Here is a 72,089-nt window from a genome sequence, read left to right on the forward strand (position 1 = left end):
CTTCTTATCCACATCAGCTGGTTCTTCCCAAAGTCTTAAATGCCTTGCATCAGCCCATTATACCTGGAGGAAATTTCCTGATCAAACAACTCATTTGATTTCATTAGGAATTCAGACTGGTTCTCAAACATGACTGCGAGAAAAGAGCTTCATCAATAGGCCAGCAATCCATTCCCTTCCCTGTGGGAGATGAGAAGGACACCGGGACGGGAGTGAGGCAGATGACGAAATCTCCTTGTCAACTGGACTTTCTCAAAAGAGAAAACCAGTGAGATGTGGAGAGAGATTTATTATCTTTAAAATGTTCTTTAAAAGATGCTCTGGTTAAGGATTATCTAGAGTAAATAAAACCCTGGACCAATGATGCAAGTCTCCCTGGAGAACAGCAACTAAGTTCTACCATTCTGGGCTCTAAAGCAATAGAGTGGAAAGGCTCCATACAGTAGGAGGAATGTCACAAAATGCACCTGCAGACCTCATCTACTCTGGGCAAAAAAAAAAAAAAAAAAAAAAAAAAAAAAAAAAAAAAAAAAAAAAGTCTAACGTGGGAAAGCAGACCAGGTGAGCCTTCTTTGACTTTGTAGACCTCTGTCTTGCTCATGTGTGGATTTTGGCCACCTATAAACTTGACATCATTTGGTAAAATATGATACTGAGTCAGAACTCAGACTTGTCAACTCTGATAAACTTTCTTTTCATTCCAAATTGTCTAGTACAATAAGCCCTATCACTAATGTACACATATATTTTCTCTTATTCTAAGTAATACATAACTACATTATGTCCATATGTGTCTTTTTATAAATTTTGTAAGCTTTTTACATAAACTCTGTACGTTACATAATCTGAGCCCAACATGTATTTCTTCAAAAGTCCTCTAAAAAAACTCTTCTGTTCTGGTACAGAGCCAAAGATGAAAATGCTAGACAAGACAAATGTTAAGAAAGTACCACTTACGATATTAACAACATCAGCAAAATCAGTGAGTATTTCAACACTGTCCCCAATGCCTGCGTCTGTGAATCACAACTCTGATTATCCTGACTTCCCACCTAGAAATACTTACTGACTAACCACTGCTTAGAGTGTCAACTCTAAACTTCTGATGACAGCCATAAGATCTTTAATACCATAATCTCAGTTATCTGGAAAAGAGGATGCTATAAGCATTTCCATACAGCTTACCTCTACTGCACCAAACAATTCTGTGTTCCCAAAACACTATGCTTGGGTCAAGTCTGATTTCCAATTTTCATATCCATGTGGTTTCTTACTGTCATAACCAATGCCAGAGTGTTTTGTTGTAAACGTTGTGCACTGCACAAGGACACCATGGTTAAAGAAGGTGCTAAATACTTCACGAGCACTTGTTCTGACACAGGAGTTGTGTTCATATATCAACAGTTGCCAAATCCTTCAGGTCAAGGTTCTCCTATTATCTGAATCTCGGCTACATCTCTGATTACTAAATATAAGTTTCAAATGGGATCAACTCCACTTTCCAAGTCATGTTATTTGTGTTCTATAGCCCTACCCACAGCCCTTGTTGGTCAAATCACTTGCCAACTAGAATTGACTGACCACTCAGAAGAGAACCCAGGTTGGGATTTCTGAGAAGGAGATGGGGGTAGAGACCATTACCCCAAAACACCGTAGGCACTGATGCTTTGCTTATGTTTCCCTCTGTCTATGATGGTATTAATTCACTGATTAATAGTGGCAGAGGCAGCCTTGATCTCAGAGAGACAACAGTGATATGGAGCTGGAAGCAAGATCTTCATTCTCTGCTCCAGAATTGAACCTGGGCAGCCTTGGTGAGAACCAGACATCCTAGCCACTAGACTGGCTAGAGGCTAAAAGCAGAATTTCCCTGATTCTTGTCCCCTGCTGAAAAGCAAGAATCTTTCAAGGAGGCAAAGGCTGTAAAAACAGGTATTAAGTTTATTGTTAGAAACACAGTCCAACACGTGGGAGAGCACCCAGAGAGGTAGTCTGTTTATGTAAGACAGAAGCAAAGCAGTAATGCATACCCAAAGGAGGAGTGTGGGTGTGGGCATCTCCCTGAATGAGGAGCACACCAGAGAGGTGACTTAAACCATTTACATGGGGGCAGTTCTTCTGGGTCTTTGTTCCCATTTGGCCAATTATCTTGTTTTATTTATCTGCATGCACATCTTTTGGCTGAAATGGATTCCAAAGCAAGGTATGGTGGGAAGGTTAGCTAGATTCATCATGGTCTGGCATCTCCTCTCTTCTTGACCCAGAGGGGTCTCTCTGCGCATGTGTAATTGGGGTGTCTCCGACCCTGAGGATGGGGAGTAGGTGACCTCTTGGTCTTTTGCCCAAGCAGGGCTTAGCCTCTCTTCTGATCCTGTCACTACCATTGTTTAGCAAGTTCACAGAAGACAAGCACCAGTTATTTGCCTTACACCTGTTATTATTGCTATCTTGAAGGAGAGCGAGGTGGCTGGTTGTAAAAGTCTATCCTGGAGCCCATCTAGCTCCTCTCTCAGTCTCTCTGTCTGTGGATGTTCACACTCTTTGTGGTCACAGTCTCATAACACAAGAGCAAACTGCTTTCTCTTAACGTACATTGGTTTCAGCCCCTTGTAAAAGTATTAACTGGTCAGAGTGGGTCATATTTGGAAATACCAAACTTTCCTAATGAACAGCCCCTTCAGGACCACATGAAATAGAGGAAATGTTATTGCTGTAAAGAAATGGTGGTGATCAGAAAGATAAAAAGGAGTGGGTAATTCTATAATTTCATCCCTTGACTTCCTGGTGAACAATCTTCCCTGCTATTCATACAATTTCAAAAGTCCCCGGGAGAATGAAACCCAAGCATCCCTTTCACAAAAAGCTCTCACTCATCTTGCCCTCCGGTGGGTGATCACCCAGCTAGTTCACTGTTCTCCAAGTCCAGGTTTTCCAGGTGGAGTGGAGCCTTTACAGTCAAGTGTAGAAACGGCTCCATGGTCTACCAACCCGTGGCTAAATCATATAGTTGTTACCCATCACAACCCACTGAATAATATAGTTACCCATCACAACCCACTGAGTAAACACGGATGGAGATAAAGCAGAATAACCATCAGATAAATCTCCAATTCTGATAAGGAAAGAAACAGAAATAACATACGAGGCATTTATCAGACTTTTGGGACACGGATTACAAAGAATCCTCAGCAAGGCCATAAAGGCGTTTTTGGGTCAACCCGTCTCAATGACCCTGATTCTCTTTACTGGCAAATTCACCCTTCTCCCACCCTTCCTGGCCACATGGAGAAGGAAACGGGGCAGCGATCTTGCTTTAGAATCCTACTTCCTTTCAAATCTTAGGCATAAATAATCATGTGAATATTTTCTTAGTGTGGGGTTTTCTTGGTGACAACATATTGTAACAGAGCAGGACCCTATGGGGCCTTCCTGGGGGTGGCTCTTCCCCCCACCCTCTGCTTTAGCTCCTCCCTGAAGTACCTAGATCACAGTACCTGATGCACACTGCCTGAGCTGTTGCACAGATATGAAAATACCCCAACTAAGTGAAGATGTTAACCACTTAATGACCTTGAGCACATGGCCCCCAGGCCTCCTGGAGCCTGAGGACTGATGATGGTCACCTCTGTGACACTGGCCTGCTGCCTACTGTCAGCCAATCAGAGAACTGTACACACGCTGATCACATACCCTGGGACCACCCTTCCCCAACAGGGCTTATAAAAGGGCTTTACAATTTCGTTGGGAGAGTTTAGCCTTTTTTCGGTGGGGGGGACACAAACCACTCTTCTTGCATGGCCCCACAATAAACCTTTCTCTTGACCTTTTAGTTGTTTGGCCTCACTGTGTGTCAGGCACACAAACAAACTTGTGCTAATCATACCTCTTAAAACCAGAGTGGGATGCTTGAAAATCTGCATTCTCTCCCCTATCAAGTAACCAAAGCTAGAGATCTTGGGAAATCAGAGGTGATTAATCCACGAGGCTCTACTGGCAACCCTGGTCTTTACTGTAAAAGCCCTGCCTCCAAATGAATGGCTAAGATATGCACTAAGCATATCTTGCCCTTTGCCACAAGGCTGAATCCTGGTGAGTGACTCCATGCACTGTGAGTGGTGATTAAATTTGGTCAGAAAGAGAAAGAGACTAAGGGTTCTAGCTTCCTCCATTTTCCAATGGCACCCCGAATGTGGTTTCTGCTCCCCCCCCCTTGCCAAGGGCAAAGAAACCAGCAGCACAATCTCCAGTGTGTGAGTACCCCACATTCATTCATCCATCATGGATTCACCAGCCATCAAAACTGTACCATTCTCTCCCCTCTCTTAGACCAGCCAAGACCAAAGTATCAGAAAACCAACTCAAACTTGTTTTAGCAAATAGAGTGAATCTATTAATTCATATAACTTGGAAAGATAAAGTCAGGTTTCTGGCTTCAGGCGCAACCGATCGCACTAACCAGGAGACTACCTGTCCCCCCAGCTGTGACCTTGCTCTCATCTCTCCTTACACCTTAGCTCTGCTTTCCTCTGTGTCAGCTGCATTTTCAGACAGTCTCTCTTGCTCAAGAATAAAGAAAACTTGGCAGTGTATTTAGGCTTACAGATTGCCACAAGCGTGTTTTTAACGAGGCACTGCAGCAGAGAGAGATGCTTGAAACTGACTATCAAAAACACAGAGCTTTTTGAGGGGGGGCTGGAAACAATGGGGCCACGGTGAGACAGAAAGCGAGAAAAAGAAATATAACCAGCAGGGACTTTCACTTCTTAAGTGATTAACAACCAAAGCATTTTGTGAATTGTTAAGAATCCCCACATTATTCTTATTTAATAACAAGGTTTTAAACAGATGAAAACTTACTTAACATAGAATATAGGATGTTCCTATTTAAATAAATTAAAAGAAAATTCTCTAAGGCACATCTGAGTGTTTCTTCCTCTCTGGGTTTTCAGGACATTTAGACAGAAACACCATTGGTGGCAGCAGGTACCACTGACAAGAAACAAACAAGAAAAAGTGAAATCATGTAATAAAATACCCGTTATGTCAAAAATGTTCAAGAGCATAAAGAGATACAAATTGAGCCCATGAGAATGCTTGTCTTGTGGACACATTTATACATGGAGGACCCAACCTTGCAAAGAAGAGGAAAGTTTCCTTCTCTGACAGAGGAAAAAAGGCGCCAGAGCGAAAATCTTTGAGGAGCCAAGAAGCCTCCCAAGGGAAGCATGTCAATACCCGGGTACCTGAGAACATGGGCCATTTCCAGTGACTCCTGGAGCAAAGGGACATGGAAGATGACCAATGCAGGTCCTGAGCACCCGTCAAGAGCAGGAAAAACGCATTTGAGGACACTCTGCCACGAACAACAATCCTGGTCTCGGCATCCTTCAGACAAGACGATGCCATCACAGCACACAAATACAGTCAGTGAATCTGTACATTCACGGTGTCCTTTTTCCCTACAGGTTCTGCCAGGGTTACGATGAGAACTGCAAATGTCGACAGGGAGATTGACCCAGAATTGAAGGTTGGCAACATCTCACAAAGAGAAGGAAGAGCACTCAGCCATAAAAAAAAGAATGAAATCCTGCCATTTGCAGCAACATGGATGGACCCAGAGATTGTCGTACAAAGTAGAGTTAGACAGTGAGAGACAAATACCATATGACATCACGCACATGTGGAATCGAAAACACAGGATCTTAATGAACCTATTTGCAGAACAGAAACAGACTCAAAGACTTGAGAACAACTTATGGTTACCAAAGGGAACAGGTGGAGAAGGAGGGATGGATAGGGGGCTTGGGATGGGCATGTGCACACCTAGGTCTATGGAATGACTGGCCAACGGGGACCTGCCGTACAGCACAGAGAACTCAACCCAATATTCTGTGCTCATCTATGTCGGAAAAGAATCTGAAAGAGAATGAATGTGTATACCTGTAGAATTGAATCACTTCGTTGTACACCAGAAATTACCCCAACATTGTACATCAACTCTACTTCAAAAAATATTTTAAATGAAAAAAAAAATGGGAAAAAAAGAGAATTAAGAGTGCAATTATTTGTGGGAATTTATGGGACTGTGACTCCAGGTAGGAAGGCATGTTTCTGTCCCCGTCCTTGGGCTTCTTTCTGCATCAGCCAAACAGAACTAGCCTTCCTCTGCTCAACTGCTTCTTCTCAGAAAGAGAGAGGAGTAAACTAATGTGATTCTTCTCTAGCCCCTTTCTCTCTTTATTTGGGGCATGGTTATCTGCCCAGAGGGAGTGCCTGCCTGGCTTAGCCTGAGGTGATGCCCCCCCCCCAGGAAAAGAGGAGGGGGGAATGAGGGGAGCTTTTGAAGTTGGTGAGAGTAGCAGTGTCGGCTCAGGAAAGTGTTAAGATTGGGTGCACTGAAGAGTTCCCATTGTGGCTCAGCAGAAACAAACCCAACTAGCATCCATGAGGATGTGGGTTCGATCTCTGGCCCTGCTCAGTGGGTTAAGGATCTGGTGTTGCCATGAGTTACAGTGTAGGTCGTAGATGTGTTCAGATCTGGTGTGGCTGTGGCTATGGTATCGGCTGGCAGCTACAGCTCCGATTGGACCACTAGACTTGGGAATGTCCATATGCCATAGGTGTGGCCCTAAAAAGCCAAAAAAAAAAAAAAAAAAAAAGATTTAGTGCACTGAGAATGAAAATAAGAAGATGGACATTCAGGGAGGAAAATAATGAGACTAAGGCTTCTGGCAGAGCCTTCATCAAGAGGCTTCAAATGTTGGAGACATTGTATTAACTGGGGTCACAAGGTAGCCCCTGTTTCTCCATGTAGCTGTATCTTTATGGTTATGAGTTTAACAGCTGTATCTTAGGTGAGTATCTAGGCTCCATGGAAGACCACGTTTTCACAAGATATTTTATATATCCAGCCCATCCTTGAGCTTGTGAGCATGCATCCCAGAAAACACTTGCAGTCTTCTGTATAAGTTTGGGATCATGTGAGTTGAGCATGATGCTTCAGGAAAGATATAGTCCTTACATTTAGAGCTGGTTTAGTTTGACCTTGGCCTTCATGGGGTAATGTGATATTGTGATTTATATTAAGGCATATGTACTTTGTCTCTTTCTCAGTGAATAGCTCAGAGTTTTTAGAGTCCTTGGAGGAGTTCCCATCGTGGCTCAGTGGTAACGAACCCAACCAGTATCCATGAGAATGAGGGTTTGATCCTTAGCCTTGCTTAGTGGATTAAGAATCCAGTGTTGCCATCATCTGTGGTGTAGTTCACAGACATGGCTCGGATCTGGCGTTGCTGTGTCTGTGGTGTAGGCTGGCAGCTACAGCTCTGATTAGACCCCTAGACTGGGAACTTTCATATGCCACAGATGCAGTCCTCAAAAAGCAAAGAATAAAAATAAAATAAAGTGCTTGGAATTTCCTAAGATGATGAGAGTGATAACATTGTCAATTGCTAATAAAGTGACTTAATCGTACTTATGTAATAAACCCTCCATAGAAACTCAAAAGTGATATGCATTTAAGGTTCCTCCATGCCTTTTCATGGCTTGGTAGCTCATGTCTTTCCATCACTGAATAATGTCCTACTGTCAGAATGTAACATAGTTTGTTTGTTTGCCTACTCATGACCATCTTGCTTGCACCCAGGTTTTGGCAAATATGAAGTAAGCTGCTGTAAATATCCATGTGCAGGTTTTTGTGTCATATGTGATAGATAGATAGATAGATAGATAGATAGATAGATAGAGCTGGAAATGTAAATAGTCCAGAATAGACAAGGAATTTTTCAAAAGAGGAACAAAGTTAAAGTCTAATTGCTTTCACAATTTACTTGAAAGTTACAGTAATTAAGATAGTAAAGTATTGATATAAAGGTAAACAGATAGATCAATAGGGCAGAATAAAGAAGGCAGAAATAAATCCACATATATAAGTTTAGTTGATTTTCAACAAAAATACCAAGGTAATTCAATAGGGAAAGTATAGTCTTTTCAAATAATGGCTTTAAAGCAATTGGAAATCCACATGGTAGGGAAATAAAACAACCTTTACCTTTTAACACACACACACACACACACACACATGCACACACACGCACACACACATACATGCAAATAACTTGCAATGGATCACAGACCTATATTTAAGTGCAACACTGCAAAACTTCTACAAGACAACCCTTCTGACTTTAGGTTAGGAAAAGCTTTTTTTGGATCTTCGATGTAACACAAAAAGCATAATCACTAAAAGAAAAAAAAAAAGATAAACCAGACTTCATAAAAAAAATTTATGTATCTTTCTCTTCAAAAGACATCATTAAGAAAATACAAAGATAGTCCACAAAAAAGGAGGAAGTATTTGGAAAGCGTAGTTCTGATAAAAGACTTGTGTCCAAAATGTATAATAAACTCTACAACTCAACATCACCATTGAATGACAGACAATCTAATAAAAAATGGACACAAATATTTGAATAGACATTTCACCTAATAAGGTAAACAAATGATAAATATGTGGGTGGAGAGACCCTCACAACTATTATTCATCATGGAACTGTCAACTCAAATCACAGTGTGACACCTTCACATCAGCATTATAATGTTAAATAAGAAAGGACTTTCTTTTTATGCTCATGAGGATGTAGGGAAACTGGAATATTTAGACATTGCTGGTTAGGCTAGCAGATGCGCATTATCATACATAGAACGGCTAAACAGCAAAGTCCTACTGTATAGCACAGGAAGCTACATTCAATATCCTGAGATAAACCATAAGGGAAAAGAAGACAAAAAAGAATGTGTATATATATATATATATATATATATATATATATATACACATACACATAAGTGAATCACTTTGCTGTGCAGCAGAAATTAACCCATCATTGTAAATCAACTATGCTTCAATTAAAAAACAGAGGATATAAAGTGCCACAGATACTTAGGAAAAAGCATTCTTTCATTTCTTAAAAAGTTGTAATAAGACTCAAGAATTTCACTCCTTAGGGGTTAGGAAAATTCTTCTGTTCAATGATTTATACTTAAGTATTCAGAGCAGGGGTAATTTTTTAAAAAACTCAAAAATTGAAACAATCCAAATGTTTGTTAAGTTATAAATGGATAAATACAAAGTGGTATGGCTGTGTGATGGAATACTACTCAGCAATAAAAAGGAATGAATTAATGATATAGGCGACAATACAAATAAACCTCGAAAACATTATGCTAAGTGAACGAGATTACAAGAAAGGGAAATTACAAGGTTTGGAATTCAGTGGGTGGTAAAGAAATGCATCCAGCGACAATAGCAGTTACCACTGAATATCCAAGCTTTGTAGGAGCTACAGTATTTCAATCAGTGTTTCAAGGCCCCTCTCTGACAAGAGTGACAGAGAGGCCTGACACACCTAAGTATCCATCTTCTCTAGTAATCTGCTGAGTACATTTGTGACTTGCATAAAACTATTTAACCTCTCTGAGCTTCCCATTTCTATTGTGAGAACTGAGACAACGTAAGTAAGACCATGGGTAATAGAACCCAACAAATCTCTTTCCTCATTTTCCTTTTAATCTACTAAGGGGAAAATTCCCCAAAACAGGTTATTCTAGAACTTATTTAACAGCAAATTATATATTAGAATGAGATGTTTCTGCTAAGCAACAAGAGCTTTGCTTCCATTGCAGACAGAGGTGTCTACCCTTTTAAAAAGCTGACCTTATGTTTTACAAAGTTAATGTGCCATAAATGGGGAACGGTTGCTCAATGGGTACACAGTTTTAATTATGTGGGAGGAGTAAGTTCTAGAAATCTACTGTACAACACTATCTATAGTTCTTAAAATGACTGTTTTGCAGTTTAAAGTAACAGTCTACAGCGGGTGTTTAGTGTTCTTAGCACAAAAGCAAAATGACAACGAAATCCACAACAGGACACAAGGAAATTTTTGAAGGTGATGAATCAAGCTAGTATCTTGATTGTGGGGATGGTATCAGAGGTGTGTGCCTGTGTGCAAACTCCTCGAAAGGTATACATCAAAGACGTGCAATTTAAAAATTACAGATCAATTATACTCAATAAAGTTTAAAAAAAAGCAATTCTCACTAACCTTCTAATCTTTCATTAAAATCAGTTATTTAAATGTACAGCTATCTCAAAAGTAATATATTGTCACTTCATATAAACCAAGTTCCATTTGGATATTTATATAAAATAAGACAGCCTTAATGACATTTAAGTTAATTTCACTTGCTTAAAATTTTAACTAAGAAAAAAAAACCTTCCTTGTTATTTTTAATTCAGATATATTTGGTGTGAAGATGTAATTGCAATTTTAAATTAACTTGTCTTGTACCTCCAGGGACAACATAATGAAAGTAATTTTGCAGAAAACTGACCTTTTCTCTGTACTCTTCAGCTAGATGTGACCCACCAAAAGTGAATCAATATTCTAGAATCTATTTTAGAGGGGAAAAGATTATCTATTATATTTACAACAATGCCATAGCATTTCTTTTAACTTTTTTCTAATCTTAAATCCACATACATTTCATCCATTTTTAAAATTATAATAAAAACGAATAAAACGTTTTAGCATAACTTTTCCTAAGCAGAGTGTTCGATTAAGATTTTAACCAAGGCTTGAGTGGAAGCACAATCCTGTGACCCTTATTAATACTCTAAATATGTCCTGTTGCTTTACAAGTTATATACTTTTTTTTTGGCCACACCCACAGCTTGTACAAGTTCCCAGTCTAGGGATTGCACCTGCACCACAGGCATGACCTGAGCCACAGCACTGATAACACCCCATCCTTAGCGTGCTGAGCCACTACGGAACTCCACAGAAGTTATTTTTGAACTATCTCCCTTGATTCTACCATTCTGTTCTCCTTTGTTCAATATTATGGATGATGAGAACTTAGTAGGAAGACGATGCTGTGAGAAATGTTTGGTATCTGAACTAGCAGAAGAGACGTCTGGCACATGCTCTGCTCCTTCTCTTGATCAGGGTGCCTGTCTGCTCAACCCACTTGCAATTTCTGATTATCATCCTGTGGGATGTTTCAGTGCATACTCTCATCCCAAAGGGCAGGCAGTTTAATTGGGTCACTAATATTATACTCAGGTATTTATATGTCCTTTCACCTTCCAAGTCACAGGCCTGTACTATAGTCACAAATCTGTAATTACCACCTGGGAGATTTGGGGATATTATCGCTACTCTGATCACCAGGCGGTGGGCTCCCCCAACCAGCTTGGCCCTCAGTCTTGACACACACTGCATGATGCTCAAGCTCACCACTGGCAGCACTGCCCTTGGGGCTCTGTTGTGTGTCACCAGCTGGTGTCCCGGGCCCTCCTTGAGGTCATTATGGGGTCCTAGTTTTCTTCTTTTTCTACAGCTGGTAACCCGAGGCTGCAAAGGCACATGTAAACAGGTACTCACCAGAGCATTTGTCAAATTAGACCAGAAAGGAAGTCAAGGAGCTGAACCTGTCTGCATCACAAGAGTCTTCCCAAGGTATTTCTACCTACCGAAAATGGATCCTCTGGGAAACGAAGCACCTAGATGACGACGATCCCAGAGCTTTAATGTAGACATGACCCCCATCTAACACTGGGACTCCAGGGGACAGGTGCATTCCACTTTGCCGGAAATTTGATATGTTTTGATACAATTTAAGATCACATAGCATTTCAGCAAATAGAACCTTCCTCACAAAACAATATGGAGTCTGTAGGGTGAAGTAGCACCTGCAGAATAAACAGTGCTAGAGGGCTATAGAAATATGTCTGGGGGAGTTTCCGCTGTGGCACAGAGGAAACAAACCCAACTCGTATCCATGAGGATGCAGGTTCAATCCCTGGCCTCTCTCAGTGGATTAAGGATCCAGTGTTGCTGTGAGCTGTGGTGTAGGTCGCAGACGTGGCTCAGATCCCACGTTGCTGTGGCTGTGGTATAGGACAGCAGCGGTAGCTCTCATTTGACCCCTAGCCTGGAAACTTCCATGTGCAGCAGACGCAGCCCTAAAAAGCAAAAAAAAAAAAAAAAGGGAAAGAAAAAATATGTAAGGATATGTAAGGGACAAAAGGAGACTGGGTGAGTTTATTTAGAGAGGTAAAAATAAATCACTTTCACAAAATGCACTCATTGTTTATTAGGGATTTTTTTTTCAAACTTGAAAAAGAAAATATCATGAATGTTTTAACTACATTCTGTCTTGTTTGAATGAATTTTATGAATGGTTTACTGTAGGGGCGAAAAGCACGGACCCTCAAGCCATAAACCTGGAGTTCAAATCTCCCGGAAGCTGTGGGCGAGTTTATAATTTTCTGTACCTCAGTCTCAACTATGAGTTGGAGGTGACAGCAGTAATGACCTCAAAGGACTGTTGTGAAAGCTGAATAACGTATGGAAAGTGCTCAGAACATCTTCTAGGAATTATTATTAATATTATTATTAACATGTGAATTATGATTATTATTAGAAATAATAGCAGTGCCATTATTTTTAAAACAACTGTTTCTTAAAATGAGAAAGCCAAGAATAAAAATATAGAAATATTTTTTTCTGGTTAAACAAAAAGCAATGACGTTAAAACAAGAGCAAAAATTTCAGAAAGCTAGAGTAATGTCAAGGAATTTTTGATATCTCTGCCTTTAGCCATGAGTTAACATATTAAGTACAATTTACAATTCTTAAATGCTGCATTTGAATAACCTTATCCACAAAGGGGGAAAAAAAAACATTCACAAGACAGTACAATATGTTTTGCATTTGGCCATAGAAGCACCACGTCAAGACTCTAAGGAAGAAAGCAGTGGATTTGGGAAGCAAACTGGATCCTTCTATGCATCACCTCAAGTGCTGCAACATAAGAAGGTGAGAAATGCTCACTCTGATGGGATTGCATGTGCAGGTACATGCCACTAAAACTCAAAGCATGTATCATTTTCCAGATAAAATACACACTTCTAGGCAAAGCTAAAGCAAGAATAAAGGTGATTGTTTAGCAAACTTGGAAGATCTTTCTGAATTCCATGTGCATTTCTGCTCATGAGAGAAACTGCCATAAATTTCTTTAGCACAGTCCTCTACCTGATGTAACACCTACCTTATTGCTTAATGTGTACTAATTACAGATGACAGCCATTTAACACATTGAACAGCCTTGTCAATGCACTGGTCAGCTGGTGGAAAGATTTGAAACGTTTCCCTCCAAACCTCGTGTGTGTATGTGGGGGGGGGGGGAGCATCAATGTATTAGCTCATGATGCTTTAGAGTTAATTTCGTTTTTCATAGTAGAGCTTTACTGCTTCAGTAATGACATTTTACAAGAGACTTTCAGGAAATCAGACATAGTTTCTGATAAGTGTCTTTTTTATCATTTGCATAATCACCAGCAGACCAAATATTTGAACTGTAGTTGAAATCTACAGTGGTGGTATTTTAAATGTATCTCCAGAGATAGTCAATTCAGAACTAAAAGATAAGTTATATTTTTTAAAAAAAGATTATTTTCATAATTATTTAGAAAAAGCATATGCCCCAAGTCTAACATCTATTTCTGGAAAAAGGGTATCCCTATATAGACAGGTCCCCGGTTACAAGCTTTAACAGGATGACACTAGTCATAAAAAAAACTGGATGTGATCATATGCCATCTGAAATGGATCCATTTTTCCTTCAATGGAACTGACTGCAGAAAAAAGTCACACTTTTTTCCTGTTTTGTCTTTGAAATAGAAAGAAATAATTTAAATGGCTTAGGTAGATAAGCAGTCAGGAGGCAAGCAAAGGATTCCTAGCATTCAGGAAATCCTATCTGCACCTGGAGGCAGCATGAGCTGTCAGCCATCTCCTCCGAACCAGGTAGAAGTGACAGTGGCTGCTAAGTGGGACCTCGGAATGTCTCCTAAAACATCAGTCATTAAAGCATGTCTCCTCGGCTACTTCCTGTGCTGCTTTGGAGTTGGGGATGGGGGCCCTGCCACCGATGTGGTTTTTCTAAAACTGTTTCTTTCTAAGGGAAGAGGAGAGGCAATTACACAAAAAGAAAAAAAGGAAAAAGTCACGGGGCTAAAGTCACGATCTCAGCAGGGCTGGTTACCTTCGGGAGGCTCCACGGAGAACACGCCTCGCTGCCTCTTCCATCCTCTAGAGACCGCAGACATCCCTTGCTTGTGGCTCCTTCTTCCATTTCCAAAACCGGCAACACTGCGTCTCTTGGAAGCTTCTCCATCTTCCCATTCTTCCCTCGGACGGAAGCTGGGAGGGGCCTGGGGGTGGGCTGCTCTGCTTTGAAGGAGTCACGTGATCAGATTGACTCCACCTACACAACCAGGGCTACTTCCCACCTGAAGACTCTTATCCGTAATCATATCTGCAGACTCCCATTTGCCTTCTTAGGAAATGTATCCACAGGTGTGGACTTTTAAGGGGTTGGTTATTCTGACTACCATACTTTGTTTCAAAGAAGTTAGTGTGTTTTTCCCAGTGACTTTGAATTCTCTTCGGAAGAAACAAAGAAACCCTTCTCAGTTGCCGTCTACCACACACAGGCTCGCAACTGCCAATTACAATAATAACATAGGGTATTTCATATTAAGAGTTGACAATAACTAAATTATAACAAAATGGGAATTTCTAATCATGACTACTTTTATAAAGTTGACGGTGGATTTTATTTCTGGTAAAATAATAAGCCAGATTTTCCAGGGAAATTACTAAATGTGGACTCTCATTCAATGACAATTGCCATTTGTTCTGGCCACTTTAGTGGGAAATTCTTTGATGATATAAAGCACAAAGCATAAAACTAATATAGTTGACTGATGGCCAAAAAAAAATAATAATAATAATAACGAAAAGACATTCTGGTATAACTAGTCCAACTTTTCTTTCTTTCTCTTTTTTTTTTTTTTTTTTTTTTAGGAGGGACCCACCTGTGGCATATGTATTTTCCCAGGCTAGGAGTCAAATCAGAACTACAGCTGCTGGCCTCTGCCGCAACCACAGCCACATGGGCTCCAAGCTGCATCTGCGACCTAAACCACAACTCAGAGCAACACTGGATCCTTAACCCACCAAGTGAGGTCAAGGATCAGACCCACATCCTCGTGCATCCTAGTTGGGTTGGTTACCTCTGAGCTGCAGCAAGCACTCCTCGACCCACATTTTCAATCAACAAGATGCTTACATATGGTTGATACCTAGTGAAACCTCTCTGAAGTCAAGGGAGGAGGGACTTGGCAGCACTGCTGTTCTCATTCAGTGTCTTTGGGGTGGAGCACCATTTCAATGGAGCATCCCTCCCAAGCCTAGGAATAAGGATGAGTGCTTTCTCTTCTTTTCTTTTTTTAATTAGAATATAGTTGCTTTACAATGTTGTGTCAATTTTTGCTGTACAGCATAAAGACCCAGTCATACATATTTTTCTCATATGAAAATGCATTATTTTTCTCATATTATCTTCCACCATGTTCTATCCCTAGAGATTGTATATAGTTCCCTGTGCTGTACAGAAGGACCTCCTTGCTTATCCAATCTAAATGTAATAGTGTGCATCTACCAACCCCAAACTCCTGTTCTTAATTGCTACTGGATCATTGGGTGGGACTAGTTCTTATATTTGTGCTGTATTTACATAAATTCTGAGTAGGAAGCTAGGATTTTACTCATTTCATTCATGGTCAATCTGGACCCTCCGCTATCTGATTTAGGATCACACAGAAAATCTTAACCCACTCTAAAATGACCTTCAAATTAATACATCCCCAGTTGCTAGGAAATTCAGGGTTAATTTTGTAGTTAAGATACACACTGACATTATTTAAATCATAATGGTTAATAAATAACGTAAGTATATCAGATACAACTTAGAATAGATTCACAAGGAGATCCTGCTGAGAACTATGTCTAGATTCTCATATTGCAACAGAACAAAGGGTGGGGAAAAAAAATACATACATGTAAGAGTAACTTGATCCCCATGCTGCACAGCAGGAAAAAATAAATTAATTAAAAAGATAAATAAATAAATAAATAAATAACATAAGTGAAATCTTGTGCTGGAGAAAAATTCCAGCTGACTGGGTGTTGTTTTTCTGGACCAAGGGCAGCTTAGCTTTAGGAAATGGGAGAAAATGAAAAATGAACCTAGTCCTCAAAATGGTTACTGTGAAAATTAAATTAAGGCTTGACACCACAGAAACTTCCTAGAGTTCAACACTCTTCCCAAACCATCTAATCAACAGAAGCATTGTCCACAGAATAAAATGTAGTTGTCACCCTGGCCTTTTAAACCCTGGCCAGACACCCTGATCGTGAAAGGAATGCTAATTCTGGAAGCAACTGAATAAATGTAGCGGGCATTTCAAAAGCAATAGGTAGAAAGGTAGGTCTTATCTTCCATACTGCCCCCTGCAGAGACGACTAATCTTAAGGAAATGTATCTTTTGAGATGGAGTTGCCACTCTTTATATTCCTTCCTTCATATTCTACCCTAAAGTCTTCATTCTATAATTACAAAGCAAAGGATCTAAACTATGGGGAAAGATTTGGAGATTTGGGGTAAGTTTTCTTAGGACTTTTACTCATTTACTTCTTTGCTGTAGAAATCAGCATGAATGTCCTGAGGGTTATCAACTAAACCACCTCCCCAAGAGGAATACCTAAAGCCGAAACAGTTGCTATTTTATTCAAAAAGTATTGATTCCGAGAACAAATGGTGTTACATTGTTTTCCATGTTCAAATTAACCCTAAATAAGGCATAAAAAAAAATGAGTGATGGGGGGAGTTCTCATCGTGGCTCAGCAGGAATGAATCTGACTAGCAATCACGTGGATACTGGTTCCATCCCTGGCCTTGCTTGGTGGGTTGAGGATCCAGCATTGCCATCAGCTGTGGGGTAGGTCACAGACATGGCTCGGATCTGGTGTTGCTGTGGCTAAGGTGTAGGCTGGCAGCGACAGCTCTGATTTGACCCCTAGCCTAGGGACCTCCATATGCCGCATGTTTAGCCCTAAAAAGACAAAAAAGAAAAAGAAAAAAAAAATCAGTGATGGAAAAACCAAACCTAAAGTTAGAAAACAATACATGTATTATGATCATACCTATTTCAGTGTTCATTTATATCACAGAAATTATTGGGTCCTTCAAAGCCTGAATCTGCCAAAAAACAGGGCTTCCCTATAAGATTGGGTACCAAAGCGAGTTTGATAAAGTTCCTATATTCTGTATCCTTTTCAGTTTGGTTTTTAAGATGATCCTCAGTTCTACGTCTGACTTCCAAATGTATTTCATGAAACGTATATACAGATATATGGATGTATATATATACGCAGATATGATGGCTTTTGTCCAAGACTTACGTAACTTAAAATGAATTCAATTTAACAAGAATATCTTTATTTGAAAGTCTTCAACTAAAATAACTTCATTAAGGAAAAATAGGTAGGAAAATAAATGATCCAATAATAAAAAAAGACTCTTTAACAAAATCCAGGAGTTCCTGCTGTGGTGCAGGATTGGTGACCTCTCTGCTGTGCCAGGACTCAGGTTCAAGCCCTCACCTGGCACAGTGGGTTAAAGGATCCAGCCTTTCCTGAGGTCGAAACTGCATCTCAGATCTGATCTCTGGCCCAGGAATTCCATATTCTGTGGGGCAGCCAAAAAGAAAAAGAAAAACAAACAAAAACAAAATTCAGCACCGAACTGATGGTGTCATGAACGTGTGTATGCATGTATGTTTGAACGTACATGACTCAGGAGTCAATGAATTATTCTGGTCAATACTGGAATATTAAAGCAGAAATAACTTTAATAAAAGTTTTCACACTGAGTCATTAATTTTAGGTAGTTTTTAGCCACTGATGGATGTAATAAACTTTACATGGCTTTTCTTTTTTAGCTGCAGCTTCGGCATATGGGAATTCCTGGGCTAGAGCCTGAATCAGAGCTGCGGCTGCAGCAGACACCACAGCCCCAGCAACACCAGATCTGAGCCGCATCTGTGACCTACACCACAGCTCATGGTGACAGATCCTTAACCCACTGAGCCAGGCCAGGGATCAAACCTGCTCTTCTCAGAGACAATGTTTGGTCCCTAACCCATTGAGCCAAGACTCTTCATGTATTTTTACTTTGCTTTAAGTTTAAAAAAAAATAAAATGAGTCTAAGAGTCCCTTTAGCTATTTTCTTCATTTGAATTGTATGCACACTTACTTTTTCCTTGACCCTTACATATAAAATATTCAAAGTTTCATAATGCATTGCAATCATGCTGCCAATATTGGAACATGATGTCTTCAGGATTTATAACAAATTCCTCAGTCATAGTGCTATGTTCAAAGAAAAATTTTGCTCATCTTGAGGTTTTTGGTTTTGTTTTGCTTTTTTTGCTTTTTAAGGCTGCATCTGCAGCATGTGGAAGTTCCCAGGCTAGGGATATAATTGGAGCTACAGATGCCGACCCACACCACAGCCACAGCAATGCCAGATCCTTCACCAACTGAGCAAGGCCAGGGATCAAACCTGCATCCTCATGGATACTAGCTGGATCCATGTCTGATGGGCCACAAGGGAACTCTTCATCTTGATATTTTAAATGATAATTTTCATTATAGTCTTTTAGAAACAGAATTTGAAGTAATTTTCTCTTCAGAATTAAGTGTTTAATTTCTACTCCCCTAAAGTGTGATTTAAAGGAGTTTCTGTTGTGGCTCAGTGGTAAGGAATCTGACCGGGATCCATGAGGATGGAGGTTCTATTCCTGGCCTCCCTCAGAGGGTTAAGGATCCTGCATTGCCATGAGGTGTGGTGTAGGTCACAGATGTGTCTCAGATCCATCGATGCTGTGGCTGTGGTGTGAGCCAGCAGCTGCAGCACCGATTTGCCCCCTAGCCTGGGAACTTCCACATATCCCAAGTGTGGCCCTAAAAAGCAAAAAAATAAATTAAATTAAAATGTGATTTAGAAATTTGCTTTTGTTCATTTCTTGTGTCTAATGAGAGTAAAAGTAATCAATTTGCCTAAAATTAATCAATAGTCTTAGAATAATTTTTTATGCATTTTTAAGACACTTGCCCATAGACCTGATATCATTTTATTCATATTTTCCTCCTTTGAAATCTTACCTACATATGAATAAATATAAACTTTGTGGTGATAACATGTCATGTGTTAAATCGTCATTGACATGAAAGGTCTATTCTGCATACACTGGAAATCGATAACACTTATGTTCATATCCCAGCTAAATTTTGAGTTTTATCAAAAGCACTCTGTCTGCTGATCTCAAACCCCCAATCCGTATGCACACCGTGCTACATGAAATAATTGGCCAACGGGGAACTGCACATGGAGCTCTACCCTAGATTCTGTGACAGTCTATGTGGGAAAAGAATCTAAATAAATGGAGGTGTGTCTATGTATAACTGAATCATTTTGTTGCACAGCAGAAATTATCACAACATTGCAAATCAACTATACTTCAATAAAACTTTAAAAAAAATCACTATGTCTGGACTTGCCTAACAAAGCCAAGATAGCCAGCCAAGATAGTGGCCAAAGGATGGGAGCCACAGAAAAGGAGCGTGAATGATTTGAGGTTTAAATCATCTGTTATACGAAACTCATCAGCCTCATATTGGCTCTACTTCAATTGGTTCCCATAAACCAAGTCAGAATCCATAATTTCAAAGAAAAAGACTTTAAAAAATTTTAAATACTTTGGTTTGATGGGTATTAGATTGATCCATATCCCTGTTCTGGGAATCTTGGTATTAAGAAACATCCACTTTCAGATTTCTCCCATATTAATCAAGTAATATTGAGAAAAGCTTATATTAGAAAACTTGCAAATTTCAAGAGTTATGTAAAAGGTATGCTAATTAAGGCAATCCCATCCTCTTGGCCCATAAATTAAAGGAAGACTATGTTGAATTAAAAATGAAAATTAACGGATGAAAACATAATACCATACCTCTACATTTTAATGTAATCCAACTATTCTTCAGAATCAATGTTGCTGAAATATGTGAAGTAAGATTACATGGGTAAGATTTGACTATTTGTGTACATATAGTTCTCTGGGCTAACAACCAATCTAGACACTAAATGTACACTTTTATCTTCCTCTTAAGGGAAATACTTTTTCTCTGCAGCTAGCTCATGTTTTAATGATAACGTAAGGATATTTGCTGAAGTTCTCCCTGCTGCCTAAAGACCCATGAAAGTCACTGCCTTACTTCTGTCTTAACACACTACACTAGAGGCACATTTGTGTGGCAGGACATCTTAATCTCGATTTGTTCTCTGAAACACGTCCAAGTATTAACGGTCCCATTGTTTACTCTGAAAGATAGCTTTATGTATTAGCTAAACATCTAAATACGCTATATACAGAGACGGATCATTTCTTGTTTTCAAATCTGATTTTAAAAGGCATAGAAAATCTGTCATTTTTAAAGCAACTTCATACAAATTTTAAAAAGGACAATTCAATTACATTCAATGTTATTGATTTAACAATCCTGTATCACCCAACTCTCACCAACCATCTGCATGGAAAAAATCAGAAGCGAGGTGGAAATGGAGTGTTTAACCATAATGTGAGTGTATTGAAGTGCTGTGTGATAGTTGCAACAACTTGGTGACTCATGAGAATTCCCAGCCAACTTACTAGATGGCATAGTGCCTTGGAGGCAATGGTAAAGTCTAATGCAAATTCTGTAACTGCATTTGTAACAGAAATATGCAATGAATAATAGGTAAGGAGAGAATGATGACTGTTATAAATGTCTGATTGCATTTATTAAAAAAAGAAAGAAAATTTTGAAATATTTTAACCCATGCCTGAGTTGCAATGAGATGTCAAAGTGATTAACTAGAGATCTGAAATAAATAAACTGCAAATTGCAGAAAATGAATTCTTTCCCCAGGCCCTAATAAAGCATACAGTCTGGAAGACAAACAAGCACTTAATGGAACATAACAGAGGAGGAATAAAAATTACTGTGTACATTTGGTATCACTTACCTTGTGTTTGCGTCTCAAAAAAAATGCATAAAGTTTTGTTTTCTAATTTTTTTCATAAATGTACAGAATTACAAAGAGAAATAGTTTTGCTTATCACCAATATTATTTTATTATCAAACCTCTTAAATACATGTAAAGTACCAGATTTTAGTACCACAAAAAGAACAGAAATGTATAATCCATCTTAATTTTTTTTTCTTAGCCAACCAGTATCAGACTTCAACTCAAATTAATCTTTGAACACAAACTAACAAATAGAATTGAATCATGTATCAGATGTCATGACCTAGAATAGACCTTGTTAGTGAAGCTCTCAGAAACCAATCAGAAGACAATATTTCAAGATGTTTTCCTGGTAGGCCCTTGGAAGGCACTGTGCAGATGTTTGTAGAATAAAACATCATCCATCCTAAAACCCTAACCAGACTCAATTTACAAAAATTGGATCAAACTAGGGAATAACTTTTCACGAGGACTTTGGGTTTCCTTAATTAGCTTTTAAATGTTTGTTCACAAATCATTACCCACTTACTAAGAGGATGAAGAACTGTATGACTTAGCACTGAATATGTGTATTATCACTGAAGAACAGTCGGGAATGAATGTGAAACTGATATGACACAGGCATCAAAGCCGAAACTCCAAGCACAAAACTTCAGTTCACACAGGATTTTTTTTGTTATATTGATGTTGTAAGAAATAGCAAACATGAATTTTATTTCTTTAAAAACATTTCCCTCTGTCAACTCTGATATAAATTACGCATGTATTTTAAAGGACTTTAAATGCAATACTTTAAATATCATCTATTAAGCAAGCAGATGTTAAATGGATTGTAATTGCTTTTAGTGCTTCTATTTTGTATGTATTTGTTCTTGCTCTCCTCCTTCCAGTGATTTCTTCTCTTCAATGGAGTATAGAATGACTATTGGCCAAAGTCCCAAATGATTAAAGAATCCCACCAAAATGCAATTACTCAGTACTTCAGATAATAACACATTTGCAGTCCACACCTATGAATACCTTTTTCTTTCTTTGAGGAAATGTTTAATTATGTTTCTTCCAAGGATTTATGATTCAGGATATTCATAAAATAAGCAAATAATATTATTCACAAAACTTTTTGAATATTAAAAAAAATTATTTCCAACTCTGTATCTTTGGCTGCCATTTCAGAGATCAAAATTTCTCTCTTGAAAAAAAGACAGATGGAAGGAGGAAGGAAGAAGGCGGAGGGGGAGGGAGATTCAAAAGATAAAAAAGAATAGATGATTGTAATAACCAGCTTTAGTAGAGTCTGCCTGCCCTCCGGTCCACTGGCGGGGTATCCACAGACCTAACCAACTTCGGATCATGTACTATGCTTACCATACCTGATTGATTGAATCTGTGGATGCAGAACCTTAGCTACCAAGACCCACGGCCCTAGGATTTGACCATCTGTGGAGTCTGGTGTCAGGGGGCAGGTCTTGGAACCAATCCCCAACAGCCAATGTGGGACGACTCTGCTAAGAAAGGCAGCTGTAAGCAAAAGCATATGATTTAATCCTTAGCCAAAAGAAAAACCATGCCATCACATTATGTAAACTGTTTGAGCTAAATGAAGAACAATTTGATCACAATTGTTGTTTATTAGTTGTTTTTAACGTGTTCATTCATGGTACAATTATTATGTTGTAATTTTATCAAAAATTTGGATAAAATTTACCCTGCTGGCCATGTTCTTTAAAAATGCAAATGCAAACCTCAAGTTGAGAATTTTAATATATTGATCTATCAGTTGGGAAATTGCAGGTTAGCAGAATTGCAAATGCTGCAAGACAAATAATTCACAGTATGGCAGAGAGCAATATTCATGTGGATACAACCGCTCTAAACCTAAAGTATCAGCCTGTGGTTTCATTCATTCCATAAATATGTATCAAGCACACTCTGTGTGACAGGAATTGTTCTGAGAACTGGGAATACTGTGCGAAACAAAGCATCGCCTTTGTAGGCAGAACATTTATTCAGGCAAATACTTTGCTTTCTGAGTGAAGGGCAATTCTTTAATGGAATAAATAAATACACGTCAGGGCTAACCAAACTGCAGGGGGTTTTTTTCCTATTCATGACCCATGGTATTTTGTTTCTTTTTACTTAAGGTTTACAATAATTAATATCCTTGTCTAATATCTATTTCCCTACAACTACCCATGTCTAAGTTGGGATATAGAGGAAATACTTAAAATCTCCTAACATCCCACGCAGAACTTTTAAGATAGTCTATTTTATGTTTGTGTGTGTGTGTGTGTGTAGACTCATAAATATATGTGTAAGTAGTACATATAGGTAAGTACACATATACATACATGTTTACATGTGTGAGTACACAGATGTGTGTGTACATATATGCGTATATATGTGTGTATATATGTAAGCAGTAGTAGTTGTAGAGAGAAAGGGAAATTGCATTACCTAGTTCGGTCCTTCCCCGGATCATGCAGAAGCCTGAGCTCCTTATTGGACTGGCCATTCCCTGTATTGTAAAACCTACTGCCTTCTCTGTCTCAGTAAATGACAGCTTTTGCAGAAGCTCAGACCCCAAACTCTGAAGTTATCTTAGCATCCTTCCTTTGTCTCCTATGTAATCTCTGTAGAATCTACTGCCTTGACCATACTACCACTAAGAGTTGACATTTCGTGTGTGCCGGAAATTGTTCTGAATTCTATACAAACCTAGTCACTACTTGAACCCATTCACAATCCATTAGGTGTGGCACTTTATGGTCCCCACTTAACAGATAAGAAAACTAAGGCACAAAGATGTTGAGACACTGCTCTAAGGTCACCAGTTAGGAGGCAGAAGAGCCAGAGTTCAATCTAGACATTCTAATGCCAGAGACCATGTTTTTAACTTCTGACCAAGACCGCTACAACCTGCTGCTGGGGTTGACTGAACTTTAGACACAGTTCTTCAGGCTAGAGGTCCCTGGCCTCCCTTTTCCTGGAGCATTTAATTTGTTTTTATTTTTTATTTATTTTTTAAATTTTATTTTTATTTGTTTTTTTTTTTTTTTTTTTTTTTTTTTTTTTTGCCTTTTTTTGCCTTTTCCCAGACTAGGGGTCGAATCGGAGCTGTTGCTGCTGGCCTACACCACAGCCACAGCAATGCGGGATCCTAGCTACGCCTGCAACCTACACCACAGCTCACAGCAACACCGTATCCTTAACCCACTGAGCAAGGCCAGGAATCGAACCCACAACCTCATGGTTCCTAGTTGGATTTGTTAACCACTGAGCCACGATGGGAACTCCTATTTTTATTTTTAAAAATATAGTTGATTTACGGTGTTGTGTCAATTTCTGCTGTACAGCATAGTGACCCAGTCATACACACGTATACATTCTTTTTCTTTAAAAAACTTGTAACAAAATTTTTCTCTGTCCTTTTGAAATGCAGATACATTTTTTCTCCCAGCCTCTTGCCAGTTTTGCAAACCAGGAATGTATTTCTTTCTTAGGGATCTTGGAAATGGAATCAAGGAAGAAGAAAGGGAGTTCCCATCACGGCTCAGAGGTAACAAACCCAACTAATATCCATGAAGACTTGGGTTCGATCCCTAGCCTCACTCAGTGGGTCAAAGATCCAGCATTGCCATGAGCTGCGGTGTAGGTCACAGATGCAGCTCGAATTCCACATAAGGTTGCAGTGTAGGCTGGCAACTGCGGCTCTGATCCAACCCCTAGCCTGGGAACCTCCATATGCCTTGGGTGCAGCTCTAAAAAGAAAAGACAAAAAAAAAAAAAAAAAAAAAAAATCCTGCCCATTTTACACTTTTTCAGGAAAATTGAGTTCAGTCTCTATCCCCTATCGCAAGAGTCTTGAATGAAGTCGCCTTTGCCTGTTTGATTGGTCCAGTGCAACTTTTCTTTGACAAATGACATGCTATAATTTCACACTATAACTTGAATGCAAGCATTCCTTGTCATGAGCCCTGCCATCACCCCGACCTGAGCCGCCATCACCACTCTGGGATTATCTTCTCTCCTTCCTTCAGTCGGTGTTCAACAGCTGCTAGATTCCTAAAATAAAGGTTAGACATGTCATTCCTCTGTAGGAATCTCTGTGATAGACTGAACTCTGGGCCACAGCAGTCAAGTCAGCTCTGGCACCACTAGCCTTCGCCATGTAACTTGGCACTTCTTCCGTGAGAGGTGGACTGCATGTGCCTGCCTCTTGATTTTTGGACTCAGCTTTGCAACTTGCTCTGGTTAATGAAATATTAGAGGACATAACACGAGTGGAAGCCGGAACTATCCTTTTGCATTTGAACTTATGTACCTCTAGCCTCCTATGAGAGAAACATGCCCTGGGTAACCCGTGGGTCCACGGAGCGTAAAAGATACACAGAGCAGACCTAGACCTGATCTTTAACTTGGAAAGCTGCTCATCTGAAATGAGCTTAGATCAGCTACAACTTGCCTCCCAGTGATGCACAAGTGAGAAGAGATGGTTGTTGCTTTAAGCCATTAGGTTGAAGAATGTTTACACTGAGTTATTGTGACAGCAGCTGACAGATAAACCCTCCAATGCCCGCTCCCTGTGGTGCCCAGAGTGAGATGGCAATCTAGCACCTTCCAGGGTCTTGGTCTGTCTGCCTGCTGCCTCTCTAGCCTCATCTCCTGTTTCTGTCTCTTTCCCTTGCTTTGCTCTATCAACACCGATGCCCTTGCTTCTCCTCAAACCGGAGACAAGCATATGCCCCTTGCTCAGGACTCTGTGCTGGTTCTTCCCTCGGCTTAGACTTCTCCTTCCCTGAGGATATTCACAACACTTGCCCTCAACTCATTTATATTTTCACTCCAAAGTCACCCATCACTGGGACCTCCTTTGCCCAGCCGATCATAGATTTTACATTCCGATGACATGCCTGTTTCCCTTTGCTCATCCTTATGAAGAAATATTGCCTCATCCTAATGAGGATTGATTCTGTTCCTCATCTTTATTTCATCCTTGCTGCCTTGATTCTCAACTCTTCCTCCATTATAATGGAAGTTTCATGAATGCAGATCTGTTATGTTTACCGTTATATCCCAGAGACTAAAACAGCAAGTGGGGAATAAATATTGGTTAAAAGAATAAGTTTTGTGAATATCTTTCTTTCCGTGAGAACGGAAGGGTTTTTCTGGTTTCCAGCTGCCATAGACACTTCCCACACAACTGGAGACTGTTGTCCAGTCTTACAGGCTCAGTCCTATGTTGGCTTGCGAAATAAACTAAAGAGACTGAATTCTATTGGGAATTCATCATTGTGTTATTTGGTTTGATTCTGAAGCCTTGTAGCCCATTTCCTATAACTGAGCTCCCTGTATGCCATCCTGGTCACAGGGTGCCTATCATATTCCCCAAAGTGAAATAAAGCTGACCAGCTGGGATTTAAGTAGCTTGTTCTTATCAGCCACTGAAACCCCCTTTCTCCTACCAATACAAGTAATGGACTTCTGCCTTTAAACCAGAATAAAGAGGCAGAGAAGGATTGAGGTGGAAAAGGAACCAGTCAGCGTCTGCGTTGTTGTCTCAGCCCAGAAGCGGGTTTAGCAATTTATCAGGACATTGGGGTCTGTCTGGTGTTAGGGCAGCACAGATTTGGGGAGGAGTACTGGTTTTGTGAGTTCACTCTGAGTCAAGTGTTTTTACATGCATTTTCTTGTCAACATTAATCCTCATAATGACCAAACTGAAAGGTGGTTTTATCTCTGTTTCAATGATGAGATAAGTGGCTCAGAGGGATTAAAAACAAGCCTAAAGATCACAGAGCTCCTAAGAAGCTGAGCCAATAGGAAAACCTAGAAATTTCTGATTTGTCTCAGCTTTTTCAACCAGTTACAATTGTCCTAATCAGTTCACATTCAGTAATCATTTTTGTTTGTTCATTTGTTTTTTCTCTTAGTCTGTCATGCAACTGTATTCTTTGATTGACTCTTGGTCTCCTCCATCAGACTATAAACACATCTGAGGACATGAAATGTGTCTTTGTATCTCTCTACTTTCCTTTCACTATAACCAAAAACTGAAAATAAAGTTTCACGAAGTCGGCACGTGCAATTATCCACTGCCCAGAAATAAAGGAATCTGATGGCATATGAGTGAATATTTTTTAAACATAGTATGTTGTATTTCCTGGAGTTCCCGTCGTGCAATTATCCACTGCCCAGAAATAAAGGAATCTGATGGCATATGAGTGAATATTTTTTAAACATAGTATGTTGTATTTCCTGGAGTTCCCGTCGTGCTTCAGTGGTTAACGAATCCGACTAGGAACCATGGGGTTGCAGGTTCAATCCCTGGCCTTGCTTAGTGGGTTAAGGATCCGGTGTTGCCATGAGATGTGGTGTAGGTCGAAGACACAGCTCGGATCCCACGTTGCTGTGGCTCTGGCATAGGCTGGCAGCTACAGCTCCGATTAAACCCCTAGCCTGGGAACCTCCATATGCTGCCAGAGCAGCCCTAGAAAAGACAAAACAACAACAACAAAATATGTTGTATTTCTTGATTTATCTTGATCTGAATTCTGTTCTGCAGCTCCCTGGAATGAAAATCAGAAGCAATCATGGCAACTTTGTCTTGTGTCCTGGGCTGTAGTCATCACAAATGAAATGTATTAATTTTTTTCTGCTCTTGCTTTATTACTTTTTTATATTTTTAACTTTCCAGAGGATTGAGTTAGCAGTTTGGTGGCTATCTTCTCCTTAAGTAAACAATTCAGCTAATTTATTAGAGGTATTAACGTAGGGTCAGTTTTATATTGAAAGTGATAGAAATTTTTATACATTCTCCAAAGTGAGAAACTTCCAAATACAAAGACCATCTACAAACATGAATTACTTGTTCATCATCCGTGACTCAATACTAGTTGATTGGGTCATTATTAATCATTGATGGCTTCATCTCATTTCTTGACATTTTTGGATTTTAAAAACAATGTCGTATCACATTCAGATTGTTGAATCTGATTGCCTATAAACCGGCCCTGGAGGTTCACTCTTATTTATCTGACTTGCCTTCTGCTCTTCCCACCAAACATTCCAATTTACTTTGGCATCTTCTGAGTATCTGGGAACACTTTAACAGTTAAAAATGAATGCTTTATTTTGGATATCGGCTTTGCTTGCTGAAAAGAAGCTTTTTGAAGTGACTTCCATGTCTATCCTGTACAATTTAGTCTGCAGATAACTGTAATATGGGAAAATATCAAAAGTGAATGTTTTAGAGAAATAATACCTTTTTTTGAACAAGTCAAATTGTCGGTCCTTGAGGCTCTTTATCCGTATGTCAAAACACTTCAATATTCACTGACCTTTCAAAGTTTGTAGTTCCAGCTCTTTTAGGAAGCTTTTGAAATTACGTACTACTCTGACTACATTTTACCTTTGTACTTGTAATTTACGTGAATCATGTCCATTGCACTGTAGTTTTTCCTTTTATCTGTTTCCAAGTCCTATAGTGAGACACTGAAAAATTTTAAACATTTGAGGGGAAAACATCAAAATGTCAGTTATTTGGAAAGAAAAAGGAAGAGATTCTTACTGCGTATTTTCTCTGTCAATTTTCTGTACTTCTCATGTATCTGGTCAATGGAAAAGTGGAGTCGTTATTGAAAAAGGTGCATCTAGGGCATTCCTATAATATTATCTATAAAAATGGTATATTATTTCAGATTAACTTGGGTGAAGATACTCTGCTGGGTTTAAGGTATCCCAGATTAACTGACACCAATTAATTTGTGATTTGGAGAAATCATTATTAGTCATAACACACTGCTTCTTCGATGAGAAGAATATGTGTGTGACATTTGCTGTCTGCATGTCTCAGTGATGACATGCATCATCCTACATTTGGCAGCCTCCGAGAGAAATGATACACATTTTAAAGCAGTTCTAGAATGTGGCACTCTTAATGTCTGCAGGTGCCTGTCTTTGGAAAAGCTACCGAGTCACTGCAGCTGATTTCTTGGCACATAGCACCCCCTGCCTTCAGTACAGGAAAAACAGACAGACAAAAGAGCTTCAAGGCAGCTTTGTTTATGTAAGAGTTGTGATGCTTACAAAATTGATTTTATGTCTTCTGAGCAAAACACACGCTAAAAGAAGAAAGGGTTAAAGTGCTGAAAATAATGGAGAGAAACAGAGACATCAGAGACCAAGACAGAGAGAGGAAAAAAAGAAGAGAACCAGAACAAGAGTGTGCCTGTGTTGTGCTAAGCTGGCTGAGTGCCACTGACTAGGTAGGGCTAAGGTGCAATCTCGGGAAAACCTGGCTGGATGCAGGATTCTGTTGAGGGCCCTCTATCAGCTTTGTCTCCGATCACACCCACTCACTGAAACGCCAGCCTTTGTTCTCCTGTCCACACCAGAGAGACAGACAGTTGCAGTCAGTAGCTGTGGGTGGAAGACTATGGGATTAAAAAAAATCAATGGTTCAAGAGGAAAAGATGGATGCTGACATGTGCTTTAATGTCAGGGGACCCCCCCAGAGTGGAGCAGCATGTGAGAATGCCATCATCTAGCTTTGATTTTCTTTTCTTTTTTCTTCATGTGGAAATATGTTTTTATTTCTTCAGGGAAAATACCTAAAAGTGACCTTACTGTGTCCCACTCAGTGTTCCACTTTAAAAGAAACTGCCAAATCATGTCCCAAAGTGGCACGTGGCTTCACTCCCCCAGCAACACCAGAGTTCCAGCTGCTGCAAATCTTCCTACACTTAGGAGTTTCAGGCTCCAATTTCAGCCACTCTACGAAGGGCGTGATGGCACCTACGATGGTTCCAACTTGCCTTTCCCTCAGAACCCACAACAGTGAACATCTTTTCACGTGCTTATTTCCTTGTGTATTTCTTCTCTGGTGAAACGTGTTGGTTCAACTACTTTACCAATTTTTAAGTTGGGTTATTTGCTTTCTTACTGTTGAATGGTAGGTCCTTTTCACATTCTTGATCCAGGCTCTTCACAGACACATGCTATTGAGATGTTCTCTCTCTGGCTATAGCTTGCCCTTTTTTTTCTAAGCAGTATTATTCAAATAGTAAACATTTTTTTGATTAAACCCGTGCACCTACAGTCAACTAATCTATGAAAAAGGAGGTGAGAATATACAATGGAGAAAAGATAGTCCCTTCAGTAAATGGTGCTAGGAAAACTGGACAGCCACATGGAAAAGAACGAAGTTGGAACACTTCCTAATGCCATACCAAAAAACAAAACAAAACTCAGAATGGACTAAAGAGCTAAATATAAGACTGGACACTATAAAACTCTTAGAGGAAAACATAGGCCAAACACTCTCAGACATAAACCACAGCAATATCTTCTCAGATCCACCACCTAGACTAATGACAATAGAACAAAAATAAACAAATGAGACTTAATTAAACTTAAAAGTTTCTGCACAGCAAAGGAAACCCTAAACAAAACAAAAAGACAACCCAAAGAATGGGAGAAAATATTTTCAAATGGAGTGACTGACAAGGGATTAATCTCCAAAATTTATAAACACCTCCTGCAGCTCAATACAAAAAAAAAAAAAAAAAAAAAAAAAAAACCATCAAAAAGTGGGCAGAAGATCTAAACAGACGATTCTCCAAAGAAGACATACAGCTGGCCAAAAAAACACATGAAAAGATGTTCAACATCACTCATTATTAGAGAAATGCAAATCAAAACCACTATGAGGTACCACCTTACAATGGCCAGAATGGCCATCATCAAAAAGTCTACAAACAATAAATGCTGAAGAGGGTGTGGAGAAAAGGGAACCCTAATACACTGTTGGTGGAAATGTAAATTGGTACAACCATTGTGAAAAAGAGTATGGAGATTCCTCAGAAAACTAAACACAGAATTACCATTTGACCCAGCAATCCCACTCCTGGTCATTTATCCTGAGAAAACCACGACTCGAAAAGATATATGTTCTCCAATGTTCATTGCAGCACTATATACAATAGCCAAGACATGGAAACAACCTAAATGCCCATAGACAGAGGAGTGGATCAAGAAGATGTGGTACATATACACAATGGAGCCATTAAAAGGAAAGAAATAACGGCAGGTGTTTCACTAAAATGTAAGTTCTTGAGGATAAGGTCTGAGTCTTGCTTTGCTTCTCGTCCTCATGAACACACAATAGTAAGTATTCAATCTATCTCTCCCTAGATCACTCTACAGTCTCCATGACAAAACTCCTGGAAAACAACATAAGGAAATATTTAGTGTCATATTCTAGGGCATTTACATGTTCTTCTGTCTTTTTTGCTCCTAATTCCCACACTATGGCTTTCCATTTTATTGGTCTTTAGGCTACATTTTCATCCTGGCCAAGAAAGAAATGAATTTGAACTTTGATGAATGGCTAGTGAGAGACGAAAAGGTCATTTTAAAGTTAAATGCTAATATGATCTCTTGTCATTCTTGGGCACATTATGTTGACTAAATTTTTGTCTAAGATGCTTATCATTATCAGTTATTCCAAAACAGTGCATAGCTATATACTGATGAGATACTAAATCATTTCGTGAAAGGCTTCAAGCCTGACCATTAAAAAGATCCTAGTTTGAACTCTATTCACACCGATGTGTTTCTGGACATGTGTAACTTTCAAAACTATGTTTACATTTCACAAGCAAACTATTCCACACATTGTCATAGAACTGAAATGAACTGTTTGATCTGCCAGTTTAACCTACAGAGACAAAAATGAAAACAAAAACAAAAAACTTTGAGTAGTTTATTGAAGGAATTTGGAGGTGATTTACATTTATAATATTACTTTATAATTCTCAATTTACATTAGCAGTTAGGAATGCTACTCTTAATTGTCCAGCCTTGTTTACTAGCTGAAGAGGTATGTATTTTACAAATATTATTACTAAGTTTCAAAACTTCTGCCGAAAGAGGTATCATTCCCCTTTTACAGACTGAGAAACTGAGTTTCAAGGATAGGATGTACCTTGTTTAAGGATACGTACAAGTGAGCTTTCTTTTTCTGGACAGAGTTAAAACCTTGACTTCAAAGCCAGTAATTCTCTCACTGCATCCATGGGCCTGAATTTTTCTTTATAGGCTAAGAAATGTCCTTATTATCTTCTAGGGCAAGGGTTCTGGAATGCTAGTGAATCCTTATCTGCAGAAGCTGAAGCGTCTTGAGACAGAGGCATAAGTGCTGGGAGAGGGTGAGAGATGCAAATTTGCCCGGGATGGAAGCAGTGATAAGAGGGTCTAAGATGGTACCCTGAGCATACCCATGCTTTCACACCTGCAAAGGACCTGCTGACTTTGAGTGACTGGACACAGGTGAATGGAAAGAGAATATTGATCGGTCAGAACTAAAGTGGCTGTTCTAGCAGAGGGCAATTAATAAATACAGCACAAGACCACATGCGGGGGTTATAGTCTTCATTCTCTTATTCCCTAAAAGTAAAGGAGACGTTTTACCAGTATATATACAGGGTACAATAGTGTTTATTTTCATTAGGAGGAATGGACATGTTTAGGAAAAATATGAAGATGCCTTTGAGGGTTGACCAGGAAAAGGTCCTTCATGTTGTGACTCAGCTAGAATAAGGCACCTGCCTGGTCCAAGGTTGGGTGCGAGTTGTGCGGGACCTCCATGGTCCACACCAGTGGGGAAGGTGTGGGTTACAGAAGTATGGTGGTAGAAAAAGAAAGTTATTTTTTTAATGTTTGAAGATCAGTTTCTTTTTTATGGCACAAGGAAATAATGGTCTGTATATTTCTTAAAGTCTTCAGGACTCCAGAGGGGTTTCTGTTCCACTTCAAGTATAATTTGGATGCAAAAGGACCATATAGCTTTAATATTGCCCACATCTGTCCGTTCTAGATAGAAACTTCTTTTGAGATGACGCCTCAATGAAAATCACTAGCCAGCATTCACCAGCAAAGTTGGTGGCAGTTGTGGAGTGTTCCTGACACCTTCTGTTGTCAGCATCAATTTCATCATATCTCCCTCTGAATCGATACCATCGCCTCTTCTGAAGCAAGTCTTTGTCTGGAAAAGGAAGCATGTTTTGCACAAATGTACTTGAACTTACTTTTTCTTTTCTTTCTCTGAAGTTTCAATAAGTAAAGAGGGGAGCCGTAACCACAGATATGCTGACAAGCCAACACAGAGAACTGATTCCATGAGGTAGAAATGACAGGAACTCTGGGATGTGATGAACATGCACTTGGAGAGACTGTGATCATCAGACGGGAGACCTGGGTCTCACCAGAAATGTGCTCTGTGCTTTGGGAAAGCTGCTTTCCAAAAATTAGAGAAAGAGCTTCTAAGACAGGTGGCAGATTTAACCTGGCATCTGATCTGCTCCTGCCACAAACCCCACCAAAGCTGCAGTAAACAGATTTTTTTTTTTCAACTAGACATAAACCCACAAGGCTGGAGGGAATAAATAGGAGATGACAGCAATAAACTTCTGGAAGCTGAAAAGGAGATGTACAAGTTCTAACAGATCTGGCAGGAAAAATAAAACAAAGCAAAGCCAAAACAAAACCCTAAATCAGCAGTGGGAATAGCAGAGACACCAAATCTGCACACAGAATTTCCAGGTGGCTCAGGAACTAGGAATCAGAGCACACCTGGGAGGAAGAATTAAAGTACTGAGGATTGACTGAAAGCTATTTAAGAAACTAGACTCTTGGAATCCTTTCCAACACCTAAATGTTTGACCACCTGCCTGTATCTCAGCAGACATGGGAGCTTCATTCTTTGCAGAGCTCAAAATTGAGGTTCTACAGAGTGTCATAGCCACCTGCACGCCAGGACCAAGGGTGAGAACACCATTCTAAAAGCAGAAAAATAAGGTCCAGGTATGCTGACTGGATGCTGAATGATCAGATCGACTCTATACCCACCCCAAATTGCCTTGTCCCATATTGGGCTCCAAAAACATTGGCTGGTTGTTACCCTACAAGCAAAAGATCAGATTCTTTTCTGTGAGAATCTGACAAGTTCAAGAATAAAGACTGAATCATACTTACCATAGGGTTTCTCCAACCAATGGCGCATGCATTTTAACCACTGACCCCCAGCGGCAACCTCAGTTAAAAGTACCGCTGTTTTGGGCTTAAAGTTGCCAATTGGCTTTTCAGTTCCTCGCTCTCTAACAAAGCAGACAGTCAAGGATCACTAGACTTCTGAGAAAAGTCTCTTAATGTGCAGTATAGAAATCAAAAGAGACATGTAGATGAAGAATCTGAAAAGAAACAGACACAGTGGAGGAGGGAAAAAGTCTTCAAAAATATGTTATTAATAACCTCAGAGAAGATATTTATCCAAGACAGAAGTGGATATAGTAAAGGATGACGTAAAGAAAAAAAAGGAGGTCTTAGACATAAAAACATGAGAAAATACACTGAACGTCAAAAAGAAGAGTTAGAGAATAAAACTGAGAAAATCCTCCAGAAAGTAAGGTGAAGAGACAGAGGTAAAAACAGGAGAAAAGGATAAGAAAATTAGAAAAGCAGTTAGGAAAATTCAGTGTCCCACAATGTAGGAATGCTACTAAAAGAGAAAAGAAGATTAAAAATGTAAAAGACCTAAGTCAGGAAAATTTCCATGATCTTGTGAACAAGGGTGCCAGACTGGAAGATCCCACTGAGGTCGTAGCACAGTGAAAGAAAGTCAACGCACATTGAAGCAAGTTGTTTTGATATTTCAGTGCAATGGGGTAGCTTCGTGAGCGCTACAAGCATCCAGAGGTGGAAAATGGTCATATAAAAGCGAAAGGAATCAGAATGGCCTCAACATTCTTAATAGCAATTTTCGATGAGAGAAGGCAATTGAAAACTGCCTCCAAAATATGGACGAGAATCATTTTCAATCTAGAATTTTATGTCCAGTCAAACTGTCAATTAAATGGGAGAGTAGAAATAAAGACGTTTTCAGATATACGTGATCTCAAAATATTTGCTTCCCTTTCTCAGGAAATTGATAGAAGATCTGTTCCACCAAAGAAAGGAATAAGAACAATAGAGAATAAGATAGTGGGTAATGAGAAAATCAGAAGCACGAGCCCTGGAGAGAAATGGAAGTATCCCCCTCCAGGGAGATGAGAAAAGGGAATCCAGTGACAGGTGTGTACCAGGCAGACAGCTGTGTGTGAAGCAGTGAGATTCAAGGTAAATCTACTGAGGTTACCAAGAGCATGTGTGCTGCCATTGTGCTGTCTTTTTATATTGATGAAGCTACAAGTAAAAGAGAGAGAGATATACAGAGAGAGAGAGTCGGGGGTGCGGAGAGGGAGAGAACTTAGAAAGACAAATAGGATCCATTAAATAAGTAGATAAGCTAACTAGGAGAAAAGCACAGAGTTAGAACAGCAGCAGCAAGGAAAGTTCCAGAACAGACATTATTCAGTAAGACTAGAGAGTAGACCGTTCATATAGCAAAAGAAGTCCCTAGGAGACATGGTTCCAAGAAAACTTTGGAATTGTTAGCTCACACGATGAGATTAATCTCCTGGAAAGTACTGAGAAGCGATTTGCAGGGGTAGAAAAGTCAGCAATAGGTACAAAGAAGATGATGCACATTTAAAAAAAATAATCATTAGTTTTAGGAAAAAGCAGGAAGTGAAAAGTAACAACAGTACACAACAATACCTGAGTTATATATCCATAAACATGGGAAAATAAAACGTATCAGTGACATAAATATTGATATGCAGCAATACCGAAAGGAAGGGGGCGGGAAAACAAAATGGCAATGCTAAAGAATTAGATTAAAAGAGTCCCAGCCTGTCACCTCTGGTTAGAGGACTCAGGGAAATAGTGGGTGAGCGGGTGGTGCTGGGCCTGAAATCACTGTTCATATAATCAGAGGTAAACTAGAGCCATCTCATACAAGCTCCCCTGGAGCAAGCTCTCATCTTCTCTAACCTACCCACTGTTCAGTAGCTTCACTCTGATAGTTGGAAATTGGCCATGGCGTGAGTATTGAATAATTCAGGAACTACTGCTGACTATTCTGCAGAAATACTATATCGGCATCCCCGACCCTCGCACACAACCCCCATAAAACTGGTTATTCAACACTTCCCAACAGTCCATTGACAATGCATGTGTATGACCCGTATTCATAAATTCATAAAACATGAGCAACACAGATAATAATAACAAATAATTTTTAAAAATAAAACATTAAAACACTCCAGGAGAATATTTTATGACCGATGTTCCAAGCGTCTTAAGTATATTGATAACTCAAGAAGATGTGAAGACCAGAAAAGTTATGCTAATATAATCACACATTATTCTAGTGAGGAATAAAAAAGAAGGCCCTTAAATTAATGCAAATGACACGGAGCTTTATGATGAACTCGGAATTTTTAATGATCTATACAAATGCTGAAAAAAGGGCTATACGATCAGGTATGATTACAGAAAAGAACCACAATGTCGAGAGAACAAAATAAGTTTAAAATTAGTTCAAGCATCTTCAAAAACTTCAAGTTTTTCTACACTTTAAAATTATAGCTGATTTACCATGTTGCGGCAATTTCTACTGTACAGCAATAAGACCCAGTCATGCATATATATATATACATTCCATTTCTTATGTTATCTTCCATCAGGGTCTATCCCAAGAGATTTGAAAACTTAAATTTAACAACAATCTTTTTAAAGCTATTTATGATCTAAGAAGATAAACAGAAGAGCTAGCTGTCGTTTTCGAGAAGATAATCCGTGTTAACACATGATGGGGGGACGAGAAAATCCTTCAGCTCCTCTTTTACTAGAGTAGAGCCTCTATCAAGGGAAAGGTCAGAGAGCCACCTTAGGCGCGTCCAGTGTGTCTTGCAGAAGCTAAGGCGATGTGAGTGATTCTGTGATACCCTGTCTCGTAACCTGGGAACTAAGCAGAGAGGCCTCCATCCAAACTCTTAAAATGAACACGGCAACCAAGACACATGCCAGAGACAATCTGTTCCCTTTCCACCGACATTTCCTCTTTACTCAGGTCCTCCTGATAAATCCTACATTATCTGGATTTCGTTAGATAGCCTGGCACCTGAGGCACCCCTCTGAGTTGGCATCAATGTTTTGGCAAGTACTCCAAAGTATGGAGATTCAAATAGCAAACCAACCAAAAAAAAAAAAAAAGATGAAATGATCAAGGAATAAATAAGTGCAATTCTATTTCTAATGAATAAGCAGAAGACATAGCAGTCTGGGATAACAGTAAAGTGGAATTATTAAAAATACCTCTTCTTACTCCAGAATTCCAAGGCTTCATTCATGACCTTCAAATACACCCCAATTCTGCTTGCAGAACCTGAACAATATTTAACATTTCATTTGCATTTCTTTCCTTTGTGTATAAGAATCCTCATTTGCTGAGAACTTCTGCAGGGCCATTACTATTGTCAAAAAATCCTCTCATAGTGTCAGTATTCAGTTTTTCTCTGAAAAGACTAGTGAAACCATTTCCTTCCTCTAGCATGAACTCAGTAAGGAGCCATGTCCCCCAAACTCAGGGAATAAAGCAAATTATCCATTGTCATTACAGTTTAAGTCAATTTCATACTAATTCCACGATGTATTCTGCTGGAACTATGGAAAAGTCACAGATTTCTGTCTCCTGTCATTCCATAAAGCCACGTTACAATTAGGAAACATCACTGCCAACAAAGATAAGACACTTTCCCGTTTTTAAAAAATCCATTTGTGTGTGCGCTACTTTGGATCACTGAACCATTTATAATTGTTGTTGATTTGCCTACAAATTATATATATATAATCACTCGAAGCTTTCAAAGGTACATTTTTTTTTTTATATCGTAGCTCCAAGCTCTACGGGATTCATTTCCTTTTCTAGCCACCTTGTTTGCCTTGGCTGAAAGGGAGCTGGTGATGTATGGGGAAGAGGCTCAGAGGCAGCAAGCTGAAGATGCTCTGAATTCAGCAGTGGCTACTATGCTTTGCTATATAATTATATTGAATTAGATGCCTGCCTTACTCCAATCGTCCTACTATAACAAAAATACCATAGGAGTTCCCACTGTGGCTCAGCAGTAACAAACCCGACTCGTCTCCATGAGATGCGGGTTCGATTCCTGTCCTCACTCAGTGCGTTAGGAGCTGGCATTGCCGTGAGCTGCGGTGTAGGTCTCAGACGCAGCTCAGATCCTGGGTTGCTGTGCCTGTGGTGTAGGCTGACAGCTGCAGCTCCGATTCAACCCCTAGCCTAGGAACTTCCATATGCCACAGGTGGAGCTTTAAAAAGGAAAAGAAAACGGAAAGAAAGCAAGAAAGAAGAAAGGAAGGAAAGAAAAGAAAGAAAAAAAATACCATAAACTGAGTAGCATATAAACAACAGAATTTTTTCTAGGATTAGGTTTTTAACATTCATTTGGAGTGGTGGGACACAAACATTGAATCTATCACATTGTTATGAAAACAAAAAGCTTTTTGAGGAGAGAGAAGTAACTAGCCTTTCGCCAAAATCCTTTAAAAGGCACCTGTTCAGTGTTTATCTGGACACGAATACCACTATGTTCCCACGTTAGACAATATGAGACTACAACGAAAAATTATAAGCGTTGCCTTCAAGGAGCTGACAATCTACTTCAAAACTCCTTGAATTATTCGAGAATAATTATTACACACAGTATGCGTTAAGCGGTAAAGTACAGAAAATAGAAGGAAAAAGAATCGAAAGTAGAATTTTCATGCTTGAGGAGAACCAGTTGCCAAGTTTTAACCAGACTGAACTTAATTATTCTCTTGGGTCACCCTTAACTAATTCCAGCAGTTTAGGATAGTAAGAAGATTTTCTGCGGAGAAGACGATTTCATCTTTCTTAGCAACACAATTACATTATTACTTTTTTTTTTAGAAATATTCAGGTCATTAAGAAGGAGACAAAGACAAATATCACTGGCTTGAAATTGTTAAGAATCACACGGTGTGAAATTGAAAACATGAATTGACTGAAAATTATAAATATGCTAACTACTCAACAGAAAACGTTATTTGTCCTTAAAAATGGTCGTTTCTGCTCACTTAATAGGGCCTTAGGAAATAACATCACGATCATTTAAAATATTGTGTTTTAGGTTGTGTGGTTACATTACAAATGCTGCATGTGCCTGTTATTAGGGAGACGAGGCAGTGTCTTAGGAGAAATTGGTCCAGATAGGAAACCAACGTAAACTGCGGTTTATAGAAGAAACAAGAGTGTGTAGAGAAAAGCAAAGACTTTTCTGGTCAGTGTGCCAGCTTCATACTAGCATATCTGACTAATCTGGTCAGTATGTCAGCTTCATATCTTACTAGCTGTGTAACTTCTGTCAGGGATCATTCTAAACCTCAGATTTCTTATCTGAGACAAGGACTTATCTGGGACAAGGACTTCTTTTTTTTTTTTTTTTTTTGTCTTTTTGTCTTTTTGCCATTTCTAGGGCTGCTTCCGCGGCATATGGGGGTTCCCAGACTAGGGGTCGAATCGGAGCTGTAGCCACCAGCCTACGCCAGAGCCACAGCAACGCAGGATCCGAGCCGCAACTGCAACCTACACCACAGCTCACGGCAATGCCAGATCGTTAACCCACTGAGCAAGGGCAGGGACCGAACCCGCAACCTCATGGTTCCTAGTCGGATTCGTTAACCACTGCACCACGACGGGAACTCCCAGGACTTCTGAACCACGTGTCCAGAACAGACCCTCGGGTTAGTTCCTCTTCCTTGTTTAAGATGAGCCGCTTGTTGTTGTTCTGGAATTTCACACAGCAGATATGGGTGTGCTTCTCTACAGAGCTCAAGAATTTTTAGCACCTTCTCATTATTTGTATATGCAGTGGCCTGTTTAGAACTGGACAGAAAACAAATGCATTTAATTTTTTTCAATTAAAAAAAAGTGCTTTTCCTGGAGGAAAAAAAAAATCCACCTTAAACCCAGTAAAGTCATCTGTAATATATGAAGATTTCTCGTGACAATCTCCTCTCCAGTATTCATCTCATTCATTCATTACTCCTGCAAGTAACAATGTCTTTATCCATTTTTGATTTCTTTGTGTTTATTAAAGCCATCCACCTTTACAGAAAAATCCACATATATTTGTTTTCAAAAATATTTTTTAAATAGTTGACATATTAAAATATTAAAATATTAAATATTTTAATATTAATATATTAAATATTTTAATATTAATATATTAATTGATATAAATATTAATATAAATAAGTTGATATAAATAATATATTAATAAATATAAATATTTAATATATTTAAAATAATTAAATATTTAATATTTAATTAACATATTAAAAATCCACATATATTTGTTTTCAAAAATATTTTAACAACAGTTGACATATTAAAATTCTCACAATGCATCAGGGTGTTTTAGGCAGAATAATGCCCCTCCCCCAAAGAGACCCAGGTCCTAATCCTTGGCATTAGTGACTATGTTAGGTTATCAATTAGAAATTAAGGTTGAAGATGCATTAAGGTTGCTCTCCAGATGCCTTGAAAATCCAGAGGTTATCCTATGTTATCTGGCTGGGCTCGGTATAATCAAAAGGATCTTTTTAAATCAGAAAGAGGGAGGCAGAAGATCAGAGACATGATTTGAAAGCGATGCAAACTATTGCTTTCGGAATAGATTAGCAATGAGATCCTGCTGTGTAGCACTGGGAACTATGTCTAGTCACTTATGATGGAGCCTGATGGGGGGGGGGGAAGAATATATACATGTATGTGTCACTGGGTCACCACGCTGTACAGTAGAAAAAAAATTGTATTGGGGAAATAACAAGAAAAAAAAAGAAAAGACCAGCCATTGCCAGCTCTGAAGATGAAGGGGCCAAGAACAGGGGCCAGGATCCAAGGAATGCGATAACCCCCAGAAGGTGGAATGAGGCAAGAAAACAGATGCTTCCCAGAGTTTCCAGCAAGGAACACACAGCCTTGCAGTCACTTGATCTGAACCTAGTGAAATACATTTCCAACTTGTGAACTACAGCACTCTAAGACAAATCTGTGTTGTGGTTTATGGTCATCCATTTGGGGATAATTTTTACAGCAATAGAAGGCATCTCATGTATAAGCACACCTCTATATACTTTTATAGGTATTACATCATCTAGTTTAAAAAAACATCCTTGTAACTTAAGTATTCTTCTTCTTATTCTCTGTTATGGTTAGGGAAAGAAAAAAAAAAAGGTGAACACATGGAGAAGTAATTTACCAAAGGCCACAAAGATCTGATCCGGAGGGATTTGAACTTGGTATTCTGGATCCAGAGTCTCCATCCTTAAACACCACAAAGCACTACTTCATTTGATTAAATACATTTTCCAGTGCTCCACGGAGCTCCAATGTCTAGCAGGATATGCTAATGATCTAGAAAATGTCATCTGCCAGTCATTCAAAGGAATAATTTTTCCCTCACCTTAAGACCTCCTTTTGATGGTTTACGCACAGCATAAGCATGTTAGGATGGATTCGTGTAAAATTATTTTAGGATCAATGACTCTCTCAGTAAAATAGCCCTGTGGTTGTTATACATATAAAGAGCCCAGATTTAGGGGAAAAGTCTCTGGAGAGAAGGACACACACCCCCCCCCACACACACACACAGTATTCTTTTTTCCAAGAGTAATTGATATGTAAACAAAACAAAGCAATGGTCTTGGTAGCTCAACCTAAGAATTAACTTATTCTATTTTTGCATCTCCTTTCCTGGGATTTTGAGGATCATGTCTACTTTAGACAGTAGTGGGGTTAGAAACAAATGAGTCTCTTTTAAGTAGAGTTTTGTCCGGATAGATGCCCAGGAGTGGGATTGCGGGGTCATATGGAAGTTCTATGTGTAGATTTCTAAGGTATCTCCAAACTGTTCTCCATAGTGGCTGTACCTGCTGTATAGCACTGGGAACTATATCTAGTCACTTGTGATGGAGCATGATAACGTGGGAAAAGTGTTTATACATGTATGTGTGTCTGGGTCAAAATAAATAAATAAATTTCAAAAAATCATAAGAAATTAAAGATCACATACAAATTAATTTGAAAAAAAAAAAGAAATGAGACTTTTCTTTCCCTCTTGCTCTCTTTCCCGCTATAAAGAAATCAGAGCCAAGATAGCATTGGCAATTTTGTTAAAATTTTGAGCTGAATTTTGCCACTTGTTTGTACTTATTATGGAAGTGTACTTATTAAAAATTCAAGCTACGTGAGAACTTAATAGATACTTTGCATGCTAAAAATGTTGTTTATTTTATACCTACTGCAATGTAATGCCCAATAAAGCATTCATCTTATCATTAAAAAAAAAACAAAAAACAAAACAAAACAAAAAACAAAGCAATGACTTCACCAGGCAAACAGGCCAAGGGGAATCTGTCACAGGAAAGCAGAGGCTGACAAGCACCTGCTGTGAGTGAGAGGGACGGCCATGAACGTTGATGAATGCACCACCTGCCTTTCTCTGAGTCCTCAGTCTGCTTCCTGCATAGCGTCTGCACCTGACATCTGACACTGGACATTTTCATTTCACCATAGTGTGAGCAATCAAATTAAAAAATAGGTAAAAATAAATCTTGTACATTTAAAATAGCCTTTCAAACAGCCATTTTCCTGTTCATGGCCAGCATGGCACTAAAGACAAACAAAAAGCCAGAGAGAGGAAAAGGGAGAGGAAAAAACGAGAGCTCATTTATCTTGTGCGACTCTTCCCCACTTTAGCAACTTTGACCTCCCGCCTCAGCCTTCAATGTCTTTGCCCACCGTTATGAAAAATGATGTTTCTTTTTTCTTGCAAAATGTTTCAGAATGGTTTAAAATAGAAATCTAAGAGGCAAATAAAAAATAAAAATAAATGAACTATAAAATTGTTATTTTTAGTTTTCTGTACCTATACGTTACTAAAAGAATAAAAGAAAGCCTGTTGTATTTGGCAACCGTGCTCAAATAAAATAAATAGGAAGTTTTTAGCTGTATCAAAAATGAATCCTAAGTAATATACCAGGCATTTAAATTCCCAGTGATGACAGAAACAGCCTGCTACCAGTGAGCACGCCAGTGATTGATGTGGGGACACTGCTCGCTGAAGGCAGACAAGCACACCTTGCTGCAGGTGAGCCAAATGCAACCCCACTGCCCCGCACTGGACAGAGTGTGCTGCTCTACCTGTAAAACCATCTCTCTGCCTTACAAGTCAGCGACAGGGTGTTAACCAAGTCAGTTGGCAAACACTATGTGTTTAAATAGGATGCTTCTAAATTCAGTCTCATGATAACCTAAAACTGCACATAATATCCAGTACAAACCCTGCAGTAAATTCTTAAGTAATAACATGTGTGGTTGTGACATTCTCTGGGCTACCCTTTCGTTTTGGCAGATCCTTCCCAAATTTACACGTCTCCAGTCACGTGCAAGTCCACACACACACACACACACACACACACACACACACACACACACACCATGCACACATATGCACCCATCTCAAAGAGATGTCAATTTTGAGCAGTGAGGTCCTGCCGTATAGCGTAGGGAGCTATATCTAGTCACTTGTGATGGAACATGGTGGAGGACAATGTGAGAAGAAGAATATATATTACACATATGCATGACTGGGTCCTTTGGTGGTACAGTAGACATTGACAGAACCCTGTAAACAAACTATAATGGAAAAAAATAAAAATCACTAAAAAATTTTCAAATGCTTTTCCAACGCATCTATGGAAAATTGCTCTCAGGGAAAAAAAAATCTAAATAATGAATTGAGACTATGTTTTTTACAACATAACAAATGTATTATTTCTGGCGTATTTGTATTTGGCCCTTAAAATAAAAAGAAAAGCAAGGGGGGCCCCCAAAGTTGTATATATATATTAGTGAGATTTCAGAAATCCAACGGCAGTGGATCCCTTATTTGTGTCGTCCTGTCCCTGTGACTCTGAAATCTCACAGTTCTAGGTGACCAGGTCTGTTTTTAAAGTACAGCTTCCTACGCGGCTCACATGACATGGGGCTCCTTTGTTAGGCCCCAGGATTCCAAAGTTACAGATCCTGAGCAGAATTGAGATTCTGGAGACATAGCGTAAAATACACCATACACTGACTTATCAGCAAGGCATTACAGAAACTCTTCAGTCAACAGAAATCATCCATAAGGCAGGTGCTGGGGGCCACTGTGTAGGCAGTAGTTTAACAGGGGTCAAGTCTAGGCAGAGACGGTATCTTGATTGGACCACATAACATTTATAGATTCACAGATCACAAATAGATCACTTGGGGATATTTTGCAAGCATTTATATTAAAAAAATCATTTTTTTCTTTTTTTGCCCTTTTTCGGCCACACTTATAGCATGTGGAAGTTCCCAGGGCAGGGATGGAACCCACCACGCTGTCGCAGTGACAATGTCAGATCCTTAACCCGCTGAGCCACCAGGGGACGCCAAAAAATAATCATTTTTCTTAACACACAAAACATGGTTCTTTACTTCCTGAAAATTTGCAAGATATATCAAAACAATATACTTTAGCCATGTGTTTTGTTTCCTGACATTTTGAGGCTGACATACATGCATAAGGATTTCAAATTAAATCTTATTTTATCTTAATCTTGTTTTCATTTTAATCATCAATTCTCATTTTTAACTATGTTACAAAGAGGGTCCATGTTAGTTGCACTGAGCATGACTAGAGAAAATACAGTAGTACTGTGGTTTTTAAACATATTGATCGACGATTGATTGTCTTTTTAGGGCCGCCCACACAGCGTATGCATATGGAAGTTCCCAGGCTAGGGGCTGAATTGGAGCCACAGCAACTCAGGATCCAAGCTTCACCTGTGACCTCCACCACAGCTCATGGCAAGGCCCAGTCTTTAACACACTCAGTGAGGCCAGGGATGGAACCCGCTTCCTCATAGATACTAGTCAGGTTCCTAAGCGCTGAACCATGACGGAAATTCCTTAAACAGGTTTTTTGTGTTTTTTTATTTTTGCCATTTCTTGGGCCGCACCTGCGGCATGTGCAGGTTCCCAGGCTAGGGGTCGAATCGGAGCTATAGCCACCAGCCTACACCAGAGCCACAGTAACGCAGGACCCGAGCCTCGTCTGCAACCTACACCACAGCTCACGGCAATGCCAGATCATTAACCCACTGAGCAAGGCCAGGGATCGAAGCCGCAACCTCATGGTTCCTAGTCGGATTCGTTAACCACTGAGCCACGACGGGAACTCCTAAACAGGTTTTTTTAAAAAATTAAATTCTTCTTTGACTATAACTTGGTTCGAGACTTTATTTTAAGCTAAGGTTTTACGAGCATCTGCCAATTTATACTTATCTTTGTAAGAAATCGATTTTCTGCAATAGGTGTTTTTCACTCTAGGGAATAGACACATTCTAGAAAGAGAGTTGCTGGAAATAATTTTTGGTAATACTTGCATTTTTGTTCCCCTTAACATTTGTGTTAAATTTGAGAACTGTATAGCAAAATATTTCTACAAGAAGAGGTCAAATCAAATGTAGTCTTTATAAAAAAATGTTTTTTTTCTGAAAAAAACTATTAACTTCAAAGTATATTTGCAAATTAGAATTTTGTTATTAATTTTAGCATGTTGCCTTAAAGGTACCAAAACTGAAAGTTGAAATAAAGAAAAGTTAGAAAAGGATCTAACAAGTTGTTAAGTTCTATGTGCTGTCACTACATACATCAAAATATGTATAATATCTTCTTTTCAAATTTGAGATCCTTAGACTAACTGGATCATATGCAGCTGAGATCTATGTCCCAAGGCCGAGTCTAAGTTTATTGAAAAATAATCAAAATCTCCGCAGGATGAAGTTGGGAAATCTGCACTTTTAACAAGCAGATCTGGTGTTTGTTCAATACTCTCAAGTTTGAGAAGCTCTAATCTATATTATAGGAGATTTCCCCCCCGTTCTAGGTAAAAATTTTCATAACCTAATTGAGCAAGAAAAGATACTGTTTGCATAACTCAAATTCTTTTTTTTTTTAATTACCATTGATTTGCAATGTTGTGCCAATTTCTGCGGTACAGCAAATTGACCCAGTCATACATAACTCTACATTCTTTTTCTACTCTCTTCCATCAGGGTCTATCCCACGAGATTGGATATTGTTCCCCGAGCTATACAGTAGGACCTTATTGTTTATCCATTCTGATAGGCAAACTATTCTATAATTCAAATTCTCCATTTTTAGTTTCTGAACCAGTTCCTTGGGTGTGAAGAATTCTTGTTCATGAATTTCACCTTGCAGTTCTTTCTGGATCTGTTGAGGCGGGTGTACAAATAGGACGAACTGAGACACTGGACCTTTAGCCCACTGTCTCCTTAACTCTTAAGGCTAAATATTATCCCTTGGGGCAGAACAAGAGCTGTTAGATTTACATCCGCCTAAGTGGATATCCTCATTTCTTTCAAAGGCGTGGATCATCTGAGGCCAAAACCCCAAAGCTTACCACGAAAAGGATTCTGAAGAATAGCTTAATCAAAACACTTTGATAAGCCATCAAAGGCCAATATTGTCTTTTACTAACATTCAGTGAAACACATACTGCTATACACTAGGAACTGCTAGCTCAAAAGCCAGTTGATGTCGCAGACAGTGCTAAAACGGTCCATGAATTCGAAATGACAACAGATGCTTTGAAAAACGAGAGCCGGCTGGATTTTGATTGAACATGCTAATTTGCAAAAGAATCATTCCTTAGCTCGATTTTAAACAGTGCAACCTGTTAAGGCTATTTGGAAACCACAGGGGCTGGCGATAAAACAATATTGAGCTCAATTATCCATCATCAGAGGAAACGATACCAGCATCCCTTTAGCCCCTCTGCAGGTTTACTTGCACACGCAATCCAAGAGGGTAGCCACGAGATGACTCAGAGGACAAGTGACTGTGAGCACAGGGAGCTATCCGAGTGACTAAGGGACCGGATTGGGGGGTACATTCCTGCTCATTTGGGTCTGTGTTGAGATTAAAGCTTTCGTTTCTGCCTCTTGAGAAAAGAGAGTTAAACAAACAGGCTCTTTCCTTAAGGCAAGATGAAATTGAATCATTTATCATGGGGATCCATAAAGGAAGCGATTAAGAACTCTCATCAGTCAGTTAACTTCAGAAAATATTTAAGGGGGGAATCTTATGGTGGAGAAACGTTTCTGGAGAGCCATGTATCCTTTTGCTGCAGAAAACGACGTGCAGAAATCCAAGACATTGGGGATGGACTGACAAATTAACGGCGGTCCTTGAACTGCTCAAGCATTTTCCAAATTCTGATTAAGTTGTGCGTGAGAGAAGGGCCCTGTTTTACCAACAACCCTGGTGGGTTTGGCCCTTAACTCTTCTCTCTTGTTTTCTCTTCTCTCCTTTGGTTTCCTCCAATTCTTTACGGCTCTTCTTGGGATAGTTTTTGCTTGAGCTTTCGCATCCTTCGGGGCTGGGGTTGGGGTGACGGGAGGGGAGGCCCTCATCTCAGGAACACGATTCAGGGAGGGCAAGAAAACTCGGTAACCGAGAGAGAGAATGCTTAACGCCATCTGTCACAACAACGGAAATGAATGCAAAAAATTCCATGAGGAACAAAATATCGAAAATGTTTTCAAGGCCCCACCTGTGGGATATGGAAGTTCCCAGGTTAGGGGATGAATCAGAGCTGCAGCTCCGGGCTGACAGAACAGCCACGGCAACGCCAGGTCCAGGCTGCCTCTGTGACCTACACCTCACCTTGTAGCAAGGCTGGCCTCTTAACCCACTGAGCGAGGCCAGGGATCGAACCCCTGGTCCTCACGGACACGGTGTCAGGTTCTTAAGTCAATGAGCCATGATGGGAACTCCCCAATTTTTCTTTTCTTTTCTTTTTTTTTTTTTTTTTGCTGTTTAGGGCCGCACCTGTGGCATATGGAGGTTCCCAGGCTAGGGGTCTAATTGGAGCTACAGCTGCCGGCCTACACCACAGCCACAGCAATGCCAGATCTGAGCCACGTCTGTGACCTACACCACAGCTCATGGCAACACCAGATCCTTAATCCCCTGAATGAGGCCAGGGATCGAACCTGCAACCTCATGGTTCCTAGTCGGATTCGTTTCCACTGTATTGTGATGGGAACTCCCCAGATTTTGAATATACTACTGTGTTGGTGTTGTTTGTTTCTGACCCTGCATTACTGTCCAGGGAGAAGGTTTTCTTGCCATTTCTTCTGGCCTCAGAGTCACTGTATCTTCCTTGTCCTCCCAAGCCCTCCCTCTGGGGGCGGGGGTATGAAACTTAACAATGACCTGCAAACAAATTGGACAACCACCGCATTTATATACAGTTTTATCTTTACGGTTCTGTCTTTATTAATTTTTACCACTTGATTCAAAATATGACAGGCTATTTGGACAACTGAATACAGGGGTGCACACTTTTTTCCATTTGCTTCAAGTGCGACACTGTTTAGTGCCTTAAACCATGTAATGCACAGCCACCAAGGCAAGCTCTCTCAGTAGCCTCATCTGACTGTTAGACTAAAGATATTTGAAATTTCAAATAACTCCTGTTTCTGTTTTTCACAAGCTGTAGTCCTGCAGTTAGATTGTTTTGCCTCTTTCCCCCACTATTTCATGTGTATTACGTTCTCCTACATGTGATGAACCACCTTCTGCACAATTCAAAAATATGAATTTTGTGTTTTTAACCTAGGAGTATTATATCCTGATTGACGTGCAGTCAGAAAAGTTAAAAAGAACTAAAGGACTTTATCCCTAGTCTGGGCCAAAAGATCCAGCTTGGGAAGCTGCCTGTAGAGAAGCTTAAGGGAGATTTATTGGAAGCATTTTTTTTTCTTTTAAAACTCTTTTTAATGGGTAACCCAAATGCCATTTTAGTATAGAGGGTACAAACTTCCAACAGCCACAGCACAAGTGTCCCCATTTAATTGGCTACTTAGACAGCTGAGGTCACAGGTATCGATCAGAGAGCAGGTATTTTGGAAATGCACTGGTGGGAAAAGTAAGCCTGAAAGAATCACTAAATACTTTTCATAGTTTTCTTTCTAAAAAATAATAGAAATCTAATCTCAGAGTCATCACGTACTTGATATTTTTTCGATTAATTGTAAAGATTGAACTCCTTTCCTATAAAATTTCACCAATTCAAAAAAAGCAGTATCGGGTGTTCCTTGTTTTGAATCATATAAGTTTTACAATGAAATATCTACAATATTCCATTCCATCCAACGTGAATATCGGAGAATGCCTGCTTTTGGGGAGGGGGGTGTAGTTTGAAAGGTAGTGAAAGTTGAGATGGCACTTAGATCAAACCTTTATGGATGACTGAAATAAAGACAAGAAAAATCACTTAAAGATATGTTTCTAAGGATTTCTTATTTTTCTTCTACCTCCTAATCTTCCTCCTCCCCCTCTTCCTCCATCTCCTGTTTTTGATTTGTTGTCATTTGCTCTTCATTCAACTGACCTGGAAAAATAAGTCTAAAGTTGACCTAACAAGAAGGTGCGTACCTTGCCCTGAATAGAGAAAAAACATTGGCTATTAGGAAACATGAGAGGAAATCAAAGCTCACTGTCTGCTCTTTCAGAGAAGACATGCAGTAAAGTCCCAAGGGTTTTGTTTGTTTGTTTGTTTGTTTGTCTTTTGTCCCTTTAGGGCCACACCCACTGCATGTGGAGGTTCCCAGGCTAGGGGTCTAATCAGAGCTGTAGCTGCTGGCCTACGCCAGAGCCACAGTAACGCAGGACCCGAGCCTCGTCTGCAACCTACAACACAGCTCACGGCAACGTCGGATCCTCAACCCACTGAGCAAGGCCAGGGATCGAACCTGCAACCTCATGGTTCCTAGTCAGATTCGCTAACCACTGCGCCACGATGGGAACTCCCCAAGTTTTAAAATGTAAATGTAACCAGTGGTTTCTTTGCTTGAGTAAAACCTGAATAGAGCCTCCTAAGTTAAACCTCAAGGTTCATTTTCCCAAATAAAGGGTTTAGCTTTAAAGGCATGATATAGAAATTGAAAACAAGGGAGGTTCCAACATTTAAAGGAACTTTTGAGAGAAGCTCTTTGAGCCCCTTTCCGTGGAATTTTATCATACACAACTAAGTGCATACATCTCTTTAGGCAGAATTCAGCTTTTTCCTCTTCAAGAAGTTTTGTAGGCAATAAATAAACAGATTGGATTCATGTAGCAGGCATCAGATGAAAAAAAAATTGCAATTATCTTTAAACTTAGTTTCTGACACTCCACATCATGTTCTTGAAGCCATTATTATTTTTTATTATAACTGATTTACAATGTTCTGTCAATTTCTGCTGTACCACACAGTGACCCAGTTTTGTGTATATATATATGTGTGTGTGTGTGTGTATACACACATTCTTTTTTCACATTTTCCTCCATCGTGTTCCATCACAAGTGATTAGGTATAGAGTTCCCTGTGCTAAACAGCAGGATGCCATTGCCCATTCACTCCAAATGCAGCAGTTTTCATTTACTCACCCCAGATTTTTTTTTTTAAGTTGTAGGTGTGGGCACATGAAAAACATAAAATTCATGCATATTTTTGGAAAAGTTTTTAAGTCCATGCTTTTTTTTTCTTTCTCAGCAAATAAGAGATGGACGAAAAATTCAGAATGACGAGGAACGGACAAAAAGCAAAATAAAAGAGACTATATAAAGAAACGAGCTGACAGTACAATCCCATAAACCTTTTTTTCATATACACCTTGTTATCGAAAATGAAAGATAGGAACTTTCATTAACCCCAAAGTGCATGGAATGTGCAAGTGAAGGGATCATTTGCACAGATGCTTTTCTCAAAGAGGAGTCTCTTTTTTTTGTGGCCATGTTATTTGAAAATCCTTTTGCTAGCTTTTGTTATTTTGTTAGGGAAGTATAATTCACTGCCATGAGAGGAAACTGCACCCCTAATAGCGTGAGTATCTCATTCACCCTTGCTCACACACACACACACACACCCCCACAGTTCTAAAGAGAATTCAATACTTTGATTTCTACATACATTCTTTTCTTTCCTTATTAACAACAGGCCAGCACCTACCACACAGCAAGGAATTCCGATGAAACACTGCAGATACATTACTGAATGAACCATTGCTTGACACTCGAAGATGCTCTACTCTCTTTGTGAGCAAGGATGCAGGGTGTCTAGGTGTATGGGTGCCTGTTACCTTTTTCTACATGGGATAGTCCTCTGCTCATAAAAGCTCCTCAAGAACCATTAGTGAATTAAGAATCTTTCACCGATCCCATTTCCATGCCTATGATTATTCAGGGTAGAATTCAGTGATTATAAAACAAAACTCATTGGAGACATTCCTAAACATAGTACAGATTCTCCTGACATGGTTTCTTATTCACTTAGTAAATATGGATGGAGCCCCTATGACGGATGAAGCAGTTACACTTGATGGTCGATGACAAAGAGACACGGGTACCCCACCCACCCACCCCAAGCCATAGCCTCTGCCATCCTGGAGTGAAGGGTGAGTTTGATGATCCCATTTCCTTTCCTGAAGACAAGCTAAGAATAACATCATACGAGGCAGTCATGAGTAATCCTGTCCAAGGGCCAAAACACAGTGACGTAAGATGCTCAGGTATTTCAAGCAGCTGCCAAACACTAGAAAATCGACTTAGCACTCGATTGATCACTGTGTGAAAACAAAAATAAATGAACAAAACCAGAAGTTGAAATAAGGACAAAAAAAGGTATTGCACCTCGATATTACCTATCCACAGGGACCTCATCGTCAGCTCCCTTGCTGGTAATTGCAGTGTGGTTGTTATTTAAGTGTTTAGTTATTACTTGGGGTTTATTTTTCCCACTGACAAGTTAATATTGCTTTAGGACACATGTTGATCTCAACGAATATATTTCATTTCCTTTTTCTCATTTCATAGACAGAAGTTGACACCATGCAACAAAAATCCTCAAACCCATTATCTTTCCTCCTGCCAAATCTAAGAATGGCAGGAGACAGAGGGGTGTTAACCCCTAAAAGATCAAATAAATCAATGCACAGCCACAGCTGGCAGAGCTGCTGGTGGTTAGCAGGTTTACCTCAGGGGCATTTGGAAAGAGATGATATTTTGGCTCGTACCACTGACAGAGAGAATCCTTTTGAGGCTCTGAGTTCATGCTGAGTGATTTTCAGTGAGTCCATTTCAATAAATGAGTGTTTTGCTCTTGTTCGTATGAGAGCTAAGCCCTTCTTGTCACGTTTTCTTTTCACAAGCATCCAGTCACTTTAGTCCTTCTGTAGATGTCTTAGACTTAAAATCTATCTGCATGTGTTATACATGTCATTATATATATTCAAAGGTCAACTGGGGATCTGGGGATCAGGAAGAAATATTTTCAGAACTATAAAATACAATTACAAAAGTAGGTCAATTAAACAAAATTAACAGAAAGGTAATACACGAAAACCATTTTCTTTTTCTTTTTTTCTTTCCTTTTCTTTGCACCTGTGGCATGTGGAAGTTCCCAGGCTAGGGATCGAACTGGAGTTGCAGCTGAAGCCTACACCACAGCCATGGCAACAACAGATCTGAGCCTCATCTGTGAGCTACGCCACCCCTTGCTGCAAGGCTGGATCATGAACCCACTGAGCAAGGCCAGGGATCAAACCCACATCCTCACGAAGATTATGCAAGGTGTTAACCTGATGAGTCAAAATGGGAACTGTGAAAATTATTTTCAATGCATGTTACAATGACTTGAAAATCTTTGATCCATAAATTGCTTTTAAATACACAAAAATAACCCCAATGCCCATGAGAAAAAAACAATGACCAAAGGATATGGGTAGATAATTCTCAGAAGAGGAAACATAGGTTGGTAACCAATACAACCGAGTGCTCATTGTCAGTAATAATCAATAAATGCAATTTTTAAAAAGCAACACAATATATTCTACCGCTTTTACGTTAAACACCCCTAAAATGCCAGAAACTTAAAACCATGATAATCAGTTTCTCGTTCTTCCTGTATGTCATCCATACGCCTGCTTAGCACTGTCAGAATCTGCAGATGAAGGTGGAAACTATGATTTTGCCAGAAACGCAGAGACCTCTGCTGTGGCTCTCACTATGAAACGCTGCAGCTCAAAAATGACACAGGTCATCTTGATTCAAAACTCATCCATCAGAACTGGTCACATGCTCCAGGCAACCCCGGGCCTCTACAGCTAGAAGTTTAGAGCAGCAAGTATCTGCTGAGTAGCAATAATGACAGCGGTACTGCCATTCCCTTCCTCCCTGTATTTGTCTCCATATTATGGGATCACTTCTAATTATGTTATTAATTTACTTATTATTTTCGTTGTCTATTATCCTCCCCTGCCCCACCTAGAAAGTAAACTCCGTGAGGGCCTGAGGACACAGACACTGTCTACCTTGCTCCCTACTGTACCCCTGACACCTAGAACATGGTCTGGTTCATAGTAGCTGCTCAGTAGAGTCATTAAAAGAATAAAGAATGTCTTTTTTTTTTTAAGAATGTCTTTTTAGGGTCGCACCTATCGCATATGGAGGTTCCCAGGCTAGAAGTTGAATCAGAGCTGCAGCTGCTGGCCTACACCACAGCAACAGCAACGCGGGATTTAACCACATCTTCAAACTACAGCACGGCTCAAAGGCACACTAGACCCTTAACCCACTGAGTGAGGCCAGGGGTCAAACTTGAGTCCTCAGGGATGTTAGATTCATTTCCACTGAGCCATGACGGGAACTCCAAGAATGTATTTTTTAGGAGTCCCCATCATGGCTCAGAGGTCAACAAATCTAACATCCATGAGGACGCAGGTTCATTCCCTGGCCGCGCTCAGTGGGTTAAGGATCTGGCATTGCTGTGAGCTGTGGTGTAGGTCGCAGATGCAGCTTGGATCCTGTGTTGCTGTGGCTGAAGCGTAGGCCAGCAGCTACACCTCCGATTTGACCCTTAGCCTGGGAACCTCCATATGCCACGGATGCAGCCCTACAAAGCAAAAAAAATAAATAAATAAAAAAGAAAGAAAGAAAGAAAGAAAAAGAAAATGTATTTTTTAAAATCCATCTGGTTCGTTTTTTAAAATTCTAGCATAATCCCAAATGCCAGCAAAAAATGTAGATGGATATTTGTATATACAGCTAGCTAATCAGAAATCTGAGTTCACACGTTCTGGAAATCAATTTAGCAATATGCTACAAGAGTTTTAAAGATCCAGACAGTTTGTTAAAATGATTTCTCTTATAAGAATCTCTCCTAAAGAAATAATTGTTAAATGTGAGGAATTGTTTTAAAGACAAATGTTCATTTTAGAACCATGTAAAATAGTAAAGATTTAAAAACAATCTAAATTTCCAATGACAACATTACAGCTAAATGCATTGGTGTGTATTTAAATATTTACTATTCTATCACTGAAAATTAATGTTATGAAGAAAATAGACATAAAGCAATGCATTTGCAGCATAAGTTAGTATATTAAACATATACATTAGTTAAAGAAAACTTAGGGAAGAATTTCTCAATCAGAAGAAGACAGAGCTTTCTTTCCACCTTACCTTCCTATTGCAAATACCCAGAACTGACCAATAAATTAATTAATCCATACCAGCAATAAAATTTCTGAGAGTAACAATAAAATATAACCTTTGGGGAAACTTAAAGAAGGAAAGCAAACAGGATTGAATTGACAAAGAGAAGCAGAGCCCAAAATATACACAAAAGCAAGCAGCCAAAGAAGGTGGGAGATGATCTAGGTATCCTCAAAGTACAGGTGAAACCTCATAAAAAACAAGGAGAGCCTGAGCCCATGTCAGGGTGATTAGAAAAGAAAGCTAGTCTGGGAGTTCCCATTGCGGCTTAGTGGTAATGAACTAGACTAGTATCCATGAGGACACAGCTTCACCCTTGGCCTTGACGTGAGCTGTGGTGTTAGTCACAGATGCGGCTTGGATCTGGCATTGATGTGGCTGTGGCATAGGCCTGTGACTTCAGTTCTGATTCGACCCCTAGCCTGGGAACCTCCATACGCCACAGGTGCGGCCCTAAAAAGACAAAAAAAAAAAAAAAAAAAAAGCCAGTCTGGCTTCTCTCCCTCTCTCTTCTGATTAATAAACAATTAAGAACAGAACTGCTTGATCCCAGGCTACAGCAGAGTTTGCTTAAACGCACAGGTTAATTCAGACGGAGGAGGAATCAGCACCCTTTATCTTTCAGCCCTCTGACAATGGCGCTAATCTCTGCAATTCCCCCAAGGATCTAGTGTTGCTTTGGGGGTACAGTTTTGGCCAGGGCAAAGGGGAGAGAGCATTCTAGAGGATTCTATTTGGCCCTTCCAAAGTAATAGCTCTTACCCCATAAACATGAATGCGCTTAATAACACAGCCTCGGATTATATTATATCATAAAAATAAAAGGACAGAAGTATACGGGTAAATTTTAAACTACACAATAATGAGAAATAGTCCTGCTATAAATTCTGGTCTTGGAAACTAGCCACAGAATGGATCTACAGTCCTACTGGGCCCACTGTAAGACTGATGTGAGCCACGACTGCCCTACAATCACCTGACTTTCCCAGGCCCCACTTTGACCTGCGGGTTTTTTGTCAGTTTTGTGCTGGTATTTAATAGCGGCCCAAACTTCTGAACATTTTCATTTCTCTCACGCCCAGTTATCCTGGTAAGTTGTTTCAAGTCCCTCCACCAGCGTCTTGGGAGATCTACTCATGGTTATGCCTTCAGGGACCTTTCCTCCAAGGGTCTGGCCTCCTGGTCCATCAGGGAGCTCTGAAACCTGATGAAGACGCAGTAAATGCCTACTCTGGTTACTTGAATCATGACTCTGCTTAGCGGACCTAGAATTTTCCAGCACACGTAGATCCAGGGGGACCTTAGCGCCACTGATTTCATTTCTAAGAGCAAGCACCGTGGACGCCGTGAGCAAGAATCTTCTGATTCCCACTTTGCTTGGGGCTTCATTACAGTAAATGCAGCCTCGTTGTCTCTCATAGGTCTGTGCTGCTCCTCCGTCTCCACCTCTCTCTGTCCCATTGCTCGCAAAACCAGGGACGCAAACCCCGCTGCGGCACTTCCCCGTCCTTGGTGTGTTCATTTGCCGGGGCCGACATAACAACGATACTGCAGACCAGATGGCTTAAACCTCGGAAGCTTATTTCCTGCACTTCTGCAGCCTGGACGTCTAAGATCGAGGTGGCAGCTTGATTCTCTGGCGGCCTCTGCCTCTGAGGCTGGCGGGTGGCCATCGCTTGCTGGGTCCTCACATGGCCGTTTCTCTGCGCACAGGACTCCTCGGTGTCTCTTTATTGCTGCTGTTGTTCTAATCACCTGCTCTTATGAGGACACTAGCCAGATGGAAGAGGGTCCATCCTAATGATCTCGTTTTAACTTAATTATCTCTTGGAAGGCCTTAGCGCCAAGCATAGGCACATTCTGAGAGACCGAGATTTCAACATTTGCATTTTGGGAGGGCATGTTTGGTCTATCACAGTTATCTTGGACATCTGAGGACAACCAGCAGATTTTTTTTTTTTTTTTTTTTTTTTTTTTTAGGGCCGCACCTGCAGCATATGGAGGTTCCCAGGCTAGGGGTTGAAGCAGAGCTACCGCTGCCTGCTTACGACACAGCCACAGCAACATAGCATCTGAACCACATCTGTGACCTATCACTGCAGCACACAGCAACAGCAGATCCTTAACCCACTGAGAGAGGCCAGGGATCGAACACACATCCTCATGGATCCTAGTCGGGTTTGCTAACGTCTGACCCACAAAGGGAACTCCAGCAGAGAGATCATAAAGGATGCTGTGCCCCCTCACCATGCATTTCTTACGCAGGAAGAGCCCCTTGGGCTATTCCTGGGCAAATGTGGTTAGGGACAACCTGAGCAGCTTGCACCTGCTGGAGCCATGACAACGTTTCCATCTTGCAGAGCTTCCAGAGCCTTTCCTATAGAGTGGGCCACCTTCAATTCAACTGTGAATACCACTCCCAGGCATTTGAGCCAACCTATTTAGTCGCCATTTCTAGGTGAGAAACTAGCTGATAAACGCAGCCTGATCCAATCTTACTCTCTGGCTAAGAGCAGTAGAATCTATTTTGCATATAGACCAATAACAATGGGTGAGATCTTACCATTTCTTTTTTTTAAATTTTTAAATTAAAATATAATTGACTTACAATGTTGTGCCAATTTCTGCTGAACAGGCAAATGACCCCATCATACATACAAATACCCTATTTTTCTCATATTAGCTTCCATCATGTCCTGTCACAAGAGATTGGTGATATAGTTCCCTGTGCTGTACAGTAGGACCTCATTGCTTATCAATTCTAAAGTAATAGTTGGATCTTACCATGTCTTTGGGCTATAATTCTCTAATTTCACAGAAATTGCACCACTCCTTGCACCACTCCATCTAGGAAATTCTGTGATCCAGTTCTTTGTATGGACCTAGAAATAATGGGCCTTATGAGAAAGGCCCAAGTGAAACATTTAGTGTATCTTTACTACCCACATAAGTACCAACACGCAATCCTTCCTGAAGTCTTTCCAAGAGCTCCAGTCGAAAAGGCTCCCCCAAGCCCTCCCTGGGTCGTGCTGGTAGGGACTCGCTCTTCAATGCGTTTGTAACATCCTGGGCACACCTGCTGTTTTACTATGGCAGTTTTCAGGCAGTGAGCAAATATTGTTTTGATCTGATATAAAATGAAAAATTAACCAGATAAGATCCTTGACCTCAGGAAGTTTCCAGTCAAGAGGGATAAACAGATATGAAACACATGCTTTCATTTTAAATTCAAGTTTATAATGGGTGTGTAGTTGTAGACAGTACTTTGGATGATAAGGATGTACTATTAAACCCTTTTTGAGGAAAAAATAAAGCTTTCCAAAGTAATTATTTTTAAATAAACCTAAATAGGAAACAGACACTTGGAACAGATTAATAAAACTGATAAATCTCTAGCAAGGCCGGGCAAGAAGAAATAGAACAGAGATTACTAGAATCAAAAATGAAAAAGAAAACACATCATTTCAGATCCAAAAGACATTTAAAAGGCATGCAGAGAGTATTGTGACAAAAATTATGAATTTAGATACACTGGACAAATTCCAAAAAACAACTTAACAAAACAGATACAAGAAGAGCTAGAAAATTATACGTATGCATAAATACAGACACACACACACATAAATTAAACAAGTTGAATTCATTACAAAAAAACAAATTGAGTTTTAAATGTCTTCACTGGTGAATTTGATCAAAGAAAGGAAAATCACAGACCATTCTCTCTCATACGTATAACTACAACAATGCTTTAAAAATAGCAAAGAGAATCCAATACTGTATCAGACTATAATACATGGTCAACTAATAAGGTGGATTCCAGTGGTGCAGGAGTAGTTTTACACTTTTAATTAATCAATGTTTTTTGGCCACACCTGCAGCACTGTGGAAGTTCCCAGCCTAGGGATCAAACCTGCACTGCAACAGTAACTGGGGCTGCTGTAGTGACAATACTGGGTACATAATCAACCGCACCACAAGGGAACTCTGTCAATTAATCAATTTAGTTTACCAGAATTAATAGAATGAAGGAAAAAAATCAAAATTATTTCAATAGATGCAGAAAAAGCATGTGATAAACCCAACATCCACTCATAAGACACGTTCTTCACAATTTTTTAAGGTAAAATTTCCTGCGTCTGATAAAAACTATATACAAAAGACTTATGTCAAACATCAGACTCAGTGGTGACCATCAGATACTTCCTCCCTGAGATGAGAACAGGACAAACACGGAGCTCTCCTGAGGTGCAGTGGGTTAAGGATCCAGCATTGTCGCTGCTCTGGCTCGGTATGCTGCTGTGCTGTGGATTCAGTCCCTGGCCCGGGAACTTCCACATGCCACAGAGGAGGTCCCCCCCCAAAAAAGAACAGGGCAAACATGTCTTCTCACACATCACTCTGTTAACACTTTACTGTTTTTCTGAAGGTACTAATCAGAGCAATAAAGAGGAAAAACATTAAAGGCACAAAAGACAAATCTATGAATATTTTTGAATGATATGAATCTGAAATAGGAAATTCAAATGAATCTAAAAAGTCTTAGAAGTAACTAGTGAATTTTGCATGGATTCATAATAAATATACCAAAATTGTTTTATTTATACATGACAGAAGCAAGAAAATAGAAAATTTGACATCTAAAAAGATATGACAAAGGCATGACATAATTATGAATATAGTAAAATATATGCAAGACCTACAAGGAAAATTACATTATTGACAAGTATTGTGCAAATATACCAGCTCACAATGCGGGGTCCCTGACCCACTGAGTGAAGCCAGGGATAGAACCTGCAATCTCATAGATACTAGTCAGGTTTGTTTCCTCTGAGCCACAACAGGAACCCCATGGTTATCTTTTTAGGGAGAATGCTCGAGATCTACTCTCTTGGCAAATTCCATGCAAATAATATAGTTATTATTAGCTATAGTCGCATTAGATGTACATTAGATCCTCAGAACTATTCCTCTTCTAACCAAAACTTTGTCCCCTCCGACCAACATCTTTCCATTTTTCCCCACGCAGCCACCACTCTATTCTCTGTTTCTTTTAGATGTTGCACACCTGAGTGACACCATGCTGTATTTATCCTTCTTCGTGTGGCTTATTTCACTTAGCAAAACATCCTCTATGTTCATTCCGATTGTTGAAAATGGCAAGACTTCCTTCTTTTTTGAAGCTGAATAATGTGCTTTTATGAACCATACCACATTTTCCCAATCCTTTCATGATTTAATGGACTCTTAGGTTTAGCTGATGCACACTTGAGGTGTTCCATGTCTTGGCTATGGTAAACGATGTTGCCATGAACCCAGGAGCGTGGATATTTCTTGGCACTACTGATCTTGTTTCCTTTGAATATATCCAGCAGTGGGATGGCTAGATGATATGGTAGTTCTATTTTTACTTTTTTGAGCATACTCTTTTCATTAATGGCTATACATTACATTCCCACTAATAATGTACAAGGGTTCTCTTTTCTCCACATCCCTGCCAACTTTTTTTTTTTTTTTTTTTTTTGTCTTTTTGCCATTTTCTTGGGCTGCTCCCAGGCTAGGGGTCGAATAGGAGCTGTAGCCACCGGCCTATGCCAGAGCCACAGCACACAGGATCCAAGCCCCATCTGCGACCTACACCACAGCTCACGGCAACACTGGATCCTTAACCCACTGAGCAAGGCCATGGATGGAACCCACAACCTCATGGTTCCTAGTCAGATTCGTTAACACTGAGCCACGACGGGAACTCCAGCATTTCTTATCTCTTGTATTTTTTGATGCCAGCCATCCAAACAGCTGAGAAGTGACATCTCCTTGTGGTTTTGACTTCCACTTCTCTGATGCTTAGTGACAAAGAGCATCTTTTCATTGACCTGTTGGCCCTTTGCGCATCTTCTTTGGAAAAAGGTCTATTCAATCCCTTGCTTATTTTTTAACCAGAACTGTTCCTGTCATTGTGTTGAGTTGTATTAGTCCCTTATATATTTCGGATATTAACTCATTATCAGAGACACAGTTTGTAAATATTCTCTCCTATTCCACAGATTGCCTTTTTACTTTGTTGTTTCCTTTCCTGTGCAGAATCTTTTTAATTTGCTATAGTCCCATATGTTTATTTTTGCTTTAGTTGTCTGTGTGTTGATGTCATATAAAAATGTATTGCCAAGGAAATTTTTCCCTATGTTTTTTGTCTAGGAGTTTTATGGTTTCAGGTGTTACATTTAAGTTTTTAATCCATTTTGAGTTGATTTTTGTGAGTGGTGTAAGAGGGTTGTCCAGTTTCATTCTTTTGCATGTGGATATCCAGTTTTTCCAAAACCATTTATTAAGGAGACTATCTTTTCCCCATTGTGTGCTTGGGTGCCCTTGTCAAAGATTACATGGGTGTACATACATGGATTTATTTCTGGGCTCTCCATTCTGCTCCATTGGTCTCTTTGTCCATTTTTATGCCAATATCATACCATTTTAATTACTATAATTTTGTCATATAGCTTGAAATCAGGAAGTTTAATGCCTATTTTTTCTTCTTTCTCAAGATTGCTTTGAATATATGAGATCTTTGTGATTCCATATGAATTAAAAAATTTTTTTTCTATTTCAGTGAAAATCATTTGAATTTTTTTTTTTTTTTTGTCTTTTGTCTTTTTGTTGTTGTTCTTGTTGTTGTTGCTATTTCTTGGGCCGCTCCCGCGGCATATGGAGGTTCCCAGGCTAGGGGTTGAATCAGAGCTGCAGCCACTGGCCTACGCCAGAGCCGCAGCACATGGGATCCGAGCCGCGTCTGCAACCTACACCACAGCTCACGGCAACGCCGGATCGTTAACCCACTGAGCAAGGGCAGGGACCGAACCCGCAACCTCATGGTTCCTAGTCGGATTCGTTAACCACTGCGCCACGACAGGAACTCCCATTTGAATTTTTAAACATAATTTAAAATTTTATTTTTCCTAGAAATTCTACCTTCAATAGGTTTATTTTATTTATTTTATTTTATTTTATTTTATTTTATTTTATTTTATTTTATTTTATGTTTTTTGGAGCTGCACCCATGGCATATGGAGGTTCCCAGGCTAGGAATCAAATCTGAGCAGTAGCCGCCAGCCTATACCACAGCCACAGCAACTCCAGATCCGAGCCATGTCTGCGACCTACACCATAGCTCATGGCAACACTGAATCCTTAACCCACTGAGTGGGGCTAGAGATCTAACCTGCATCTTCGTGGATGCCAGTCAGATTTGTTTCCACTGAGCCATGATGGGAACTCCCAATAGATTAACAGAAGTAGCATACTATACACTTTCAGTCTTCTCTTTGCTTCAAGTTTATATAAGAGAAATGCTAATTTTACCTTGCATGGTATCTTTGTTTTATTACAAAGGAATTGCAAATAATTTGATTTGTAAGTTATTTTAATGAATTTCAGGCTAACTTTTAATAAATATTTGAGGAATCATTTCTCTATGTAGATATTATTAACATTTTAAAATTTATTCATTAAATACTTACTTAGCATCTCCTATATGCCAAATAATATATCAGGCACTAGAGCTTAAGGGACAAAAGAGAATGCTAGGTTTTACAATGTATATAAAACACACACACGATAGCCACATGAGGCAAGAATTCTGGGCTTCATTTGCTAGGTATTTATTTATTAATTCATATCTTTTTATATAGTAAGAGAGCTATAACTTCTCAAGAGAATTTGCATAGGTATATATTACATATGTGTGAATGCGTATGTGTGTATAACTTCATTAGAATTTCTGGCCTTATAGAGATCTGACTATCTTTGACTAAAATCCAAACCCCATTCGCCCTGATAACCCAACGTGCACTCCACATTTGCAAGCTTTTACTCTTTAATTTCTTCTTCCTACCATCTTTGTCCTGTGTATCTCGGTTAATGGCAACAGTACCACATAGCTGCCCAGCCAAACAGAGAATACTCTACATTCATTACATCATCAATCCCAGCAGCTTCACCATGAACATACATCCTTCATCTAATAATTTCTCAATGTCACCATCCTGACAACTCTGGCATGAGGCACACGCATGTGTCACCTGGGCTGGAAAAGTAGCACCTAGACTGAGAGCTGGAGAGAAGGCAGGCTTCCAAATATAAATCAGATGCCATCACCTCCCACTGAAAATCTTTTCATGTTTGCTCATTGTTTTTAGGATAAAATTGTACCCCTCATGCTGGCTAACGAAATCCCACACACCTCCCCCCAATAATCTCAACTCATGTCTTGGAACGTCTCCTCTTGCTTTCTGGGCTCCAGACACCCACCCAACAGGTGAGCTCAAGTTCGGCCTCAGAGCCTTTGCACCCGTGTTCCCTCTGCCTGAAATATCATTTCCCCGGTCGTCAAATAACAGGCTCAGGAGAGATGTCACCTCCCAGAGATTTCTGGTCACTGAAGTCGACATACCATTGTCCTGCTCCATTACTATTTATACTCTTCAGAGCAAGTTTCATTAATCAAAATGAATAGTTTTCCTTGCATATTTGTTATATACTCACTTTTCCCAGGGTGAATGAAAGAATGATGAAATCAGAGACTTCTCTGTCTTGGAGCATCTAAATAGCTTTAGCACATATTAGTCATCAATAAATATTCATGAAATAAAGAAATAAATGAAGTAGTATGACAAAGAGTTCCAAGGTGGTCTTCCTTTAAGTAGGAGAACTGGGAGTTCCCATCGTGACTCAGCAGTAATGAACCCGACTAGTATCCATGAGGACTAGTATCCCCTGGCCTCGTTCAGTGGGTTAAGGATGTGGCATTGCCCTGAGCTGTGGTGTTGGTTGCAGATATGGCTCAGATCTGGCATTGCTGTGGCTGTGGTGTAGGCCGGCGACTTCAGCTCCTATTCGATCCCTAACCTGGGAACCTCCATATGCTGCAAGTGCGGCCCTAAAAAGACAAAAGATAAAAAAAAATGGTCTTTAAACAGCATGTAGGCATTCATAGTTCTTGTTTTATAGAAAGAAGAACACTGTGCATCTATTAATGTTAGGAGAACAAAAGAGCAGGGTATATTTTGTGTCAACGTGACCAGTTACAAGAGCTCAGCAATGAATGATTATCAGTTTGCTAAAATAAAGTTTACTTAGGGATGATAAAATAAACTTTGATATTGATTTACGAGAGCCTTTGAAAAGGGAAAATCCTCTGTAAACATGTGCACTCAATGGACCATCAATAACTGTGGCCTTCTTGCTTCATTTATCCTGAGCTCACCCTTAGGAAAGAGGCTAAGAATAAATATTGGATGGCCAGAGAAAAGGGTAAACAGCATGTCATTCTAATAAACCTCTTCGCAGATTTTATTTATAAAACCTACAACAGCTTCTTGCCATTTGGTTTTTGTCTTAAGTATATTTATATTTGGTGTGCATCTCTAAGTAATTTTCTCAGGAATATATTTATACACTGCTGACAAAAACCTCAATTTCCTATACTTAGCACAATTCAATAGTCAAGTGATAAAAAGAAAGTTGCATCCAGACTTTGGAAACTAAACATTTGTTTTAGATGAATACATTCAGTTACATGCAATGCTATTTGATGAACATTTAAATTAATAGGGATTGGAATTACATGGTGAGTTTCATTATCTTCAGAATGATATAAAATTGGTTGAAGCTTTATTTACTTTGAATAAGAAATATAAGCTTCTGTAAACATAAAAAATGAATATTCTGGCATAACTAATCACTGTGAAAATTATTTTAAAATATATGACAGTATTTATGAGAAAATGTGCAAAAGAGAGTAATTATGCATATCACAGTGGTTACAAATTAAATTTTTTCACATAGGGATAAGCACAAAAATTTTGAAGTGAAATATTTTTATTAGATATAGAGAAGATTTTTTCATTTAAAAATAAATTATATGACTTATACAAACTTAATATGTGTTAGTAAAAGCACGTGAAAAAATTTAAAACATTGGGAGTTTCCACTGTGGCACAGTAGGTTAAGAATCTGACTGCAGGGGCTTGGGTCACTCTGAAGGTGCAGGTTCAATCCCTGGCCTGGCACAGTGGGATAAGGATTGGTTTTGCCACAGCTGTGGTGTAGGTCACAGCTGCAGCTTAGATTCAATGGCTGGCCCAGTAAGTTCCATATGCCATGGACGTGGCCATAAACATTTTTTTAAAAATTCTAAAATTTCAAGTTAGACAAATGAGATGTTTGAAATCCAAATGTGATACAGAAAAACTAATAAAGTATATTAATATAGAAGTGAAAGTGACAGAGGAGTTTGGGTAAGGAATCTTGAAAATTTAAAAAAAATGTTGGCACTATATAAAAACAAAACTGAGACGTGTACAAATACAGCATCTAAAGATACAGGAAAAGGGAGACCCACCTCGAGAAAATATAATCAAAGAGATGAGATGTCAAGGAACCCACCTGCATCTGCCTATTTTCCCGTTCTTCTTTTCTTTGTAGAAAACACAGTTCAGATGATCAGAAGGAAAGGAAAGCGACCTGTAAAATGAGAGTTTGGGCTTGACGCCGTGGATCATTCTAGATGCTGCGGCTATCGCTCTCGCCTGTACTACAGCAGGGAGGCTGGCTTGACTGTTGGCACAGTGGTTCCCATTTGGATCTGGGATGCTTAAAAGCCTCTGACTTGAGGAGGCAGGTAGGCAGAAGCATGGAACTTGGGGAACAATCCCAAGATACAGACAGGTCTGGTAGTTATCAGAAGGCACAGAGCTGGGGAGTTCCCACTGGGGCTCAGCGGTCATGAACCCGACTAGTGTCCATGAGGATTTGGGTTTGATCCCTGACCTCGCTCAGAGGGTTGAGGATCTGGCATTGCCGTGAGCAGTGGTGTAGGTTGCAGATGCAGCTGCAATTCGACCCCTAGGCTGGGAATCTCCATATGCTGCGGGTGTGGCCCTAAAAAGACAAGGAAAAAAAAAAAGGCACAGAGATGGGAGATGGGAATTAATACAGAGGTAGCGTCTCCTACCTCACCACTTAAAGAGCGGTTCTTTGAGCAGTACCATTCATTTCACCCAGGAACTTGACGGGAAAGCCGGATCTTGGGCCCACTCTGACTGTCTGGATCACAACTGCAGTTTTATAAGATCTGCCAGGGACTTGCATGCACATTAAACTTTAAGAACCTTCAGACTAAAGAATAATGTGAAAAATCAGGACTGTGTCTGAGGACATATAAATTCTAAGAAGAGGGATGAAGGACCACGCAAATATCAATTTAAAGTATCAGAAAATATTTAGGAAAACAGAGAGGGGCTTCAGAAAACAAAAGGGATAACGTGATAAAAAGAATGTATATAAATGTACGGCTAGGTCCCTTTGCTGTATAGCAGAAATTGACAGAACATTGTAAATCTAGTAATAAAATTTTTTTTTTATTTTTGTCTTTTTGCTATTTCTTTGGGCCGCACCCACAGCATATGGAGGTTCCCAGGCTAGGGGTCGAATCGGAGCTGTAGCTGCCAGCCTATGCCAGAGCCACAGCAACGCGGGATCCGAGCCGCGTCTGCAACCTACACCACAGCTCACGGCAACACCGGATCGTTAACCCACTGAGCAAGGGCAGGGCTCGAACCCACAACCTTATGGTTCCTAGTCGGATTCATTAACCACTGCGCCACGACAGGAACTCCCAAAAATTTTTTTAAAGGAAAAAAAAAACCCCTAAACCAAACAGCTCAAATATGTGATGTTAAAGCCCAATACAAGTATGACATGAATCAACTTGAAGAGCTAACATGTTGTAGTTGCTGGAATAAAAAGATACACATATCCAGAAAAAAAAAAAAAAAAAAAAAAAAAAAAAAAAACGAGGGCGGGGGAGGAAATATTTAAGGAAGGACTGACCAAGTCCCATGTTTCAGAAAAGATTAACAAACACTGACTTGGTCTCCTAAAGTCTGACCATCCTGCAGGAATGTTTCTGGAACGACTTATGTTAAACAGGGCTAGAGAGAAGCCAGATTTCTATGGCTTGGTAAGCAATGAGGAATTGAGGGAGTTAAGAGGGCAGCTAGAGAGGAGATCCCACTCACAGACTCTTATCAGGGACGAGAATGAGGCAGCTCACAGCGATGGGAGGGTTTGGGGAAGACTTTGTCACAGAAGAATTTATGTGCAAATAAAAAGATGTGACGAGGTTGCCGAGAAAAGGGAACCCTTCTACACCGTGGGAATGTAAGTTGGTGCAGCCCCTATGGAGAACGGTACGGAGGTTCCTTAAAACATTAAAAATAGGATGCAGCAATCCCACTCCTGGGCATCTATCCAGAGAAAAGCCTAATTCGAAAAGATACATGAACCTCGATGTTCAGTGAAGCACTATTTACAACAGCCAAGACATGTAAGCAACCTAAATGTCCATTGACAGAGGAATGGATGAAGAAAATATGGTAAATATATAATGGAATATCACTCAGCCACATAAATGAATGAAAAAATGCCATTTGCAGCAATATGGATAGACCTAGAGATTACCATACTAAGTGAAAAAACTCAGAGAGAGGAAGACAAATACCATATGATATCTTTTATTTGTGGAATCTAAAAAATGATGCAAATGAACTTATTTACAAAATATAATTAGGCTGACAGACATAGCAAACAAACTTAGAATTGCCAAAGAGGAAAGGTGCTGGGGCCAGCTCAGCAGGATGGGGCTGAAGAACGGGTGCTGTGGAACTTAAGGAAAAATAGTTAACATAAAACAAGACACAGAGACATTTGTCTTAAGTAGAGGTGGGAGCCGGGGGGGGGGGGGGGGGGGGGGGGGGGGGGTGGGGGGGGAAATCTCAAGGTCTCAGGGACCAAGAGCCCTGCCTCAAGAAACCACACTGCTTTTATTGTGCTCTTTAGATGAGATCAAGTGAGGAGAGGCTATGGGTGGATGATACAGGGTTTGTTTACTATTATATAAATTCTTTTACTATTTAAAAAGCCACTTAGGTAGTAAAGGGTTAAGCTCTTACTCTGACCTCTAGGCACATAACAGTACTTAAGCTTAAGTCACTTATGCCTTTAGGTCTTTGCTCTTAAGCTTAAGTCATTTACCAGCACTGTGACTGTTTTTCAAGAAGGAAGATGGGATAAAATAAGACAAGAAGATGGGATAAAGTAAAGAAGGACAAGATGGAGTTTTCAAAGAAACATGTCCTGCAACAGAAAGGGGTCAGGGAGGGATAAATCAGGAGTTTGGGATTAATAGATACATGCTACTCTCCATAAAATATACAAAGAACAGGGACCTACTCTACAGCAAAGGGGACTCTATTCAGTATCATGTAATGACCTATAATGGAAAAGAATCGGAAAAAATAACTGGATCACTTTGCTGTACACCTGGAACTAACAGAAGACTGTAAATCAACTAGAATTCAATAGAAAGAAAGGTAGGAAGGAAGGAGGGAGGGAGAAACGAAGGAAGGAAGAAAGAAAGAAAGAGAGGAAGGAAGGAAGCAAGAAAAAGGAAGGAAAGAAAAGGGCCAGGGGTTGAGTCACAGCCACTATAGAAGCAATGCCTAGGAGCTATGCTGCGAGCCACACAGGGGATTTGGGGATTAGTAGAGGTAAACTATTGCATTTGGAGTGGATACGAAATGAGATCTTACTGTGTAGCACAAGGAACTATATCTAGTCCCTTGTGATGGAACGTGATGGAGGATAATGTGAGAAAAAGAATATATACATATATGTGTGTACACACACACACACACACACACATGCATATATATGACTGGATCACTTTGGTACAGCAGAAATTGACAGAACATTGTAAAGCAACTATAACAGAAAAAAAATCTTTTAAAATATTTTTAAAAAGAAAGAAAGGAGAAGAAAAAGAAAACTAAGTCAAAGGAGAAGCAGCTGATTGATTGCAAGTCTGAAGAATAGGAGTTTAGAGAGCAGAACTCACCTGCTGGGGTTGAAGAGGAAGGCAGCCCTCTAGAGAGGAGTGAAGGATGGAAGATTGACCATCAAACGTGTGTACTTATGCATTATAAGCAGAAAAACTAATAAGGTTACTTCAGGAGGTCAGTTAAGAGACCTTTCTATTAATTGTATTTATGTTTCTCTGAAAAAGAAGAGTAAGACAGATTATCGGTTTAAGCGTTTGAACTCTAAAATTAAACTGCTTGCATTCAATTCCCGTTCCTCAAACTCTCTTAAACTCAATCTTATAAGATGGGAATCATAATCAAATCTTTATATCAGAAGCAGTCTATAGAAGTTGTGCACAGGTGAATACAGCAGAAAATGAGTTAATCAAAGGGAATTGAGACAGTATCAGAGGTTCTCAGTGGGCTGGACAGTTGAGGTCAGACAGAAGGACCAAGGGTAGGCTAGGTGACGGTGTGTTTCATCTTCTTCTTAACACCCTGCTCCCAGGTTCATTGCTTCTCCGGCTCACTTTTGGTTCTGACCACAAAACAAGTCAAGGAGACTGAGAAAAAGAACTTGAGGCTGATGACTGAAATCCAGAAATCTGTAATATATAAAAATCTATGATAAGGAGCAACCAGAGAAATAGAGAAATGTGAAGAGACAGATGAATTTGAGGAAGAGGGAGGGGAAATGGTCAAGAACATCAAATGTTTCCAAGGTCAAGTGAGATACAGAATGAAGTAGCTTTGAGGAATGTCTGTGGTCAATATAAAAGGAATAAATTTATGTTTAAGATTTTGAGTAAACATTGCCTATTTAAGGCAGGAGTTTAGAATGTGAATAGTCATTCAAGTGGATATGAAAGTGTGTGTGTGTGTGTGTGTGTGTTGCAGTGGATGAGTCATGTGTAGTTGTAAAATATGAAAAAAAATGAGAAAAAGGAATGTATACATGTATGTGTAACTGGGTCACCATGCTGTGCAGTAGAAAAAATACATATATAAAGAAATAACAATAATTGATAAAAAAAGTGTATTACCCATGCAAGTTAGGGCCTGGTCACAGGGAATGCAAATCCTACACTAGGGAATTCTTATTTAGTATGAGAGAAATTCCTTAGCATTGACATTCTACAGAGGTCATCACTAAAGACACAAGAATGGGGAAATTCTCTGAGAGAGAAAATGCCAAGAGAGGGGTCAGAAGGAGGAAGACTGAGCTTTCACAACTAGAAGATCATTCTGGAAATGAATAATAATAAATACGAGAATGAATAAGCAACTGCCAGGCCACCATGTGGAGGGCGAGCTCAGCATGACTTGAGCATCTGTCTTCCAGAGTGTGCAGCAGGTTCTTTGCGTCAGCAATAGAGACAGAAGGGAGGTGCAGATCTGGTGTGCTGCATGTAGGCCAGGACGTCCAGAGGAGGCTTGCAGTACTCGAGACAGGGGTGGCACTGGTGTTGGCAACTATAGAGAACAAGCCAGGTAAGGATTCTTTCTTTTAACTGGAGGTATACTTGACACACAATATTGGTATCAAGTGTACAGCATAGTGGTTCAACATTGCAAATGAGCTCCATGAGAAATCTAGTAACCATATGCTACCATACAAAGTTATTACTGTGCTGTTGACTACATTCCCTAAGCTAGTCATTGAATCCCTACAACTACTTTATTTTATGACTGGAAGGTTGTACTTCTTCATTCCCTGCACCTATTGTGTCAGTTCCCCCACCCCTCCCCTCCAACAATCACCAGTTTGTTCTCTGTATCTATGAGTCTATTTCTATTTTATGTTTGCTCAGTTGATTTGTTTTTAGAATCCATGTGTAGATGAGAGCATATGGGATTTGCCTTTTTCTGACTGATCTTTTTCATTTAGCATCATGCCCTCTAGATCATCCATGCTGATGTAAATGGCAAGATTTCATTCTTTTTTATGGCTGAGTAGCATTCTACTGTATAGACATAGACATAGTCATAACCATAGACAAAGATATAGATATAGGTAGAGATATAGATATCGATAGATATAGGGATAGAAATAGGGGTAGGGATAGATACCTCACTTACTTATCCATCCATCTACTGATGGACATTTAGGTTGCCTCCATGTCTTGGCTTTTTGCACATAAAGCTGCAATGAGTATAGGGATGCATATATCTTTCTAAATTGGTGTTTTCATTTTCTTTGCATAAATACACAAAAGTGGAATTGCTGGATCATAAGGTAGTTCTATTTTTAATTCTTAGGAAACCCTCATACAGTTTTCCATAGTGGCCACATCATTTTATACTCCCAATAAAAGTGCACGAAGATACTTTTTCTCTGCAACCTCACCAATACTTATTATCTTTTTGATTATAGCCTTGGATAGAAACTCTTGAGCTAATGTAGTGGACAAAATGGGAGATATTACTATACTGGTGGCTGTATTTTGTGGCAGGGGAGGACAGAGAGATCAATCAAGAGGTTTATGCCAGGTGGAGAAATTTCTGCTAAAGAAATTTCAGAATGAAGACATAGAGGAGACCAGGACAGAGGTGTCTGCAACAGGTGGCAATGCTCCTTTACCCTAATGTTAGAGGGAGATGGACGCGTAGAGCAATTCTCTGTTATTCATTCCCTCCTCTCGCCGGAGCCCCCTGCACTAATTGATGACTGCTTTCTTTCATACTAAAGCCCAGACAAACCCTTGAATCTTTCTCTGCTCAGTGAGCAGTGCAGACAATTCATCCATCAAAGGCAATTTGCCCACAAAATAAAACCTCATTGTCATTCAGAGTTTGACTGTGAAAAAGAACAAAATAATACAATAAAAAGAGGTCTGATAGGTTGTAAATATGGACGTTTATATTAGGAAAGTTGTAGAGGGACAAATGTGAAGAAAATCAGGCTGAGATAATATGAAGTAGGCAGTTAATAGAAGGAGGAGGAAAGCAATATGCTTTAGCCTTGCCCTCGTAAGTATTAGCTAGCATTAGCCCAAGGGAAATTAGTGTTTAGCATTACACTGGAAATTAAGAATAGTTAAATTTATCAAATTGTAATATGCTTGGTTTCTGTCATGCTCTCCTTCCTTTGTAGCATGAGAGAGCCACAGCTCACTCTCTGAGTAGTCATTTGAATTATGCTTGCTTTTTTTTAATGTTCAACTATCAGAAGTTGTATTTTAAGAACACTGCACATATTCAAGCTACTTTTAACACAAAGGTATTGTGACAACATTTGCAACAAGAACATAACACCGAAATTTGCTATTTAAAAGGTACAGCTCAAGGTCAACTTTTAACAGGATCAGAAGGAAAATCAAAATGAAATCTCCCATATCTCCTTTTTTAAACTAGAGGGTTTTTAAAAAAAAAAATTGAGAGGGTTTTTTTAAGCCTGTTAATTGCATATCTGAGCCTTTTCCCCTGAAGTCCTTAATTATAACACAAGCTCTAGCTCAATTTCATCTCATAGGGATATTTCTGAGACAATAGCCATCCA

Source organism: Sus scrofa, chromosome 10 (assembly GCF_000003025.6).
Source record: "Sus scrofa isolate TJ Tabasco breed Duroc chromosome 10, Sscrofa11.1, whole genome shotgun sequence".
Classification (NCBI taxonomy): Eukaryota; Metazoa; Chordata; class Mammalia; order Artiodactyla; family Suidae; genus Sus; species Sus scrofa.